This window comes from Astatotilapia calliptera, chromosome 22 (assembly GCF_900246225.1).
Source record: "Astatotilapia calliptera chromosome 22, fAstCal1.2, whole genome shotgun sequence".
Taxonomy (NCBI): domain Eukaryota; kingdom Metazoa; phylum Chordata; class Actinopteri; order Cichliformes; family Cichlidae; genus Astatotilapia; species Astatotilapia calliptera.
Genome location: NC_039322.1, coordinates 28,741,393 through 28,813,481, shown reverse-complemented (window position 1 = coordinate 28,813,481; position 72,089 = coordinate 28,741,393). Strand labels below are relative to the sequence as shown.

Sequence of the window (72,089 nt, the reverse complement as noted above, 5' to 3'; positions counted from 1 at the left end):
AGTAAGATGTTCTAGCTTTATGGAGGCTTTGAGGAAATACTTAGATGTTTAGTTTCTATGCCATATGTCAGAACAAGATCTAGAGTGTGATTAATGTGGTGAGTGGGTTCTTTTACATTTTGAGAGAAGCCAACTGAGTCTAATAATAGATTAAATGCTGTGTTGAGACTGTCATTTTTAGCATCTACAAAGATGTTAAAATCACCCACAACAATTATTTTATATGAGCTGAGCACTAAATCAGATATAAAGTCAGGTGGACTCTGTCTAGGTCTTTGGTTGATTGACAAGCTGGAGTGGGAGATCGATGCCCCCCTAAAGTTGGTTTTAGTGAAACAATAGTAAGGAGACCAATTGATGCCCTCATGATAGGTATACATCCATCTTTTTAATAGACTATGAGCAAGTACATCTGAACCCAGGACACTAAAGAAAATCATTCAGCGCTGTTGTTGGGCCCTGGGGTCCACACAGTGCACTTTGGTAAGCAACACTGAATGTAAAACAGAAACTTTGTTTAGAAGAAAACTCCATATCTTTAAATATAATCTTTAGATGTCTGATAAAGAAAAGCCGGAGGGCATTAGATCATTTTCCTCATACCAAAAATCAGTAAGTATTTGCCATTTATTTGATGAAATATGACAAAATTTGGCATACTTGGAAACTCTTGCAAACTAAGAAGGGATTGAAAGTTTATTCATTCATTTGGTGAACAAAGTAATGAACAAAGTAAGAGGGCATATATCTCATATTTTTGCATTAAACTGCTATTAGAAAATTTTCCAACAGATGTTACTCTAGGAAAATGGGTATAATTTGGGTTTCCAAGGATACCAGGTCTCCTTTGAAATGCTCGTTTTATATTTGATGTATAAATCTACACATGCCATTTTTCTTCTGCAGTCTGCATTCATTCTGGCGTGAAGCATGACGAGGCTGTAGGTGTTTTCTTCCACAGCTCATGTGCCCGCCATACTGTCTGGCCTCTTGACTTCCCACCCAATAGGGAGTATTTCATTAGCACCCAGTAAGAGAAGCAGCGAAGGCACAGTACCTGACCTAACACTCAAGGTCTGAAGATGCTTTCAGGGAAAAAAAAAAATTCTCAAAGCCTGATTAGCTGTCGGCTCTTCTCTTCGACTGGGAACTACAAATATTACGGACATTGGGGTTTATTAAGTAATCGCTTACAGTCTGCGCACTGTGACACATTTGATCACCTAATGACACCTAATTATGCCACCACCTAATGTTGGGTTTATTTGAGGTCAGGTGTCCACTGTGCTGAGCTGAGAATGCTTTTAAAAAAAAAATACAGAGGTAATTATTGGCGAGAGGCGCGCTCTCATTAGAAACGCTGTGTCTGGGAGAGTGAGAACAAAATCTAATTATCGCCCTCTTCTCACCCACCCCTCTGCGACATCAATACTCCATTATAGCCCCTTGTCCCTGGGGTGCAGATAAACTCTGACTCCCACACATGTGCCGTGTGCATGTACACATATACACACAGATACAATGCATCGAGTCATTAAAAATTGCTCTATTTGCTGCTTTGCCGTATGGTACGACAATCACTGTTTTCCTGTTTTTATTGAATCAGCTGTGGTGCATAACAACTTTGCTAAAAGGGGTTTTGTTATATTACCCAGTGTGCCCCAGAGGCTGAGACAATGTACAATTTTTTTTTATTCAGATTTGCGTCATAAGGGATTCTGTTGTTTTGGGAAAACAAATGGGAAGGCTGATAGCGTTTCATGCGGCCAGATGGAACGGTTCACCATAACTGCTGCCTGAAATGTTTCTGAAATAATAACATACCCAGAATGAACTTGAGGAGGAGAAGCATCATCAGACATTGGACACACAAGAAATATGGACTTTGTTTTCTGTACAGGAAGAAGCTCGTCATGATGACATGTACAAAACTCCTTCCAACTGCAGTTTTCTCATTTTTCTGTACAGCAAGATTACTGGCATTACTAGCTATACTGCAGCTTACCTTAAAACCATAAACAGCTTCTGGGCTTCCCAGTTAAAGCCAGTACAGATGAATTTTAAACCTGAATTCTTGTTAATGGCCCCCAGGAGTGGTACCTGTGGTTGTAAGAAGATTTCCAGTCGCTTGCAGGTCCCAAAAGAAGTGTATGGAAAATTGTCCCTCTGCTCTGACGTCTGTGAAGATTGAGATTGCGAGATTGAGACTCAGACATTAGAGCATCTTTATGAGCGTTTTGTTTGGGTTTCCACCGGCGTGGAATTACCAAAAATAGAGGGGAACAGCCCAACTGTAACTGTATTCTGAATACCACCTTTTTAAACTGTAACGGAATACAGTTACTCATATTTTGTATTTTAAATACGTAACACAGGTACGTGTATTCCATTACTCCCCAACACTGACTATAGCATATAACCACCCAACACTAGCCCTAACCCTGGACAGGTTGCTGATGGCTTGATAAATGTTAAAAGTACAAGATTCTATGTAACACCAATACTTATTATGTGTTTCCAAGAGTGCTGATTGCAGGCCATCAATAAGCATTGGTGCTGCGTGACAGGTGCAGACTGAAATCAAACATGCTTAAAAAGCCTAGTATGTCTGTGATGGTTAAAGATTGTGTCAGACTTGTGTCTTGGTAACCTGCTGACATGGCATCAGTAGGACCGACACTGCACCACCGCAGCTTTGAGGTGATTAACTTTGATCTCACCAGCTGGTCCGTGACGGATAAATCCTGGCTTTGTCTTCTATGGTAGGTTGCTCCTGGCTTGAACTGCTCAAAAAGCACAATTTCTCCTGTACAGTTCAAGACCAGTCTCCAGTGTGGGATTTGTGAGAGGTGACAGTTCAGTTTATTGGACTCTATTGGTGCTTCAGTGACCAACAAGGTATCTGATAGAATCTTGAAATACAGCAGCTGAAACAAAAATAGAAGGAAAAACATGAGAAGTCATGTGATCAGATTAGTTGTGAAAAAACTGGATTAATTTATTTGGACTAGAATTAACCATGTGAAATAGGATACTTAGTACCCAGTTCCTGGTCAATCTTTGACCACCGTTGGTGGCACCATGTGTTCATTTTCATTATTAAACTGTAGCAGGGCTGTTTTTCATACCTTTGATAATCTGGCAAATCCCTAGTCGATGTCCCAGTGGAACTATTTTTATCAGTGGGTCTATGTTCCAAAATCTCACCAATTACTTTGTTGATCATCAGCGCTGTGATGCTTTGAGAGTACAATAATTTTCCTTTAACACAACAATGGCACTGATCAATCAACAGAGACAACCAGGAGCATCCCACCGGGCCCATGGCTGTGGGAACATGCTTCCAACAGGGTTTGCTGTGGGCAAAACATAACATGTGTTAGTTGGCGCTCTGGACACCTATTTTAAAAAGCTCTGTCTATGTTTTTATGAGCTAAAAAATGTATCGTATGTTGATACTGTTCAAATAATGATAAAACAGTGGCTGTCAACACTGTTGAAGAGGTAAAGCACATGTAAACACCCCATCTGCACGAACCCATTCTTGGACAGAATGCCTGCTGGCACTTTTATTTATCGTCAAAGCCAACAAAGATGCGATAGCAAGCATACACAAGGACACAAGCGTTATAAAATGCTCTGCGCTGGCTGTTAGAAAATCCATATTACATTTGGTCACACGATCCTCAACCACTGGCAATTTATACGCACAAGCAAAGCAAGTGCACTGGATCATCAACTAAAGTTAATAATGGGCTAATTAGCATTTATGCCAACTATATAGTGGATGAAAATTGGTTGGTCTTACCTAATGATAACTCTCCAAAACTGTTTTATTTATACACACTGATGATTATTCAGGTTTATAGAAACGTCTCGTTACATATCCAGTTACTCTCCTGCTCGGCTTGGCTGTTTTTGATGGATTCAAATCTGGAATTTGCTTCTGCAGAATCGCTTCCTTGAAATTGCCTGCACCCATTGAATGATGCAAATGATGCAACAAAAAAAAAAAATTCTTAACAATTCCTTTGAAATATACTCTCCTGTCAATACTTTCAAATTACAGCTAAAAGAGACATTGAATTTTTAAGATGTTCACCAATTTAAAAATCCAATATTCCAATGTACATGTGTTTCTTCCTTCAGAACCACAAAATATAAACATTTTTCCCTGACATTTGTTATTTCTTTGCGCTCTGGCTGACTTCTCTCTGATCATCTGGTTTCAGTGCTTGTTGTGTTTCAAACACACTGTCATATTATGCAACAAGGGTAACATGGTCAAAGAGTGTTTCTCCCATATCTTGTTTAATGCTTGGGAACAGACTTGACCTGTATTAATATATTCATTTTGGAACTGGAAAAAGTACAAATCAATACAGCCCTCTTAAGGAGAATATTAGTATTCTTTATATGTTATAAAAGTGCAAAGAAATAAACTTTTGTTACTGAATTTGGGGGACTTAATAAATGTAATGATTAAAAAGAAACACTTGACAATAAGACAATCAGAAACGCGTTGACAAGCCAAAAAGGAGGCAAAGTGCATTGAAGACTGTGAAATGCACTACACACAGGTACACGCACAGGTCTTTGTCTCCAGACGCCACGTTTATTTACAGTTTCCTGTGTTATGACCGACCACAGTCTGACAGCTGTCGGTCTCAGCTGATTTCCCACTCCCCTCCGCTCCTCTCCCGTCTCGCTATAAAACGGAAGGAAACCATCATCAGTCCAAAGCGCCATCAGCTGCTCTCACCTGCGTCTCCAGCACCGCCCACCGCACCACTCCTCCCCTGCAGCCGCGCCCGGGACCACACCTCCGCCACAAAGACAAACTTCCAAACACACACTGTTTTACCTGCAGGCACTTTGTCAGCCCTCTAATGTCTGCTGTTGAACTTGGAAATGATACGCAACGGGTACAGACTTCAGAACGACTGAAAACAAGTTGGTTTGGAGTCTGTACTTTCTCCCACTCAGCACTCAAGAGGAACTACAGCAGGTGGGCGTTTTTCTTCAACAAAGAGATAGAGATTGACCAGGGGACGAGTGGAGGGAGGGTGGCAGACTCAGTGAGGCAGGTGAAAGAGACGGAGGAGTGAGAAGGCAGAGTGATAATTTTGTGTTGGAGACGGCATGTGGAGGAGGGAGAAAGGTTTGCGTAGGGAGGATATATTACATGCAGTTCCATTAGTGTGTGTAATGGTGCTGAAAGACAGAGTCCTGGTGCTGTTGACCGTGATGGTAGTAGGAGTTGAATTAAACAGCCCCTGTCAGGCAGCGCTAGGCACATAGTGGCCTATCAAACAAAAACACACAAGTCCTCTTATACAGCCCTATCGCTACATGTCAAATCAAACCTGGTTATTGACTGGTGTGTGCTCAGCGTGAGGTGCTGCTGACGCAGAGTAATTGCCACTGTGGAGTGTACAAATACATACTCATCGAAGTGCGGGTCCAGGTAACTGGACCACACATTATCAGCTCGATAACGGTGATAATGTGATAACTGTTAGATAATTATAGCACTGCAAGGAAAGTGGTTCCAAAGTTGTTCCAGCTTTATGAAAAATGTGGAAATTGTGTCAGGAATGAACGTTTTTCTTACTTAAACACTGATTTGTAACATTTCACTGAGATTAGTCAGAAAAACTGACCAGACTTACAGAGGTGAAAATCTGCATGTTAATGTTCACATCCATAGTCATTTTCATTGATTTATTTAACCTTACAGGTGATCTCACTGAGACTCAGTGTCTCATTTACAAGAAAGAGCTGTTTCAGGCAAGCATGGTAAAATTATAATATTATTAATATAAAAACACCCAAAAGAGCAAGACTGTTGTTTGTTGAATGTCTATGAAGGTTCTCAGTCATCGAGGTCATCATAGTCTAAGGATGGGGGTCACAATCAGACGAGGTTTTGGGTGAACCTATTGGGAAATGGCCCAGGATGTGATCTATAAGGATCCATAATCTGGTTTTGAGATCCCTTCCCAGAGACACCTCAATCCTGGGCCATTTGACCTCAGTAAATCACATGGGTGGGGCTAGGTTTCACAATGGGTTCACCCGAAACCTTGGCTGATTGTGACCGACACCTGTTTGGCTCATGTGATTAGGTAGAGGATCAATAGGGGTCCACAACCCTCTTTGGGACGCTCCCACGGGGCTTAAAATCTGTGACTCTCCACCAGCTGCTCTTAGAACTGAAGAAGCTTCTCGGATGAGAGGTGAAACATCTTCAAGGAAAATTAAAGAATTCCTGACGCTTTTCTTTCCAAGCTCCTTAGACTTGTTTGTTGAATGTTTACACAATCATATTAAAAAAGTGTTTCCAGTGATGAGTTCATGAAAATTAATCAACGAGGCCAGAAAAGTAGAATGCTTTCTATGTGAGCTTTATATGAACTGTTGGACTGTATAACATAATTAACTACGATTAAATGGAATGTAATGAAGTCCTGAGACGGCCGATTATGACTAAATTGTTTACCTAACATGTAATCTGATAGTCTACACCAGATCTGGTAACAGACCTCAAATGTAAATCAAATATAAAGTGAAGTCTGGACGACAGATCTCCTGGAAGTACTGAGTGTTTCAAATGTTCTAATGTGTCTTGTTGTTAATTGATTGCTTGCATGGACCCAGAACTTCCTGAAAAGTAACACTGATACTGAGCGGCAGAAAGAGAAACAGTAGAAAATGTCCACCCACATCTAACTGCACCTGTGGCTGCACAATGTCAGCGATCGTGATGTCTTGCTGCCTGTGTGCCCAGATGTCTTCCTTTTTTAAATGTCAGCCTCTCTAGAAAAGTTGATATGATTTCTACCTTGCTGGCATTTAAGGATTTGTATGTTGTGTCAAAGGTAGACAAAGACAGACAAATCACTGCTGAAAACTGGAGATTAAGAGTGGGAGTAAGGCATTTGAGAAATGTAACATGGGCTTGTCCAATATTTATTAGCATGTAAAATGTTAAAAAACACACACACACACACACACACATTTGGGGCACGACATTCAGATTATAGATTAGTGAAAAGGATTGCTCTGTAAGCATGAGGTATTATTTTGATGTATTTCAAGATTACGCAGTAACGAGTTAACACACCCTTAAATTGATCTCTAATATACACTCACCAGCCACCTCATTAGTTACATCTTTTACATTATATCTTATACATCTAGTCTTGGTGCCAGATGGGCTGGTCTGAGTTTTTCAGAAAACACTGATCTGTAGTGATTTTCCCAAATAAGCGTCTGTAGAGTTTACAAAGAACTCTACAGGACCCAATAGGTCAGCAGCCTTATGAAATTTCCCCTTGTGGGACTAATAAAGGTATATCAAAGAATGGTCTAAAATATGGGAAAACAGCAATTCTCTGATTCCCTGGGTGACAAAGCCTTGTTGATGTCAGAGGTCAGAGCAGAACGACCACACTGCTTTTAGTTAATAGGGAGGAAACAGTAACTCAAGTAACTACCAATGTATGCAGAACGCACAACATGTCAAACCTTGAAGCAAATTGGCTGCAGCAGCAGAAGACCACTCCGAGTACCACTCCTGTCAGCCAAGAACACCACAGTTCACACACCAAAATGATAGAACAGAAGACTGGAAAGACGTTCTCTGGTCTGATCAGTCTCAATTTCTGTTGTGAAATTTAGACGGTAGGGTCAGAATTAGGCATAAATAATATTAAAGCGAATCCATCATGCCTGGTATCGATAGTCCGGGCTGGGAGTGAGGGTGAAATTGTATGGTGGATATTTTCTCGGCACACTTTGGACCCCTCAGCACCAACTGAACGCCAGATGAAGAAGATGTACGTTATCGGCAGTGTGTTGCACCTCTTTTACCCACATTCTTCAAATCTCCACACAAGCCCTGCATCACAGACCACAGTCCTAACTGTACACTTGCTTGTCGGTATTGGCAACCCCATCATAGCAACTGTGCCAACAGTTGCAAAGCCAACAAGGTGTTAATACAACAGTTCTTCAGAAATGCTTCACATCCTGCTAGAAAGCCTCAGTATGAAACTGAGGCTTTCTAGCAGGATGTGACTGGCAGAAGACCCAGTGCATCACTGCAGTGCGAGTAAGCTGAAATAAGAAGCTGCAGATCACACCTTTGTTAGGAATTCTTATGCTGATGATCAGTCATGTGTTTAGTGTATTTTCAGGATTTATTTATAAGGAAGCTGTAAAATCTGATGGCCCGCTGCTCTGACTTATTTTCAATTTTCTTTTCTTTAGCTGGTGACACTTCTCACACTGAAATACATTGCTGGTGTTTGGATATCAGTTGTAGTGGAAGGGGACAGAGGAACCAAATTGAAAAATGCTAAAGCAGGCCAAATAAGCAACAATAAAGAAAATCCAAAGCCTAAATGAGTAAAATAAAAAACAAGCATCCACAAAGAGACAATAGTGAGGACAGACTCAGCTGAAGACACAACATAAGGAGAAACATCCAGAGAACAAGGAGTAAAACCAAAGAAAAGTGACGATTCTGTTCAAATGTCCTTTAAAAGACTGCAATATTGCATAGCCACATGAAGGTGCTGTATATTAGCTAACAGAAATACCCTCATCCCAGGTGAGAACTACAGCTTTTAAGTCAAAACCAACAATCAATTCCGTCAACTCTTTTTCTCTCGATAGCCCTGCAAAGATCTGATTGGACATTTCAAATGCAGCCACCTTCATCGGCATGACGCTACCAGCATTTGTCACAGGAAAGGAATGCAACACACAAACAAAACTGATGAATAAAAAAAGGCACCACAGCAGGTGCAAATAGCCAATGTAATGCAAGGGACTAAAATTAAGAGCAAAATAAAGCATAAATGAGCCAGAAAACACAGAGGTGCATAAACAAAACAAACCCAACAGTGGCTGCAGCCTTACAAGTACTGCACAAAGAGAGCTGCCCAGTTTGTGGAGAGCTCAGTACACACACACACACACACGCACGCACACACACAAGGCTACAGAACAAAACGGGATGGTATCAGCAAGCTGTTGTCTGATCGTCGTTCACAGTGCACCACAAAGTCCTTCACAATCGACACTGATTCAGAGTGAAGTCTATCCAGCCCATTTAGCCTCTCTGGCCCACCGTCCTCCTCACAGTTCACATCAGAAAAGACCAATTATATGAGCTTCATTGGTTAATTACACTTAAAAGTAGATGAAAAAAAACTGGATGCACGTTTTGTTTTCTTAGTAACCAAATTTCATGCGTGTTTCCATTGTTGTGTAAATCTTCCTCCCTGCAGAGACCTTAAGGGATGCCAGCAGATGGACCGGGGTCACTGTGAATTATGGAAGCCTAAAGGCCTACTGATCAATAGAGGTTTTAAGTACTGTAAGTCTAACCTTCACAGCATATTGATTTAGCTGCATGTCTTGTTGGCAGCACACAAAATCACTGTTACAGCAGCCGTTTGTTTTGTTTTTCTATACTGGGGTCTTGAACCCCTTTTGTTACTTTATCCCTCTGTTTACGTTAACCAGTGTCACCGATCAAAACTGGAGACGACATGACATGGATGGAGTTTTTAACTTTTTTTTTTACCACTTGTGAGGTTTCTTTTTCTCTCTGGTGGTTTTTTGTTTGTTTCGGATCTTTATCATTCTGAAAGGTCTGCTTTTATTTAAACTTTTAAAGAGATAGCGCAACATTATGATTTGATAAGATGCAGAAAGTTGACAAAGTTACTGGGTCACTCCATCTCAAATCAGCACTGGTCTTCATCTCCGATTTGCATACAAACGTAGTGGTCCAAAGTTTGAACATAAATAACAACTGCTGTGGAATTTTTGCTTTTTTCAGCAAATGCTTTTTTAAGATATATCCTTTTTTTTCATGTTTCCTCAACCCACTTTCAGTTCTTATTTTCACAAATCTGCGGCAGTGTTTTAACTAGAGATGGCCCGATACCACTTTTTTATGTCCGATACCGATACCGATATCATAAATTTGGATATCTGCCGATACCGATATGAATCCGATATAGTGTTTTTTAATCAACAAAACTGTTTTTTTAAATATCTTGCTGCATTTTGCAAGTCTGCAAGTTCATACTCAAGTTTAAAACAACAACTACACTAAAGCTATTCTGTTATACCTGTATACAAAAAAAATATTTCATAGTTCAGCAATACTGATCAATCTAATAAACTCAAACCTGCACCATCCTCCCTATTCTGGTATTTTAAAGAGTACTTAGCGTAAATATTAAGCAACCTAACTAATAGGGTTCCAACTCCCAGCAACAACAAAAATAAATAAATAAAAAATAGGGAACCACCCCTCACGCGCCACCTCATGATGCTTAATCAACGTAATCAACCTTAATTTGATGCAGTGTGAAAAAAAATGCACAGAAATCAATTATTTTTCAAGAAATATTAAATAGATTCAACATCTTTCTTCAACAAAATTGCAGACTGCACAGATGGTACCTTCCCAAAGGAAAAAGCACTATAGCTTACTAGGGTATATATATTAGACTTAATAGTCACTATATACAGTAATTGACTTCTATTCATTTTACATCAAATTAAAACTTTGTGTGTCAGATAATTATTTATTAAAAGCTCGACATTTTAAATGAGAATAAGAAAGAAAAGTATGTCTTTGTGCCCCCTTTTCCCAGTTAATGCCCTATCGGCCCCCCTGGCTAAACTTTGCTAGATCCGCCCCTGCACAGTTACCAGCGTCAGCTACGTAGAAAAAGATCCTCGAGTAGAAAGTAATAATAAATAAATTCTAACAACAGCTTATCAAGCTTAAACGTGCTGCTGTTGTTCAGCCGCTGGTTTCCTCTTCTGGTGCAAAGTGGGCCAAAAACAAAGATGGACTCACGACAGAAAAGCCGATCAGCTGATCATTTAAGCAGTTTCACGATTGAAGTAGCAGCCGGAGAGCGAGAGGCAGTCGCTCGTTAAGCTTAAGGCAGGAATGCTTTACAAACATTCAGAGATGGACTTACACACTTGCTTTACTTCTCTCGGGGATAACTTTGTCGGAGATGAAATGCCAGGTTGCTAGCGAAGCTCCACATGCTATCCAGACCACCGACAGGTCCCGCATGCCACAGCCGCTCTATCACGTGATGCATACTGCTCCGACGTGCTAACGTTCTGAGGTGAGTTACGGCGTGTTGCAAGTTTTGTGAGGTGCTTTCGTGATATTTAATGGATCGGATTACATTTTTTATTTTTCTCCGATATCCGATCCAGTCATTTAGGTCAGTATCGGACCGATACCGATACGTAATATCGGATCGGTCCATCTCTAGTTTTAACATGAATATGTCAAAAACTATTAAAGATAAAATCCTGAATTTTTTAGGGGTCTTTTGTATCATCAAACTGAATCAGGATGTGTAATTTGGGAGCGATACATTAAGAAATGATATTGACAAGTTAAAATACGAAAGAAATATCCAGTATTCGAGCAAACACTTTTGAAATATGCCCCATTTCAAAATACAGCTAGTGACTGAATTGTGAATGATATATAGTTGTATTTTACAATATTGCAAAACAAACCAGGAATACTTTTCATCTTTAGCCACAAAAATAAAGAAAAGCTTTTTTTTCTTCCAACTTTAATGCTGAGTTTAACAAATATGACAAGCTGCGCAACAAAAACAGGGAACATATCCAGGGAACTCTGATTAAAACTCAGAAAATAGTTTTGTTAAATATGTACATGTTTTTCATTTTCCCACGACCTGGGTCATTCCATCTGATATCAGTAAATTTGTAGAATATTTTCCGCTCCACATTCCGCTCTACATTTTTTAAATTTTATGTTGCTGAAGCAACAAAGTAATAAAAAAAATAAATCTCTGATCGAGAAATCACTCATCTTTGGAAAAGAGAGTTTATTCCAGAGAAATGGCTCTTTCCAAAATAAAAGCTATACAATATTCTTCTTCTGGGCTATATTCTCAGCAGCATATTAAACATATATAAGGAGAATCATGTGCTAACGGCTGTCTAAATGACTCGGGTAAAGTTTGTAGCATACATGCTTGTTGTTTTTTTTCTGCTTCCACTTGTCTTTGCACTAGGATGATGTTGGCGTAAATGTGCAGTCATATTTGTTGTGTTCCCACTAGTGCTGTCAGCGTTAATCTCGTTGAAATGACGTTAACGCCACAACACGGCAAATCTCCGTTAACGAGCTACCGCAGATTGCCCCGTGCGTGGGGCTGGATGGCCAACATGTTAACGAGCTAACTGCGCTAACGCAGTAGCTCCCACCAATGTAATTAAGCATTGCGTGGCACATCCGACATACTGTTTTACTTTTGTACATGACGCGCTTACCTTCAGGGTCATATGTCATATGAAAACCAAAATAGTTCCAAACGCCAGATCTGAATTAGGGTGGTGGAGGTTCAATTTGCCATGTTGCAAGGAGAGCTTAACTTCTGTCTCACTAGCTTGCCCTGCACTCAGTGAATCTGCGTTCTACTACTCCGCCTAGGCTGCACTGTCGAGCGCAGATCCACTGAGCGCTCAACACAGACAGCATCGTCAGAAGGAAAGTTGATAAAATAAATTAAAAATTTTGTATTGTTCGATACAAATGCGTACCGAACTGAAAGCACTGTATCGAACGGTTCAATATCGATACGAGTATTGTTGCACCCCTATTGTCTAGGTCACTCTTAGTTGACTTAGTTTTTACTGCGCGCCTCTAATGTGGTGGCGTCATTTTGTTTTTGCTTGTGTTTAATTGTGGGGGGAAATAAACCTTTTGTTCACTTACTGTCTCACTTCTGGTTTGGTTTCTGCACTTGTGTCCATCTCAGTTACCTTGTGCCGCTGGGCCGTGACAATTTCTTACCATCAAAATGAACCATGACCTGTAATTTGGGACAGGAATACCAAAACCTGTTGTCTGAATAAATCGAAAACACATATTTTGGATTTATTTGTTCAGAGAACATTATTCCAACATGATCATTGCCTCTCAAGTTTAATGGGAAACCATAACCTTACTCCAGTTTTCATTTTGAGAGTTTATCCCAGCAGAGCTCCTTGCAGGTAAAATTCTCTTTCTGGCTCTAGACGTATGCATTTTTGAACAGCTGCAAGGATTACCCATAGATCCTACCTGCAGACAGATTTTATTTTTTGCATCAGTCTGCTCTGGCCTGAGTTTGCTGGGACAGCCAGTCTTGGACAGGCTGTTTGAGATCAGTGTCATTTGTAAATGATTTTCCTCATGTTGGAATAATTTATTTCACATCATTTAGAGAGCCATTTAAATGCCTTGCCAGACTCAGAGGTATCCACTAACCCTTTTCTTTCTGAAGGCCTCAAATATTCCCTTTTATTTCTGTATTATAAAACCACACAAGCCATTTTAGCAGCAAAGAGAACGCCAGACCCTAGAAGTCAGAATCTGAACTTACTGTCATCTACTAGGCCACCGGTAAACAATCACCAGGGTGATCAACAAGAGGGGGGGGCTACGTTATATGTCACATATTTCTCTTTATATGAACTTGGCACTAAAAGTAACAAAACTTTGAGTTTCAGTGTATGTTGTAACAGTGCTTCTTGACAATAAATCTCATGCTGTTGGAAAGCCAGTTTGTTGTTTTAATTCAATTTTTGGTTGAGCAGCAGAGTGGAGTATGTGGGTTGCGTCCATTAAAAATTTGCCATATCTTCTCTGGCAGTGCCAAACAGCTTATTCTGCTAATGACTCTTGTTTTGACCTTCTGGTACCAAAGGTGCTGACAATCAGGTGCCTGATTGGTAGATGCTGCTAACCCGGGTCCATGCTTGCATGCTAGCTCTTCCATGCTAGCTGCTACTGCTACTACTAAACTCTGCTGTTTAACTCCCAAGTGCATATTTCTTGCAAACGTGGCACCATTTAAAGGGAAATAAACACATTTTCCAATGTTTAAAAGTTAACACAAATTTCTTTACTTTTTTTGTTAAGTTTATGCATGACTGTGATTTGCGCTAAGCTGTCATATTGCTAGCAAGGCCAGTCACCTTGTCATGTAGAAAAATGAGAAAACCAGCAGGGGAAGTGTTGGCCAAAGCTAACAATTTACACATCCCATCAAGTATTTTATTTTCTGGAGGTTAACTTGACATTACCTTGACGTGCTTTTGCAGGAAAAATGCAGATTTGATTTACAGCAGGCCAGTTTCTAGCACACTGTGACCCCACAATGTTGTGAAGAGAAAGCTGAGCAGAAATTAAAAGCTAATGCATTATTAAACACTTAATTAGCACTAACATCCAAGACATTGCCCAATTATTAAGACAAACTTAATGAAATATTTGTTTTGTTTTGGCTGAGGACAATGAGCTTGGGCTCAGGAGAGTTTGGTCGAATATGCTGTGAAAAAAAAGACAGAAAATAAAGTCAGATGCAGGAGGAAGAGTCAGTGGGAGAAGAGAAAAAGTGAAGCGAGAAGGACACAGAGTTAGAAAGAGAGAGAATCTCATTAACGGTCTGAGGAGTCTTTGGCCTTGGCCTTTAATGTGATGCTATGTCTCTCAGCCTTCGCCAGAAGCTGCCAACTTTCCCCCTCCTCCCCCTGCTCTCCTCTTTCTCTCTCTTCCTCTCTGCTCTATAGCCCTTCCTTTTTTATTACTCTTGGATCTCCTCTCCCCCGGCTTCCCAGCGTCTTTCTCCTGCACTTCTTAATGCTACGGAGCATGGCGAGATGGGTATTATTTATTTATGGCCATGCATTGTCTGTGTGCGTGGGCTTAAGTAATATTCATCTGAGCTGTGCTGCTATAATACAAAGCCTCATTCCTTCTCATATGCGAGGGATGAAACACGAGCACTGGAGCCTGTTACGGAGCCTGAGTCTGAATGCTCACAACTCAAAGTCGAAGGAGTGCAGGGGGGTAGAGGAGCTTTGTAGAGCTCAGGATGCTTTGTTATGAACTACAAAGAGAGCAAACTCACTCTAGCCCCTTTTGTTTCTCCTTTGCTTATATCTGTGGCAATTTGCTTCTATTTTTGTCCTCCTTTTTCTTTTTGTCCATGTATACGCCTTTTTTTTTCTTCTCTAGTCCGGAACTGTAGGGCAGGTTGTTGCTGTAGAAGTCAGGGTGCAGCGAAGCACAAGTGCTTTATTCCACTGTAGAGAGCAACTTTTCCCATGAAACCTGTCTGGTTGTTTCCAACTGTCACAAAGTAGGTTTAATAGTTCATCACATTACTTTTGAATATCTTAGTCTATCTTTGCACAGTTTCTGGTTATGGATGTGTGAAAGTAAGTGTTTTTCCTTTTTTTAAGTACTCTGTGCAGTAGAGTGATAAAATATATGACAATACTACACTATGTATTTGTTGAATGCATGATTACTTAGATGCACTTATACTATAGACTGTATATAAATGCTAGACATAGCCTTCAGATTTGAAAAAGAGTCTAATGTGGACACTTTTTTCTGTGCCCAGTAGGGAGCAACTCCTTTTATTGAAAACAAAATCAAGTAAATAACAACCAATTTGTAATCTTCTACAATACAGAATGATGATCATTTTTTTAATGTTGGTAAAATTTGAAGCTACTTTTAGGGAAAACAGCATTCTTTGGCTCTCAGTAATACCCACCCCTCGCTAATTAAGCCTGGTTTTAGTCTAATAAAAACAGCCTTTAAGAGTAGGCTGTTCAGGTTTGTCAGTAGTTTATGTATGGAGCCAGTTTTCTGGAAGCCAAAACTAATATCCCAATTGGTATCACCAGGAATGAGAATTTTATATTTCCAATAAAGTTAGGTCTCATTTGGCCGTCAAATTAGCTGCGAACAGGTATCCACCAAAAACCCTCTTTGCAGTTTCTTTGACTGCTATCAGGTTGCCTGAAGTTGAAGAGTGTGACGCAAACTGGAAACAGAGATCATTCACCTTTAAAGTGTTGTGTAGTTTGAAATGTGTTGCAGTAAAGTAACGCATAACTTTACCGACTGATCTATAGGCCTGTGTGATGGAGGCCTCACTTATCTAGCAGGTTACCTGATCAAGGACTCCCTACCAGTGGCTGGTGCCCCACCTCGTGCATTGGTAGTTCTCTGTGTGCGGGGCTGGATGCTCGGGTGTGCGCCGGCTCGCTCCTGGCGGCTGCTTGGTGGGGCCTGGGCCCTGGCTATGTTGGGGGATGGGGTGCCCTTGGGCACAAAGTAGGTTTAATGTGATGAACTATTAAACCTACTTTGTGACAGTTGGAAACAACCAGACAGGTTTCAGGCCCAGTGCTCGGTCTGCTCTGGTGTACCCAGCTGCCAGGAGACTTGTTGCTGCACCCCACTGGGACTTCTGCACTGTGACTGCTGCGTGACCCTCCTGAAGCTCTCACCCACCCAGCGGTGGTCCTCCTGCGGCTCTCATGCTCTGGGGGGCCTCTGGATGACTGGGGCCCTGGTCTCCTCCATGCCTGCTTCAAGTCTTGTGGGGTGGGGCTATGGCTCCCCACACCCACTATTAGAAATTACATGGAGAAACCTTATGAACACGAGCGCCTACGCACACATGTGTACACACAGGTACAGACACAGACTACCTTGGGGTGCTGCTGCCCCTAAAAACATCTTGTATTATTACTGTTGTGTGATTTTCAGTAATATTGTCATTGTTATTTATGCACACGTTGGTTGTTGCTGTGGTTTCTCTGCTGGTTTTGAAAGTAAATCTGTTTGGCATTTTTTGGCCAGACAACAATTCTGATTGCTACACTGATGGACATGACGAGGGAAAACAGACTAAGACGGGTTTAATGCCAAAACTGGGGGATTCAAAATAGTAGTCCACAAATGAGTAAGTGGCAAGGTCCATGTTTTGCTTACGATGATATAATTTGGATGTTATGATTTAAAGAAATTATCATTTTGTAATTTTGCACTGGCTATTGTATTGAGCACTGATGCCATATGTATGATAATAATTGGAATTTTACTATAGTACACCCAACTGTGCAATGCACAGTGATTATGAATTATAAAAATCTGTGAAAGTATGGTAATGTTAATATTTATAGGGTTTTCTTCTAAAGAGTAAAATGCTGCAGAGCTGATATTGGCATGCGGCATGCACACACTCCCCACTGACTGTGAGAGACTGTGCAGAGGTATCTTGAGGTTGCCATGCATTTGCTATCAATCAGCAACAACTGGACCTGGACCAATAAAAGAGAGACAGGTAATGCTAGCTAGATTTTCTTTTTTCTGTAACATGGGACAATACACACACAATATTGAGCAGTAACCATAGCTCAGCATCTTCCACATCCCAGTCATACTTTAATCTAATTATTACAACTGCGCCTCTTAAACATTGCCTGGATGCTAGTTTATGGAAGACGCCGCGTGGATGATATTTTGAAAAATGGACAAAAAAGGATGAAAATTAAATTTTCACTTCAACCTTGAGCCCAACCATTAATGTCTCTTGATCACTTCCTGTGTGGCTGGGTGAAAAAAAGCAAAGGATGCCAGTATAACATAGTTAGGAGCTCGCAATCTGTTGCTAAAGTAAAAGTAAGTTGCGTGGGCGTGAAAGGAGAAGAGAGCAAGGGAGGAAGACTAAACTAGATACACTTGCTCACATATAAGCAACCAAACAAGCAGAGAGTCGACGATTCTTTCTGGAATTAGACAGCAGTGGATGCCGTTCTAATTTCCTTCGCCCCTCCTGCTTCCATCTTTATCCCTGTTTCTGTCGAGCGAAGCCTAATGATGTCCCTTGTGACAAGTGCTGGTTAACTACTCGCCATCAACACTCGCAGGCACACAGACACATGTGTGCTGCCGTGTACACACTGCACACGCTTGTACATTTCTGTCCAGCAGCTGCAGCTTTGCCAACTGTGTCCCCCTGACTTGAAGAAGATACGGGGAGCAGATGTGACTCTATTCTGCCTGACAGGTCTGGGAGAAGAAAACAAGAGCCAGCAGACTGTAATGGGGGGGGGGGGTGGGTAGAGTGGCGAAACAAGAGCTTGTCTCCACCTTTTAGTGCACAGAAACATACAACAGATTTATTTTTGCTTCGTATAAGCCGCAGTCACATCTTTTTTCTTAGCAGAACAGGCTGCATGTCATTACCCTAAAAATGCCTCTTTCTTTCCTTCACCACTTTCGCCTTTCCTTTCTGACGATGTGCCCTCGCCATCCTGACATTGTGGGAAAAATCTGTAAGCTGCTTCATTATCTCCTTTGCCGCAGCTTTGCTGGTGGAAACATGGAACTAGGCTTTCAGAATGCATTTTTGCCGCCACGCCCAGCTATGTCTTAAGCTGACATCTGTAACAATGGGACACACGATTAAAGCTCCTACAAATACCACAAGTAAAAAAAAACTAATACTAAATGCATGTGATGTTGTATTAATGAGGCACACCAACAATTTTTATTGGCTGAATGTTGTGAGGATAGCAGCTTTCTTCAAAATCACCATGATCCTTTGTCTTCTTCCTCCCCTCATCTATAGCTACACAACGCTGCAATCTAACCACAGCTTCACTCTTAACGACTCGCACACTTCGACCAGCGATAAAAACGCATCAATTTAAATTAAAGGTCTGACTGCTAATTCCTTCTCAGCTCGAGATTATTAAGCGACATTACACAAAGCACGAACCACATCCAGTACTCCGTGGAAGCTGCTGAGCTAGGCTGGAGTTTATTTACAAATCACTCCTAAAATATGCATTCTCAACTGCATTTCAAGGAAAATTCAATTAGTTTTGTCTCCTGTAAAATACTTAACAGTGGAAAAGATCTGCGTAAGGAGCATACACACTGGAAGAAACAAGCAGGAATGTGATGTCTGGGAACATGGAATATGGTAAATGGACTGGTACATATGTATCGTATCGCCTTTCCGGTTAAGTTGGGAATTCAAAACACTTTGCACACATTTTTTTTCATCCAATCACAAATAAATTCATGCAGCACTTTTTATAAGCACTTTATCTAACACTCACAAGGATGTGCTGGCAGCAACTTGGGCTGCAGTATTTATCCAAGGATACTTCAACATCCAGACGGGATCAATGGGGATCGATCTGCCAATTGGTAGATTACCTGATCGACCACCTGAACCACAGCCAACCCATTGTTTTTGGATTTTCTGAAGTTTTGGTGCAAGAAAAGTTTGATTCAAGCAGGAATTAGCAACTTATAGCAATGACAGTTGAAATAACGTGTGGCCGGTACCAAGTTAAACTACTCTCAACTTTAATCGTCTGAGGTCTTATTCATCATGGGTGATAATCCTAACCTTAACTCCATCTAGGCCCTCTATTTTGGAGAAGGCCAATTCTTTTCGGTTTATCTTCTTGGTCCCTGATTTCCAAGACACAGGAAAACAATTTAATAATAACAAAAAGGACATATTATAATAACATAGGGCAACAGATAGTGTTAGGGTTCAGGCTGATAATTTAGAGCTCAGGGGTTGTGATGAGAGGAATGGATGATAAATGGCAAATGACTTACAAAATATCCAAAAATATACAAGAGATGTATCTATAAAAACAGAGCCTGAATAACTTATCGTGATCATTATCGTTTAAATCCACTTTTATATATGTTTTAGACTTTTAAATGTATCTTTTCATTTCTTGTTTTGGTCAGGTCCAGGTACAAAAAATCGTGCTGGATATCTATACTGGAGTGGTTAATGTGTTAGGAATGAAAAGACGCCACATCGTTTGATAGAAATAACAATGATCAACCTACAGAGGGCTGAATTCAAAGACACCCTGAAAAACAAAGTGAAAAAAATTATGCAGCAGGACATTTTGATTCAGTTTCATCCTAGCAACTCAAAATGGTACACAGTGGTTTGTATGGCCCCCAAGTGTTTCTATGCAAGCCTGACAACATGGCATGCTCATCATCAGATGACAGATGGTGTCCTGAGGGATCTTCTCCCAGATCTGGAACAGGGCATCATTGAGCTCCTGGAATGTGTGAGGTGGAATCTTGCAGGGATGGGTGGCCAAAACATAAAAACATAAAGTCCCGGAGGTATTCTATTGGATTTCGGTCATGTGAGTGTGGGGGCAATCAATGGCATTAATTCCTTGATCCTCCATAAACTGCCTATATGCTCTCGCCACATGAGGCCGGGAATTTTCATGCACCAGGAGGAATCCTGGACTCAGTGCACCAATGTAGGATCTGACAGTGAGTCCAAGGAGTTCATCCTGATACCTATTGGCTGTCAGGGTACCGCTGCCAAGCCTACAGAGGTGTGTACGTCCCTCTGTGGATATGCCTCCCCAGGGTCAGTAATGGTCTAGAGATGATCTGGTCATACTGAACAATGTCACAGGTTGCTTACATTCACTTTGGCTTCTTCTAACCCTTTTATGTCTTTCACATGTGCTCAGAGTAAAGCTCTCTCATCTTTGAAAAGCACAGGATGTTAGTAGTGGACCTGCCAATCCTAGCACTCTATGGCAAATGCCTTCTACAGCCCTGTCCAGCTCTACTAGAGTAACTATCTGACTCCTGGAATCTCCTCCAGTGCTGGTGGCACAGTAAACCTTGGTACATGCCATTGCGATATCTTGCAATGGCACATGTTGATTACTTTTTCACTTCCTTGGACTACCTGTCCTATCTCTGTAGGGTCCAGGTGTTGCCTCAATAGTGATACTGATCCAAGCCAAATGCAAAACTGGTGAAAAACAGAGTCAGGAAAGATGAGGAGGGGAAAATGTCAGTGCCCTCTACCTGTAAAACTATTCCTGTTTAAGGGGTTGTCTCATTGTTTCATCTGTTGTTCATTTCATTGACACCAAAGTAGCTGAAACTGATTAACAACCCTCTCTGCTACTTTAGTGACCAGATCAATATCCCAGAAGTTTACTGACTTGGTGCTATTCTCTGATTAAAAAGTGCCAGCATATGATTTGTTGTCTGAAAAGGAGCAACCGGAGGGAACCAAGAAGAGAAACTGAAAGGAAATGTTGATTATATCTGTGAAATGTCACAAACTAAAGTATTTGTAATGTTATTAGTCCAGTTCAAGCTCAGTCACAATCACAACAAGTCTGTGGATATCAGTGGCGGCCCACAGTTGCTGCACATCTCCAAAGCCACTTTGCCACCCACCTCCACCTCAGTCCCAGTGGATGTTCTGTGCTGTTTTTTTGTCTTCCCTCCTCATCCCTCATCTTTGTGCCACCTCTGCACAGATGTAATTCTCAGACCTCTTTTGACTATAGTAGCCCTGACTTAAATATATTTCCCATAACAGTGTGTTTATGAATGTATGAAAATGTGGCGAACATTTTCCTTTTCCAATCGAAGTTTGCTGCCATGGTTACCAAGTATGCTATTTCCCACAGAGGATGGATTTGGAACCCCAACAGATGAAGAAATCCACAGGGGAGATGTCAATCACAGCCATGTTCAGACCAAGCTCAAGATGGCCGTGTTCAACAAGAGCCTGCAGTTGGAACCCTGCTGCAGGTGAAGCCTAATTTAATCTTTACTTCTCCATTCAGACGAGATGTAGAGAATGAGGGATTAGACATCTCTGACCTTGAAATACTTGCTGGTAATGCAGAAAGTTCCCAACATCACGAAAATTCTCAGGCTGCTCTTCACCACAGAATACCATCGGCCAAATAAACTTGCAGCGATACATTTTAAACAGCTCTGTCAGATTCTGCTCGTATCAGAGCATCTTTGATATTTACCTCACCTGCATGGGAACAGATTTTTTGGAGACTGAGCTGTAAATTGTAGCCACACCGTTATTTAGAATGAGTTTTCCCCGTGATGCAAAAGTTGAAAAAACACAGTGTAAATACTGAACAATCAAGCATTAGGAAGACATTCCACTGAAAACTCTAAATCCCTGTCACTACCCACCATGGTCATATTGCCGCTGCGTGTGTGTATGTGTGTGATGTGTATTTGAGTAAGGATGAGTGTTTGTTGGTGGAGTGTGTATGTTGTTAGTCTAATACTAGTTTACTCACCATTCCATGAATCTTTAGGTGATGGTCTTATCAAGCAACCAGGCCCATTTCTTTTATATGGGGATTAAGGGGAGTAATTAATCTTTAATCTCATCAGATAGGGTGTTCAGCAGGATATGATGGAAGCTAACATCAAGATACAGCCATAAACACATCACACACACACACAGAAAGAGAGAGAGTTGGGCGATTAATGTCTAATTTGCATTGTGTGTGCACTAATCTGGGACAAGACCATAATTACACTTAGTGACAATAGCGCAGAATGCTTGTTGGGCTATTCATTACATGAGAAAGCTTGGGTAGCTGTCAGTATCCTCTACACACATACACCAATACAAGCTCTTAGCCCGGTACTATAAGGCTGCTCGCTCATGTAATCACAGAGCATGATGACACATATTGAACATTAGCTGAGCTGTGCGTTTAAATCCACCACAGTAAGTTTTATCCCTACAGTTATTTCAAATGCCAGTATCCAGTGAAATTTCCATAGCATACAATCAACGTGCATGTTTGCATTTGCAAAAACATTCAAATCTGTGGAGGACTAAAAATGCTTCAGTGCAAATGAATCAATACAGAAATAGATATTTGGCTATAAAATAAATACAATTTTGTGATGGAAAATAGGACAAAGCACAAACATGGCAGACAGCGACTGGCTGTCATTGTGTTAGCACACCCTTCAGTCAAGGTAGCCATACCCCTAAAAGTCTTTTAAAATATCCGTTAATATGGAAATAGATAAATATTACACCTCAGACACTTAGCTAGATGCTGCTTCAGGTCGATCAGCTCTCTGAAATGATTTATCTGCCTCCTCAGATGTGGTGTCCATTCTGTCAACAAGAGTTCAAACTGCCTCACTGACATCCTGAAATACGAAAGCAGCCATGATAAAGCTTCAACTCGGGGCTCAGACCTTGAAATCTTACCTGTTGCTGCCATTTCTCGAGAATTGTTCAGTGTTTGGCTTTATTTTTTCAAGCCCAAAGTTCACTGACCACTCAACAGCCATCGGGAAATACCTTATATGGATAGTTACAGTGGGGCAAAAAAGTATTTAGTCAGCCACCGATTGTGCAAGTTCCCCCACTTAAAATGATGACAGAGGTCAGTAATTTGCACCAGAGGTACACTTCAACTGTGAGAGACAGAATGTGAAAAAAAAATCCATGAATCCACATGGTAGGATTTGTAAAGAATTTATTCGTAAATCAGGGTGGAAAATAAGTATTTGGTCACCTCAAACAAGGAAGATCTCTGGCTCTCACAGACCTGTAACGTCTTCTGTAAGAAGCTTTTCTGTCCCCCACTCGTTACCTGTATGAATGGCACCTGTTTGAACTCATCATCTGTATAAAAGACACCTGTCCACAGCCTCAAACAGTCAGACTCCAAACTCCGCCATGGCCAAGACCAAAGAGCTTTCGAAGGACACCAGGAAAAGTATTGTAGACCTGCACCAGACTGGGAAGAGTGAATCTACAATAGGCAAGCAGCTTGGTGTGAAAAAATCAACTGTGGGAGCAATCATCAGAAAATGGAAGACATACAAGACCACTGATAATCTCCCTCGATCTGGGGCTCCACGCAAGATCTCATCCCGTGGGGTCAAAATGATCATGAGAACGGTGAGCAAAGATCCCAGACCTGGTGAATGACCTGCAGAGAGCTGGGACCAAAGTAACAAAGGTCACCATCAGTAACACACTACAACGGCAGGGAATCAAATCCCGCAGTGCCAGACGTGTTCTGCTGCTGAAGCCAGTGCATGTCCAGGCCCGTCTGAAGTTTGCCAGAGAGCACATGGATGATACAGCAGAGGATTGGGAGAATGTCATGTGGTCAGATGAAACCAAAGTAGAACTTTTTGGTATAAACTCAACTCGTCGTGTTTGGAGGAAGAAGAATACTGAGTTGCATCCCAAGAACACCATACCTACTGTGAAGCATGGGGGTGGAAACATCATGCTATGGGGCTGTTTTTCTGCCAAGGGGACAGGACGACTGATCCGTGTTAAGGACAGAATGAATGGGGCCATGTATCGTGAGATTTTGAGCCAAAACCTCCTTCCATCAGTGAGAACTTTGAAGATGAAACGAGGCTGGGTCTTCCAACATGACAATGATCCAAAACACACCGCCCGGGCAACAAAGGAGTGGCTCCGTAAGAAGCATTTGAAAGTCCTGGAGTGGCCTAGCCAGTCTCCAGACCTCAACCCCATAGAAAATCTGTGGCGGGAGTTGAAAGTCCGTGTTGCTCAGCGACAGCCCCAAAACATCACTGCTCTCGAGAAGATCTGCATGGAGGAATGGGCCAAAATACCAGCTACTGTGTGTGCAAACCTGGTAAAGACCTATAGTAAACGTTTGACCTCTGTTATTGCCAACAAAGGTTATGTTACAAAGTATTGAGTTGTATTTTTGTTATTGACCAAATACTTATTTTCCACCCTAATTTACGAATAAATTCTTTACAAATCCTACCATGTGGATTCATGGATTTTTTTTTTCACATTCTGTCTCTCACAGTTGAAGTGTACCTCTGGTGCAAATTACTGACCTCTGTCATCATTTTAGGTGGGGGAACTTGCACAATCGGTGGCTGACTAAATACTTTTTTGCCCCACTGTATTTGGAATTATTAGCAGAAATTTCGATTTCATTTGCTATCAGTGCTATTGGGTGTAATGTGTTACAAAGTAACAAAGTAACACACAATCACATATAAACATCAAACAAACTTTCTAGTTGTTTCTTTTTAACTTCCTGTGCTACAATCAGCTGATTTCAGCTCATGTGAGGGAGGAGGGAAAAGGTGGGTCTACAGTGGAGCTATGGAAACTGTACAAAAAGGCAACAACACTATGGTGAAGTGAAAAGTGTATCCAGGACTGCACTATACAGCGAAATCTGCTGTTGAAAGAATTCTTGCATTTTTAGAAGCCTTGTACAAAACAAACTTACACAAATATAAATCTAATTCCAATTTGCATGTCATTACTAGAACAAGTGAGGCACTGCAGATAGGTAGAGTACATCAATGTGGGTAATTGGGTAACATTGCTATAAATGATGTGCCTCTCAGATACAAAATTCACTGCTTTTCTTGGAATTCTGAGATAATAAATTAAAAGTAAATGTTCAGTATAAGTATACTAGACACAACTACAGGTACATGTGTGATGTGATGTGTTTTGCTGTTAATTAGGTGAATTTACCCTTTAAAGAGTCAGCAATAGCTTCAAAGAGCAGCTTCGCTTTGATCTTGCAAATTAATTAATGTGATTGCTTAATGGTTCACAAGCCCACTGTTCAAATAGTCTTTAAAATAAAGTACTACATTTGTGAGGTATTATAGCTTGGATAGAGACAAAGACGCAACATTAAAATGAATACAAGCTATTTCTATTTTTTATTAGTAGTAGTAGTATAATTGGTATTCTGTTTGTATTTTTGTCCTGCTGTGGCTTTGTGCTCACGGTTGCTCTTATTGGCACGATCATGGTTGAAACATGTATAGTAACTCCAACATGATTTCCATGCATGTTTAAATAGATGGCTGACATGCAGCTGACACTGGTTTAGCTAAAACAGGCTTTTGTTAGGATGAGATTAATATATGAAGCACCCCCCCTCTCCCCTGTCTGTAGGACTGAGGGTCCTAATGCACACACACAAACAAATGCACACACACCACCTTGTCACAACTCTTTTTTAGCTCTCATCTGAAATGAGAACATGCCCTGGGCTGTGCTGGGAGAATGGAAGTCAAAGACTGAAAAAGAAAAGGGGAAAAAAAGAGAGATAGAGGGACGGGGAAGGAAATAAAAGAAAAAAAGCCAAAGGGGAGAACACAGAGTGATAAAAGGCCAAACCAGGAGAGGAGAAGGGGGAGAAAGAGAGAGACGGAAAGTGAAAGAGAACACGACAGGGGCTGTGGATCAGCCTGGAGGGTCAGCGGTGTGAAAGAGTTGTAGTTCATTGTAACGTCTCGACCTCTTCCACCACCCCCCGAACCCATCCGCGACCACGGTATCCAGCCCGCCTCCTCCCACCAGGTCCCTCCAGCAGCTATTTAACATGGAAATTGATTTAAACAGAGGCTGAGATATCCGCAGTGGGACCTGAGGACACGTGCCTCCAGTCAGCAGAGAAGAAGCTAATGAGAGGTGAGAGACCTGAGCAGAGCTAACAAGGAAAGCAGCAAGCACAATGAGACAGGAGAGGAGAGACAGAAATTAGAGAGGAGGGAGCGCAGAATGGGGAAGAAATTGAAGTAAAATTGGAGAGAAATGAGGGAGTCGAAATTTTATAATTTCCAACTCGAGCTCCCTGCAGCCAACTGCAAGACGTGAAATAAATAAATAAAGAAATGAGTGAGAGAGGTGTGTGTTTGTATGGGAGTGTATGTGTGGATGCAGAGCTACACTCTGTAGGTTACCAGTATATTCAAGTCAAATAACACAAGTCTTTTCCCATATTTTTTATATGTTACTTTATTTTCATTTTCAAAGTTATACCTCCAATATTACAAAACAAATAAACAAGAAAAAATATTGGCTGATGTAGGAATTCAAAAAGTTCAAATTCCATATTTCTTATTATGTATGTAATATATTAGAGATAGGGTGAGGAGTTCAGCCATCCAGGAGGGGCTCAGAGTAAAGCCGCTGCTCCTCCACATCGAAAGGAGCCAGTTGAGGTGGTTCAGGCATCTGACAAGGATGCCTCCTGGGCACTTGCTAGGTGAGGTGTTTCGGGCATGTCCCACCGGGAGGAGGCCCTGGACATGTGGAGAGATTATATCTCTCAGCTGGCCTGGGAACGCCTTGGCGTTCCCCTGGACAAGCTGGAGGAGGTGGCTGGGGAGAGGGAGGTCCGGACTTCTCTGCTTAGGCTGCTGCCCCCGTGACTCAGCCCCAGATAAGCGGAAAAAGATGGGTGGATAATATATAAGAATATACATAAACTATATTATACCTCTGGTCATTTCAATTATGTAAACTCTCCTTTTGATGTTGGACTTTACAGTTTTATTAAATCTGGACATTTTGTTTATCTCAACATTTGTGTAGTGTTTGAACATATCTCACAAAAGTTTGATCAAGATAGCAATTATAATAAGCTATGAGACAAAGACCTATTCTTCACTAAACTGCTCGCTAACGTGTATTAAACAGCATGCATTAATTTTTGTTTTATAACGATAAAACTTCATAATAATTTGCTTTACTTTCACACCTGTGTTATGATTTTATCCCATGTAAAATGCTACGTTCAGATGAAGAGACTGGAGTTTTGATATTTGTGCATTTTATGTCATAATTTATTTCTGATAGTTCCTCCAAATATTTAATCTGTGAGTACTTCAGTGTACGGCCTTCTCTTTCACAGTCACAGCCTTCTTCTCCTTATATACTGAAACTGCGCCGTGCTGTACTATTTCTTTTATTAACAATTAACAAAGATGTTTTTCACTTCTGTTAGAAACCATTACGTTGTCTGCATAAAGTAATATTTTATGTTCTTCCCTAGTCTGGTCTTGTCTTGCTGATAAATATTTCAGATGGTGTTCCATTAACTCTTACTCTAGCACTTGTCTGATTGTACATGTTGTTGTTTTTTAATATTTAAGTACATTAACTACATTTAAATACTTATGATACATAAGCATGTGATGAAAGCAGTATTTGTCATGACCCTGTGCCTTCTCGGCTGACTCTGTATGGCTACAAGTGTTTTTGTTGTGCTGCATCTCTCTCTCTCCCCTGCACTGCGCTCTACCGGGGCGGAGTCATGACGGCTCCAGCCCCTGGCTCGGACACCTGCAAGCAATCATCTCACTCACTTCTTAAGGCGGCTGCTGAGAGTGCTTCCTCGCTGGATTATTGTGTAACACTCGTCAGTGTCATCACCTATCTGAGCCGTTTTTCGAGTTTCTGTCGTGCCACTACTTACCTGCCTTTCCTCTCTGTGCCAGGATTCTCGCCAGCCTGAGGACCGCCGTTGGTGAGCTAAAGCCGGAGTCCGAGCTACCTGAGCTTCAGTGGATTTTGTACATAGCCCTCTTCTTCCCGTGCCTGTGCTTCCCGGAGACCCTCTTCCTGTGCCCCCTCACCTGTATATATTCGCACCTGGTGTCTGTGTGTGTAAATAAATCACGAACTTAAGTGACGGTCTGCCTCCGAGTCCCTCCTGAGCCTGACAGTATTAAATATAAATGGCCTTGATAGTTGATGAAATGCTTTTCCTGGAAGTCCCATGATTTAAGAATAAGCTGCTTTAATTAAATAAGCTTTAAGTGTGTGTGGGGGGGGGGGGGAGTTGGAGCCAGTTACAATGGGACAAGAGGCGGGGCACACTCTGGACAGTGTGCCAGTGTGTGGCGGAGCTAACACATGAGACAGACAACCATTCACACTCACATTCACACCTATGGGAAATTTTGAATCACCAGTTAATCCCCCTAATTCCATGTCTTTGGACTGTGGGAGGAAGCCACCCATGCAAACACGGGGAGAACATACAAACTTTACATAGAATGGTCCTTCTAACCACCGTGCTGCTCTAATTCTATTTATTTTATTTTATTCTATTTTTTCCTGATATTTTGACACTTGGTTTAGTGGTTACTTTTTTAAAAGTGCCTTTTAAATAAAGTTGGCTTGGAAAATATGTCAGCCATGACGTTTGGCTCTCCATTATTCCAACATACAGTATGAGCTGTACTTGCTGTAGTGTGGCTCTTGCCTTCTTCCTTGACTACTTGCCAAAGGTAAAGATTATTCCTTGAAGGACTGCCATGAGAGGAATAAATAGAAATGCATGAAAAGCTCTCCCTGCAAATGTTAGAACACACTCCAGCATGAGGGACTCTTAGGCACAAGAGCTTTACAACATTTTAGGAACTGCTTGTAACTAAGTAGAAACATTTAACCCTGAGTTGCTTGAAGCTGCAATCACACCAGGGAAAACAGTGGTTGGATATCACTGCATGACCGAAATTAGTAGCATTCTGATGATTAACTGTCTTAAATCAGCCAAAATTGCTAATCTGCTGGGGTCTGCACATGGAGAAATTCACGGTAACTACTTACCGTGAAGGTCCTGTGGAACCTTCAAATATAAGGTTTCACCAGAACCTCATATTTGAAACAGAACTCCAAAAATTTACCCACAACTAAGGATGTAGTTTCCATCCTGCAGCAACTACATCAAAATGCAAAAATGACAGCAAAACGATATAGGCACAGGCTTGCTGCATTCATATAGGACAATAAGCAGAATGAAACTAGTTGGCAACCAGCCGAGGCAACCCCCTGTTGCAAAGCAACATGTTGCAACAGTTCAGATTGATTTACAACCTAGTAGTAGCAATCCGTCTGCCTTTGTAAATAGGATGGCCAATATTTGCAAACTGACTATCCATCACAGGATTACTGAGCAAAAATGGATAACGTTCAGTTTTTCAACTGTTTTGCTTATTTTGCCAAAAATTCCCTTGACACTGCTATTTTAAAAGAAAAGTAGTGTTACATTTTACAATTGTGTTGGTTTTCCCTACTGCTATCTGAACAGATGGTCAGCCAGTCTTTGTAATCTGAGTACTATATGCTGGAGAGTAGTAGTAATTTCTAGGCTTGTGACTACAAGACGTAAAAAAAACGTAGTTCTTAAACGGTGAACTCACAGTAACATGGCTGACTCGCACCGTGCCCTCCACAGGCCCTGAACAATGCACTCCTGACTCTGGTTCACTGTGTCTCGGCATCTCAAGTCCTCTCTCGTGCACTCTCTCATTCACACGGGCATTTTTGGCGAGTACAATGAGGTTTGCGTTTTTTGCATTTTGTCGCTTATTTGGAGCAACTTTTAGAAACAGTGACACTGAATTCTCACATGCATTACAGATTTGTTAATTACTTAACACCGCATTTTCCACTGAGGAAGTGTTAGAGTTCTGTGCCTAGACGCTGTTAGCAATCGCACTACTTGTGTGTGCTGTGCCTAAGTCCAAATGAAGCCCACCAGTTTAACCACACTCGGCCACAGAACGCAGTGATCACGCTCATCGAACAAGCTGGAAAATGAACCTTGCCTGGGCCCAGTGCACTCGCTTGCCATCGGAAGCTGCAACCATGATAGCACAGCTAAATTTACAGGTTGGGTTCATGAATGTGTTAAAAGGGTGCAGGAAAAATTGCACACTTTATTGGATCCCTTGACCTACTCTTGACAATTTGGGTAATAACATGTAATTTCTGTTAACTGCTGCGCTCATTTAGCATTGATTGCAAAATAGCCACGGAGCCGGGTTTAGTTCATCAAAGCTCCTGACTCGCTGCCGTTTCAAACAAGTTTAGTTTTCATTTTTCTGCTCAAGGAAGTGACTGAAATGGCTAAATGGAGGCTGAAGCATTACTGGTACACTTTTGACAGCTCCAAACAGGGAAAAACATGAACAGGTCTCGTAATAAGCAGTGACTTAGAGTTCTAAATACCCTCTTCTAACTTCACTTGAACTTACTTCACATCGAGCTTCAGGCACGGATGCATCTGCACAATCGGCTCTGCTACTGCGCTGAGACAAAGCCGAGTAACTTCATTATTTTTGATTGAAATCAGACGTGACAAAGCAGCATGAGGACATGACAAGCTGTAATGGTTTGAGCACTCGCTGTTTCCCCTCCACTCCGTACCTGAGCTGTCTGTACATTAAAGAGAAAGCTGACTTCAGTAAAGCTCGAGTCTTATTGATCTCTGCCTGCCACTCGGGAAATGTAAGAATTCAACATGTGAACACGCCACGCAAGCTTGCACAAAACACACGCGGGTTTGAATATCAATGGGATTAGTGAAAGCCTTCAGATTGTAAACTACACTAAAAGACGGCCATGCTGCTCTTTAGATGTAATGTCGCAGTTTGATAAATGTTCTTTAGGAAACACGACAGGTATGGCATTTTCTGAGGATAGCTTCCCCTGTAGAGAAGGAAAGGCGCTCTTCATTCTCTCTCTGTGTTCCTACAGAAAAAAAATGATATATGCATACACACCGAGGCTGTTCTCTTTGGCTTTCATTAGTAAACAACCCAAGATGTTCTTCCAGGCTCTTTCTCACACACATGCACACTCACGCTCACACAAACAGACATGCAGCCTTGCTCTTGAGTATCCCATCCTTCACTGCATCATCTTGTAAGTATTCCATGGCAACCATTTCAAAAGTAAGATTCATCCACTTTATATAGCTGGCCTAGTTTGTCTCCTCCAGCCCCCGCTGAGCACTGCCATCCACGATGACGACTGGGCGCTGTGCAGACTACACGGAGCAGGAGAGAAGGGGGACAAAATCCCTATGCAAACACCAACATTTAGTCTTGAAAGTTCTGCGTTCTACTTAATAAAGCCTTTGAGAGACCTACATAAAAGTGAGTCTATTTTAATATGAAAGTACGTTTGAGTGGTGAAGCTGCAGATGCACCTAAGATGGGTTCTTTGAAAAAGAAAAATGAAAGCATTGTGAGGTGATGAGATAGAACTTGGATGAACTGAGCTTCCAGGTCAGAAAATCAAAGTCAGCGACTTGCAGGTTTCAGAAACATGTCCAGTTACGTAGTCTCCAGGAAAACTGACTTGGCTCACTTTCCTGATCAGCTTATGATTACAGACGCTGTTTGCAACTGTAACTGGCTCCAAAATGATCTTTATTTAATAAATGATGATCACAATTAGTGTTCAGACAGATGAGGACACAGGGTGTGTATGAAGGCTAACTGTCCTTAGTTTCTCGGTCAGTTCCACACCCTTGGTCATCATGTCCAGATTGAAAACAGCAGGACAACAATGGTGAAAATGCTCAGCTCAAGGCTTCACAACAGGTGGCCCATCACGGTTGTATACCTTATATAGACCCATCCGGCATAACATAATAAGCACTGACAGGTGAAGATAATAACATTGATTATCTCTTTATCATGGCACATGTTAGTGGGTGGGATATGTTAGGGGGCAAGTGAACATTTCGTCCTTGAAGTTGGAAAACTGGGCGAGCATAAGGATTTGAGGGCCAAATTATGATAGCTAGACGATCACACTGTCTCCAAAACTGCAGCTCTTATGGGGTGTTCCCAGTCTGCACTGGTCAGCATCTATTAAAAGCGGTCCAAGGAAGAAACATTGGTGAACCAGTGACAGGGTCATGGGCACCTAAGGCTCACTGACGCACATGAGCAGCAAAGTCTGGCCCGTGTGGTCTGATCCAACAGACGAGCTACTGTAGAGGAAAGACTCAAAGCTGGTCACAAAGATTCCTCTTATATCTGGTTCTTACATGCAGCTGTGTCTTGATGCGTTATGTCCACTTTATGGGTCTTTGCGTTCACATCTGCTTTAAGAATGCACGCATCTCAATTCTGTCACAATTTGATCCAATCTGAGTGCAAATGTTTACAAGTTGAGGGTGAATGGCTGACTTATCAACAGAAAAGGTGCATGCAAGGTCAAAGGAAGCATCGCTGGTATATCAACTATTTTTCTAGCACCTGGAACAGTGTGGCTACCACCATGAATGTTCATGTGTTTATAGACCACTTTGCATTTAATCATTAGTTATTAACCTCTTACTCTGCAGTGCAAAGTCTTTTGTCCCATCTCCCTCCTCCCACCCCAGCAAATAGCTGCCCCTGCCTGAGCCTGGTTCTGCTGCAGGCTACTTCCTGTTAAAAGGTATGTTTTCCTTCCCACTGTTGCCAAGTGCTTACCCACGGCTTGCTTGACTGTTGTGGTTTTCTCTGTACAGGGTGGGCCATTTATATGGATACACCGTAACAAAATGGGAATGGTTGGTGATATTAAAGTCCTGTTTGTGGCACATTAGTATATGTGAGGGGGCAAACTCCTCCAGATGGGTGGTGACCATGGTGGTCATTTAGAAGTCGGCCATCTTGGATACACCTTTTTTTTCAATAGGAAGAGGGCCATGTGACACATCAAACTTATTGGTAATGTCACAAGAAAAACAATGGTGTGCTTGGTTTCAACGTAACTTTATTCTTTCATGAGTTATTTACAAGTTTCTCTTTGTTCACAGCCATTGACATGTCGAAGAGGTTAACACGTGACGAGCGGATTGAAATTGTGTTGATATCTGGTGAACGCAGTAACCGGGTCATTGCAGCAGATTTCAATGTAAGACACCCTACCAGACCACCCATCTCCCATGCTACAGTTAGCAAACTGCTTGCTAAGTTTCGTGAAACTGGTTCAGTGTTGGATTTGCCAAGATTTGCACGCAAGAAAACTGTCAGTAATGAAGAAACATCAGTGGCTGTCCTAGCTTCATTCAGCAAGAGCCCACACTAGCACTCGGCGCATGTCATTGGAGAGTGGCATTAGTCGAACATCCCTTCGGCAGATATTACCTACTCACAAATGGCACCCTTACAAACTCCAGCTACTGCAGCATCTCAACGAGGATGACCCAGATCGGCGCACAGAATTTGCAGAATGGGCAAAACAAAAATTGGAACAGGACCCTCAGTTCACGCAGATTTTGTTCAGTGATGAGGCAAACTTTTATGTGAATGGTGAAGTTAACAAACAAAACCACCGCTATTGGTCTGAAATTGCTACATGATGATGTGTTTCCCTCTTTATGCACTGAAGCTGGCACGTTCCCTGAGTTTTTCCAGCAAGATGGTGCACCACCACATTATGGGTGCCAGGTCCGAGCATTCCTAGATGAACAGTTTCCTGGAAAGTGGATTGGTCGTCATGGGCCAGTTGAATGGCCCCCAAGGTCTCCCGATCTGACCCCCTTAGACTTTTATCTTTGGGGTCATCTGAAGGCAATTGTCTATGGTGTGAAGATACGAGATGTGCAGCACCTGAAACTACGGATACTGGATGCCTGTGCTGGCATTTCTCCTGCGGTGTTGCTATCAGTGTGTGAAGAGAGGGAGAAGTAGGGTTGCATTGACAATCCAACACAATGGGCAGCACATTGAACACATTTTATAAGTGTTCAGAAACTTGTAAATAACTCATGAAAGAATAAAGTTATATTGAAACCAAGCACACCATTGTTTTTCTTGTGACATTACCAATAAGTTTGATGTGTCACATGGCCCTCTTCCTATTGAAAAAACAAAAGTTGTATCCAAGATGGCCGACTTCTAAATGGCCACCATGGTCACCACCCATCTGGAGGAGTTTGCCCCCTCACATATACTAATGTGCCACAAACAGGACTTTAATATCACCAACCATTCCCATTTTGTTACGGTGTATCCATATAAATGGCCCACCCTGTATTATCGTGGGGTCTTTATGTTACAATGTAAAGCGCCCTAAGGTGCCTGTCAACTACCCTCCGTTGTATACTTTTGAGGCCCATCATCTGAGCCTTTTTCTACCCATTTAACATGAACGTGAGGACACAGACTTATAGAAACCACTTGTACACATCTTCAATTCCCCTGAAACATCAATGACCCTCAGGGGTTCATCCCATCTCACTCCAAGCACCACCAGTCACCTAGATTATTGCCTTTGCTGAGGAAACAGTAGCTGATGTGTATCTGGAGGAGGCTGATTGTCACTGTCTTCACAGGCATCAGCGTGCGATGTTCCTCTGATGGTGTGAATCCGTCAGGACCAGAAGATTCAATCCAGCTGTCCAACATATCTGCCCACAGTATCTCCACCTCTAACACACACTCAGAGCATTTTAACACATCCACCCACCCTGAATAAGACAGGACGGTCTTGCCTCCTGTCTCTTGCTTATTCCATCCATCTTGTTCTCCCACATGTGATCACAGAGCGCCAGTTGACTATAAAGGCGGGCAGTATCCACGGGGCTGTGTGTGACACAGACAGCTGCAAGGAGATCACAGATGTCCACATGCACATTTTGCTTGTGTATAATGTCGAGGAAATTCACTTCACTTTCTTTTTGGCTGCATTTTCTACACTCATTTTCACAGGTCACATATACAGACAGGGTTTGCTTTTCTTTCTTGTTGGGGTCAAAACAATTTGATGACTGTATTTTGCTTGGGTTAGTAAATGTGCTTGCGTTACCCCCTCACGTCAAAAAGGACAGTTGAAGGACACAGGTCTTTTTGTCTCACTGCCTTTCTTCCACTCTCAGCTTCAACAGTAATGGCTCAGTAACACTAGAGTAAAGGCAGGTTGGCAACCTCTTTGCAATGAAAGGGAAAAGAAATCGGTGGTTGTTCAGTGATTGCACTTTTGTTGTAGGAGACTGGTTGCAAGAAGATTGCCGGGTGGGAGGCAAGTTGTCTCCAAACAATCACAGTCCAAGTTGGACTGACTGCACTCTCAGATAAGCTGCCAAACCTTTGCTTTCTAATTTATTAATGCAGACAGATTACCAACATGTTGCAATTAATTATTTGGGATAGGCACTCAAGTGATTGCCAGATGGTTGTATTCTGGTTAAGTTACTGTCCGGCAGCAGCTATGTCACCCTTTGTTTTGGCTGTATTCCATAGTGTGTCTTTTGTCCCGAGTCCCTCCCCTAACCTCCAACAGATCGCTGTTCCTCCCTGAGCACAGTTCTGCTGACGGTGTCTTCCTGTTAAAAGGGAGGTTTTCCGTCCCACTGACGCCAAGTGTTTGCTCATTAGGGTCTGATCTGATTGTTGGGGTTTCTCCTTTAACTTACAGTATAAAGCACATTGAGGTGACTGTTGCTGGGATTTGGCACTATTTAAGTAATTTAGAATTGAACTATTTGTTGAGTTATTTCTGTTTTAAATCTACAAGGTTCTAGTTTAAATCTGAGTGCACGAAGGTAATGGACGTTTTCAGTTCCATCAGTCACCATGTTATTAAAAATAACAAGGAATTGCCATCTTTACCCAGTTCAATCATAAATTACAGACTGATAGCAGTTTGTCTTTTTGCCATTTTATCACTGTCTTAACTCACCAAAGTATGAAAAACATAAACGGGCAACATTAGTTAGGAAACTATCAACAACACTCCTGAACTTGAAGAATGGAGTCTCTTAACTTACACAAGGTGAGGCAGCCTTTGAACAACAGACCTGCAAACTCACATACAGCTGCAGTTTTGTCACCAATCAAAGCACAGGAAATGGTCAATGTGTGGAAGACTTTATTTAATTAGGTAAAGTTAAAGTAATATAAAAGCACACTTGGCAATTTCTTCAACAACCACGCTCAAGCATCTATCTTAATAAAATTACCTGAGCTTTGTGAACTACACTATGTAGTGTTTGTAGTCGTGATTATATATACTGATTTATGATGTAGTTCAGATCCTGTTCATCTTTGAATTTGCTGTAAAGCCTGTTGAAGTGGCCCAATGTTTAGGTTTAATGTCCTTGCTTCCTCTGGTGCATCTTACAACCTGTGTGTTGCGAACATGTTACCGAAGTGCAGCTGTTCTGGGTAAAAATGCACATCTCTCTTTCATAGTTTATTTCTTTCATTAAACAGCAATGTGATCCAAATGCCGCCTTCTGTCAGATAGTTGCCGTCCAGTTCTTCCACCCTGGTGCCGACACTTCTGCTGCTTCCTGGCTTCTCTCCATCTCTGGGCTAACACGCTGCTGCTTGACTCACAGGCGTCTTTACACCTTGAGGCTGGCATGACTGAGTCATTGCAGTTTGCCAGCTGTATTAAAGTACTGTGTATCAGTGACATTTATTTATGCTGGTTTAACCAAGTTTGGTTTGGTTTTGTTTTTAAAATTGCTTTTTACATTCCTATATATTTTTTAATTGCTATTTTTCCCTGATTTATTATTTATATAATCTGTGATAAAATATAAAAAAAAAGAGAAAATAAATAAAAAGGCCAACTTTGTTTTGTTTTTGAGCTGACAAACTGACAAAAAAAGAAAACTTAATTTTAATTGACCCCTTCTAACTGTGGGTTATTTTTTTGGCAATTATTCCACCTGACATTCGAGTTGAGGAAGTGTTGGAACCGTTTTCTCAACACAGGCAGCTGTAGCTGATTGGCGTTTGCTAGGTCTGACCTCGTGTAATGTGAATGATTTAAGTAGCTGTTGGCCTTTTTCTGACCATCTTAATGTCATTATTTAAAACAAAAGTTTGGGTTTTAGTGAAAATTGTATGCTCATGTTATTGGCCTGCTGCATCCAGAAGTTAGGATGTATAAATCTGTAGCATTGTACAGTTTATGGTAGCAGGTTGCTAACCAAGCTTGCTAGCTTCAGTTAACTGTTGTTCTACCTCTCATCCAAATCTGATGCCGTCTGACTCCAAAAGTCACCAAAGTTGATGCTTCAAAATGCAGACTTCAAACCCAGCAGGAGACAGCATCACAGAGACTTCCACTCTTCGTATAGTCTGTTGTCGTAACCACACTGCACCCAACCAGTTGAAGTGAAAAACTTCTATGAAACACTAGAAGAACAATTTTGACTGAAAACATTTATGGTAATTATAACCTGATATTGTGACATCACCAGATTGGGAATAGACTAGTTTGTTGGAGGGGGGGGGGGGGGCTCCCCCTACTAGCGGGATGTGATGTCTGTGCCCACCCCTCCCTCCCAGAAGCTACACCTATGCAGATGACCGATACACAGCTCTTTTATATTCAAGTCAACCTTTATTGATCAATGCACAGTAGTATTTACTTCCAAACCTCACACTTTTGACAGTTCCATCGATCCAAACAAAGGAAGCGGCTTCCACACCATCACTCATCTTTCATTAGATTACAGGAGACGCAGAAATCATTATTTTAGACATAATGGCACATAAAGACTGAAAAATGGTCTGTTTTGGCTATGGCCCGTTGACATTTCATCTCAAATGATGGTTTCTATCCTAATATCTAATGTTCTATCCTCAGAGCTGCTGGCTTTTTCAATAAACGAAATGGAGCCTCTGACTTGGCTAATGCTGCCTCTGACCAGCGGATCGGGACACAAATTTGTTTTTAATACAGGAAAGTACAGTTTTGACCTCTAAATGTAACTCAGCACCACAGGCAGCTGTAATATCATCAGTGATAATGGCAGAAAATGGCAGAGAGGGGAATCAAATCAACACAAGCATGATGGATAGATGGATGGCAGGGATGTTAGTAATGTCTGCCTTCACCCTCTGTCCCTTTCTCACATGCGACTCCATCTCGTCGAATTCTAATTCTTGGATGCTGAACTGCAAAGAACAGGCCAGCGCTGCTTATGAAAGCCTTTCACATACGCGGCGAGGGTACATGCAAGCACATGCAAATAGGAAGCATTTGCATGTGCTTAGCATTAGCATTCATTATCCGCGGCGTCGCATGGGGCTCGTGCGAGAGGTGGCAAGAGTGCGTTTCGCGAACTCGTCCTCAGCGAGACACCGATCATTTCTAACTCTTGAGCCTGGATTCTAATTCAGTGCCGGGATACAAAACTGCTGGCTGGTGAAACGGATACAGCTCGCCTTGGTGGAAAGTAAGAGTTTCCTTTTATGTCAAACTCAACAGTTAAAGGAAATTAAAAATGATTTCACAGCCTGCTATAACAGGAGCGCTCATTTTATGGTAAATTAGGCTGTGACAATTACATTGCTCGGACCACGGGGTGGTCTGCGGAAGCCACGCGCAAAAGTGTGCACAATCAGCGCAGGCTTCGAGTGGGCGTCTTCCAGACTTGAAAATAATTAACACGAGAATAATGTGCTCTAATTCGATAGTGACGAGAAATATATAAATAGGAGGAAAGAGTCCACGTGAAATGGGAGTCTCTGGATTCTCAGTCTGCTCACTGACCAGCTGCAGTCTCAACCGGCTCCTTTCTCTTTTTCCTCATCTCCCCCCAACCTCTAAATCAGCTGGCTCCTTTGGATGACATGGCAGCCGGCCACCTCTCACCACCCATTTGCTCCTCTTCCCTTCCCCCACCCACCCCCATCACCTCCCACAACCCCTGCCAGGAACAGAACTGGGCCTCGAGGCCACTCCTTTTCAGCTCCGTCTGACCACGACACCATGCTGAGCTGCTCCCGTGCACGGCTTCAACTGCAGAGGAGACAAAAAAAAAAAAAAGGAAAAAAAAAAAAGATGTTGGCATGAGAGGACATGTAAATACACAATGCTGATTCTTAATGTCCCTAAGTCGTCCCTTGTTTCCTGCTCTGCGGCAATTTAGAATGAAAAAGGCGGAAAAAAAATACGAGGCCACTTTTCTAATTCAATTTTTAAGCATTGGCTGCAATAATTAAAAGGTCATTTTCCTGCCAAGCAGCACAGCTCTTCTGCTGTAACTAAGCAACATTTTAAGTGAAACATAATTATTGGCAAGACTGCCGATTTTGGATTAGCGCATTACCATTTCAATCAACAGCTAATGTGTTCGCAGCGCTCTGATTCAGAGTATTTTCCAGCAATTTGAAAGAAACACGAAGCGGAATCCAACAATTCTGAGACGCCTGAACTTGAAGCCGCTGGAACGAGAGGATTTTGATATATATATAAATTTTTTTTAAAGAAAGGATTTTCTTCCTAAAAATAGTCATATTGAGCACATTCTTCTAACAAGTGGGTGACCTTTCTGTCAAAACACCTCCTTTAAAGTGGCCTTAAATGCTTTGTTATCCACTTTCTCTGCCAGCTTCTAAAAGCCTGAACACCGAGCAATACTTTTCCAGCCATCATTCAACTTTTCCTGCCTTCAAGGTGCAGACAGGACATCATAAGAAAAACACCCCCCGCCCAACCCCTCTCGTTCCATTTCAGGAATGGCCAGAGTCCTCATGCTGCTCTTTTCCTTCAGTCAGAGTGAGTGAGGCTACAGATCCTCATTAGTCACTTTTCCTGAGACCACCCCGACACGGGCATCGAGCTCTCCTCGCTCGCTCAGACTTGCTGAAGGCTAGCCGCGGCCACACACCAATTCACAGGCATTGTGAGAAGCAGAGGCGACTTACGGGAGCCCGGGCAATCATCAGAATCAACCAACCTTTGAAATGCTGTGAATATCATGAACGTGCTGCTGCTGCATAATGTTACACCGGCTGAACGGAGCCAGAGGCGTTTGCAGCAGTGCGGGGGGGGTGGGGAGTTAAATGGCCGTACCAGTGCCTTTGAATGTTTAAGAACATTACCTACAAACTGTGTAGACACTCTCAGGCTAGTCTTACACTTACGCTGATATAAATATTATAAGAAGAGTCCTTTCAGAATAACATTTATATCCGTCATCAATAACTATTAATGACAACCGACACAAGTGATACACACGACTGCGGATTTATTCTTACTAAGGGTAAAATATGTTACCAATTAGCAAACTTAGTTATTTTGTAACAAAGGTTTCAATAGTTGTCAAATCACATGAATCTGAGAGATACGCACAGAAGTGATACTGTTAATGAGCCTATTTTAACTCAAACTATGACTTTTCCTAAAGTGGAAAAAGAAGTTTTTCCTTCCCACTGTCTCCAAAGTGCTTGCTCATAGGGGGTCATATGATTGCTGGGTTGCTCTCTGTATGTATTTATTGCAGGGTCTTACAGTATAAAGCAACTGTTGTTGTGATTTGGTGCCGTATAAATAAAATCAAATTGAAAATTGAATCCTTTGCATTAAATCTTTGCCATCAGTACTTCATAAAATCCTTCAGAAAACCAACCCTTTACTTGTGCACCTTTTTAGAAATGTGTGTATACATAGAGTTGTAGTAACCTGCAAAGATTTAAATGGGAACCACCACAAGACAAACTTAGAGGCTTTTTAAACCTATGAGGATGAATTCTAACTCTGTAACAGTCATTTAAACATGTCAAAAATGCACAAGTGTTTAATCAGCAGTTTACCTTTTATGGGTATCAGTTACCATTTAACAGTTACCTCTCCAAATAACGATGTTGGCTTCGTTAACAATGAATAACAAATGAATAAATAATTAGCTTTAGTCTTTGTCAACAGCAAAATAACCTTTAACTAAGGTGTATCTAGCCAATGATTTTTGTTAACTACCTATAAAAATCTGATATTCAAACACAGCATTTTTTTCCTCTCCTCCTGTCAGACATTTGAAACCAGCAGACTTGTGTGTAGTCATTTGTTTTAATCTGGCTCTGTTCAGATCAGCCATTTGCTGGCTTTTTAAATTTTGTTGTTCCAAACACCATAAATATTAGTAAATGTCTGCATTTAGCCAATAATATCAGTCAGTCTCCAAACACAGCATCTGCAAAGACACACATTCCTGCTGTGATGTAAGAGCATCAACGGCTGTCTGAGGTATACAAGAGAGAAAAAACAGGGCTCTAGATGATGCCTGCAGCAGCGCAGCTCTTAAATGGGTGAGGCGTAGCAGCGAACCAACCTGACGTTTGCATGGTCTCTGTCCAGCCGACCGTCAGTCTCCGGGCACTCAGTGACCGATAGCTGTGCCTGAAGGAAGGACAAACCCCAAATCAATACCTTGTCTAAAAACACTGGGAGAAACTCGAGACAGATCATGCAACATCTACAGGAGAAGATATGCTCATGCAACTCAAGCTTTCTTTTTCAGATAACTCTGTACAGGCACAACCTTTTGAAATATTACAGTAAGCAACTTTTACACAGCAAATAAAAAAAGTAACAGCAGCTCAACTGTACAGAAGATGATGACAGATTTGGCTTTGTTCCTTTTAGCAAGAGTTGCATTAACACTATCCTATTATATTTTGTTAGTACACAGCACAGTTATTTTGGTACATGAAATCCACTACTGTATGATATTGGAAGTTACGTTTTTCTTACTTTTGAGTCGATTCTTTTTTGATGCCATGACTGTAATGATATTTTAAGAAATTGTACGCATTTACCAGAAAGTTTATGTCAAAGGATAAACACACTAAGAAATTAAACATTTAGGGTTAGGTTACCTTTACAGTGGAGTTCTCTAGGTTATAACCATCCTCTCCATTGCACTGCCATTACACTCTGTACTAAAGTAGCCATCGCGCCAGCTGTCATTCATGACAATGAAGCCTAGACCTGAATGGTGGTTTGAACTCAGTTAATTTTCAGATGCTATAAAAGCAATTCTCATTAAGGATTACGACCACAGGTAGGAGGATTGAAAAAGTCTTATACGTACCCAGGCATTCAATGCTTTAGAACTCTATACACATTAGGAAGCTATCCAGGTTATTTTAGAGGTCTTACCTCTGGGTCCTTTTTAAAAAGTATAGAAAGAGAGAGAAAGAATAAGTTGTGCTCTTTTGATAATCAATCAAGACATCATTTAGTAGGGTTAAAGTCTTCAGACGTCAATACATTCATTTAGATTTAAAAAGCGCTTTTGAATGAGAAACAAAGGAAAACACCTACATCTGACTGCTGGTTTAAAAAAGGCCATTTCAGAATTTTACTAGGACAGGAAACAAATAAAGCAAGTTAAGTTTCATAAAAAACAAACTAAGCTTTATTGACAAACTGCTGCAAAACATCTTTTGGACAGATTTAGTAACCTATTTAGGCAAGCTTACACATGTAGCATAATGCATTTTATGGAGAGGGTACAGATACTAGTGGCAGAATAAGTACAGTTAGGATGTTTTAAAATATGTACAAGAGTTCGGATTGAGCTGCAGGATCCCTTCTCTATAGAAAGAGAAGACCCATGTGGAGATTTTTGTCCCAATCCTTCTTTGTGTACTTTGTGCATGCAGTTTATGTAGAGTCAGATCACAAAATCAAGACCTGAACCGTGTGTTTCTTTTTTCTTTTAGCACAACAGGTGAGACCAGGTCTCGTCCGTGTTCTCATTAAACAAACATTTTGTCTTCAGTCTTAAAATTATTAATTTTTGTCTTTTTAAACATGACAAACAAATTGAGGATATGAGGACAGTCCATCTCAACAGTGTCTATTAGGGCTATATTTCAAAACTCTAAGTACAATGACAAATATTGCTGCCTAAGTCTAAATGGACAACGTTTTAGAACTATTTAAACAACAAACCATAATCAAGAATGAATTGTACTTGAGTTAGCCTTTGCTTCATTTAAGGATTTGGGTTTTTGTTTGTTTCTATATTACATAACTGAACGTTTAAAAGGTCTTTTATTTGGCTATATTAACAGAATTTTGAAATGTAGCCTAAATGGGAATCTGCAACTGACCCTCAACAGATTCTTTATATATATGTATATAAAAACAATTAAAATGGATTCCTTAGACAAGTGGATAATGAGCCACTAATTCAACTAGAAACGACTACTCCCACACAGTTAAAAAAATAAAATAAAAATAATTAAAAATTAACGATCAACAATGCAAAAAAGCCAGAGGAGGGTAAAAAGGGTCAGAGGAAAAAATGACAGCAAAACGTAAAAAAACTCAAAGAAAAAGAAAAACTATATAGAACGCCAACTTCTCATCTCTGACCCATCTAAAAGCCGCTTTGGTTGGTTGGATGGTTGGTTGGTGCGACAAAGAAGGGGTGGGGGAGGGAGTTCGCGGTCAAATCTCAAAAACCAGTTCCGATTTTCAGTTCCCAATTTGCTCTCTTGTATAAAGTCCGGCGTAGGAAAAGACCAAACCAAAGACAAAACAGACAATTACTTTTGTCGGGCTTCTTAAAGCGAGAGCTGCCGTGGTAGACAGGCGCTTGTCAGGGCGACACTAAGGGTGGCGAGTCCGCTTCAGTACTGTCGATATGGGTGCTCCCGGTAAGTCGTCTTGCCGCCTCGAGAGGGGGGAGGGGCCTTCCCTGGAGTTGTCCGCTGGGTGCCGTTCCAGTCATCCTGGCCTGGAGTGGAAGCGGAAAAAAAAATAGACACATCAATAATTCAACATTTCTAACAAAGAGCCTTTGACTGAGCGCACATTAGAGCTGCCCTGTGGCACCGTTCAGTTTATCGGACATGTTGGAAAAGCACTAAATCCTACATCTGACCGTGCACGGCACCTACAACACGTCACAACACATCAACAAGAAGTCAAAAACTCTACAGTGTGACTTTAGCATTAAAGAATATTTAACTGTGAAATAAAGCCGTCAGTTTGGATCAGGGTGAAGAACTGTCCCATCACATTGTGGATGATCAATTTTGTCCAATTTCAGATCTTTAAAATAACCATCTGGCAATGCCAATGTTTTCCTTATAGCTTTGTCTTTTTCAGCCTTCATTACAACATGTTTAACATTTAGGCAGCAGAAAATAATGTGACACAATGGCACTGATGCTGACAGATCTGAGTATCAGTGCCATTCTATTAGCTGACAGTGATATCAATCAAAGTCAATATTAGCTGACACAATGCACATTTTGGAAAATTTAATCTGGCTGATGATTTATTTATTTATTTTTACTGTTTTTAAAGACAATCAGAGACATTATGGGCTGACGTGCATGCATATTTCAGACACCAACACGCAATAACAAATATACAGAGGATCAATTCAATCAATTCAATAAGGATGTTTGTCGTTTATTGTAATAAAAAAAATTGTTCTTTACCATAGGACTCGTACGACTCTGTGGTCTCCCCATGTCCATAGTCATAATATTCTGGCTCTCTGTTGGTCATAAACAGGGAAAAAAAGAATAAAAAGAAAAATCACTTTTAATCTTTGAAAAACATCAAGCAGCTGACTGTAATGTCTAGGGGGACGCTAATTGGCTTCTACGAATAAGATCAAAGCTTGGCTCTCTACTATGGAACATCTGAGTCCCGGCTGGTCCTTCTAAATAACACTGGCATCCACAGCATGAAACACAAAGTACTATCAACGCTGAATTTGTGCAGAGTGGCTAAAAAGTATTACTGCTGCTCTCAAATCCCATTTCAAGTGAAACTAGCAACTAGGCGATGTGTGTGCATTCTGTGAGAAGCAGGTGAAAACCAAAGAGACGTCTGATTCACTCACGCCTGCGGCTGACTGTAATAGCTGTCGTAAGACTCGTAGGCCGTGTCTGTGTAGCTCTCATCGTAGCCCTGGAGAGGGAAGGAAACAGAGAGGGAAAGAGAGAGAAGGAAAAAAAAAAAGAAAAGAAAAAACAGGGTGAGATTTAAGGAGAGTCTTGTTCATGAATGTCAAGATGTCCCCAAAGAACTCCACTTGTACAAAAGCAGACACGCTCCCCTTATGTCTCGAGCATCTGAAATGACTTATTCCTATGACGACGGACAAGCAATTCAAAGCTAACAGAACGTCAAGAAAGATCTTATTGAGATGAGACGAGCAGTGGAGAGGTCAGATTTAGCAACGTCAAACCTGAAAACATAACGTCTACACAGACAACTGAGGCGTCTCTGCACATTTCTTATATCTAGCTCATCAAATACAACACTAGAAGTGACGTTTGTGTGTGATAATAATAAACCTACAAAATAAATGTGAAAGGATAAATTCATTTCCACTGGCAGTGGTACTTACATATTCGTCATAGCCTTCTGCAGCTGCACCGGGGTTGTGCTGGTGTGGAGGCGGTGGTGGCATCCTCTGGGGAGGTCCTCCAGCTATGAGTCTGGCACGGGGTGCCACAGCTCCCCTGGCAGGTGCTGCGGGAGGTCCTCCTCTGCCTGCTGGGGCACCCCTCACTGCGCCACCTCTGGCTGGGCCACCTCGAGTCACACCTCCCCTGGCGGCAGCACCACGAGGCGGCATTCCCCTGCCCCTGGAACCAAGAACTCTGGGTTATTGTCGTGATGATCTACAGCAGGAGTCTCAAACTCAAACGAGCTGAACTACATCTTTGGAAATATTTGTGGATGTTACTTTTATTTAAAATATTGTATAATAAGACAAAACTGCAAAGGTGAGAACTCTTATCTGAAGCCTTATAACAAAATGGTACTTTTCTATCTGACCAGACACGTGGCTGCACTTCTGCTATAGTTTTTTTTTTTAAACAAAATAAAAGTATACACGTTAGTTTTTGTAGTGCAAATAGTTTTCTTTACAAGTAACTCCTTACTGAACAAACGCAGCCAATCCCTCAACATATTTGTGCTTCCTGCTCACATTGCCTTCATATTTAAAAATATATAAATATTAAAAAAAAAAAAAACAAACAAAACAAAAAAAAAAAAAACAGACAGGTAGGTTTGCATAAAGACAGCAGCAGGGGCAAAAAGCAACCCAACTCTAGAGCCCAACTGGTACAGGATTTTTAAGGCTGACAGAGAAACTTGGCAAAAATGTAAAAATCTGATACCAGCCAAGAAAATGAGTTTGTTTAAAAATTTTATTTATTTGTGATCTTTAAACTCCTAGCAGGGTAAGTATAGCTGATTATATGTTTCTTTTTTAAATACTAAGCTCAGCTAACTGGTAGGTGGTTGTAGCTTAATATTAACCATTAAGATGTCGTATCAAACTTAGGCTTTTGACGGCATATAGAGCCGGGCAGCCTGCTGGGCCTGAGAGGTCCCCAAGCATTCCAAATCATTGAGAGGGAAACAACAACAATAAAAATGTATGTATGTGCATACATACATACATATTCAGTGATGCAGCAGCTGTCATGAGAAATTGTGTGTGTTTGTGTGCACTTCCTCACCTGTGTGCTCCTGCAGGGGGGACACCGCGGCCCCTGACTGGCAGGCCACCTCGGCCTCGGGCTCCGTGATCCTGGCCTCCGTTCAGGTAGCTCATCTCCATGAACTGCTCCTGGCAGATATCATCCATCATATCCTATACACACAAACACACACAGTGAGGACGATAATACTAAGACAAAAAAAAAAAAAAAAGAAAAGAAATGGAAAAGTGACTGTGCAAACACAAAAAATAGAAAGGAAAGGAGACAGCGTGGAAAGAGGAGTGATGAATAAAAGAGTGAAATCATTTCCGAGCTGCTCAAAACACGCCACCCCTCCCAACGGCTAACAGAGCGACTGGAAGAAAAAGTCTCAGTGCCAGTGACTCAGAGTGTTAAAGAGAGGAGGGGGGGGATGTGGATGTGGGAGGCTGGAGGTTGGAAAGCATCCATCCACACTCCGTGCCTTCCTGTGTCTCTCCATCATGCACAAAATGTAAATCACTTCTCTGCACACTCCTTGACAAGTCTGGTGTGACTGCATGAGCAGTTACCTTATTTTATCTGCAAAAACAATAACTTGGGGTGGATTAGCCAAGCTGCCTGTCTCAGCAGCACAAATCCTGCAGCCCAATCCTCCGCCTTTCTTCTGGGAGCAATCACAAGAGCTGCACTGTGACCCAATCAATTCTTTTTCATATCACTCCCCAGACTGGAATAGTGACAGAGCTCTAATGATGTCCAAAAAAAAACAAAAAAAAAACTACTGGAATATGAGATGCAGACATCAGCTTTCAACTTATCTGCAGCAAAAGCAGGCAGAGCATTTGACTGATTAGAAATTCATCTGAAGGGAGGAGCAGTCCAGCTGATGCTGCAGAGGATGCAAAGTCTTTACCCAACAAGGTGTTGAGTTTAATCAAGGATCTGTAGACGTTACGATCAATAGAAGAGAGAGAAATCCTTCTGCATTCACGTTGGTCGATGTGCAGATATACACAAATAAACAGGATGAGGAAGAAAAAAGAAGACAAACCCTGCTGAAATCACAGGGCTGTGAGAGACTCACTGTCTTAGTCAAATAAACTAATTTTTTTAAATAAAATAACTCAAGTCTAAGATGGCCGATATTCAGCCCTCCCGCCACTAGCCTGGGCTGCAGCAGCAACCTCCTCTCTCGCTCTGACAGGAAGTTACAAACATACAAGGTGAGAAGTAAGACAGCTGACAGCCTTGTGGACCAGTATGACACCAAAACTGCTGTGATCTAAAACACAAACAGTTGCATGTCAGAGTAAACTGGCACACAGCCACTCCAATGCAGCAATGTGTTAACTGTGTTCTTTACATGCATGCGGCTTCGAACCTGCACGGACAGTGGAGCTGCTGTTTGACACATCTACATATGACTACACCTGCACCAATTTAAAATAATTATAGGAGAATGACATTTCAAATAGGGCTGGGCCATATCATACCGTTCACGTATAATGTCGGGCAACGATAAGAAAATGAAATATCGCAATAGAATATGGGCAAAACGTGCATGCGCAGTGCCTTTGTTTTCATACGCACATGGCGGAGAATGAGAAGGGCGAAAGCAGATCGTTGAATGAAACGGATGAACCAGAATTGGTTTGTAAAAATGCTGCAACTTCAGTGGTGTGGAACTGGTTTAGCTTTCGTCCGTCAGATACACAACAAAGCACTATTTTTGGTAGAGCGTGCTAGCGGGCCGTCGTTATTACCGTGTTTTTTGGAAAATACGGCACACTTAAAATCAATCCTTTGATTTTTCTGAAAATCGACAGTGCCCCTTATAATCCCATGTGCCTTATGAATGAATTCTGGTTGTGTTTACTGACCTCGAAACGATTTTATGTCGTACACGGCGCTCGAAAATCTGTCAAATGTTTTAGTACGACTTTGCTAAGCTACGAAGCCGCACCGCTTGATGGATTGTCGGAGCATTACAGCTGTCGTAGGCAGGAGCCTCGCGGAGTGATACGTACTGTGCTTCAACATAATATTACCGTATTGTGTGTGTATAACCTCTTTTTAAGTTTTGTGGATATTATACATGGTTATGCTGAGGATATGTCGGCCAGTTTCCACTGGAAATGGCTTTTGGTTAAACTGTCAGTAAGGAATTTGCATTTGCACTGTTAAATTTTTATATAACTTTCATGCACATAAAAAACAGCTGCTTGTTTATGTGAAAATATATTGATGTTTTTTCTTTTTGCACTAATCACGTTGTGGAGTTGTAAAGTATTTTGTCTAGTGTCAATTATATCGTCAGTTATATCGTTATGGCAAATTTTCAAATGTATATCGTAATAAATATTTTTGGTCATATCGCCCTGCTCTAATTTCAAATGGCTTGTAAATCAACAATCAACATGCATTCAGCCACCTCCATGCTCAGTTTTCCTACTTTGAGGCCATTCCATCAATCTGAGCCCCCCTCCCAAAAAAAAAAAAAAAAAAAAAAAAAAAGTAAATTAGTCACCAGGAACATCCCTGTGGAATACCTAAGCAGAAGTACAGGCAATACATAAAAGTTTCAGCAACAAATTACATCCACCCATTCTCCATCTGAGTCATTTATTAAAACACAGCCTTGCTCTAAATGAAGGCCGTCACGCCTGACAGATTATGGTCTTAAACTGTAACGACAGCTTCTGTAAGCGGCTGATTTTTACATAACGCAGCAACACCAACACCGCAGCTGGTTCATCAGCCCATTCATCTAGCCTCCAAATTATTCTTTCTATAGTGCCCTGCACACTAATTAAAAAAATGTAAGGCAGCTCACAAACCCCTGGGCCTATTGGCCTGCTTTGGTGAGAGCCATTGTGAGAGGACTGTGGGCTTCAGCTGGGCCCGACAGCACACCGAGCTGGCCGGCACTCAAGAATCTCTCAGCATAAAACCAACAAAGCAGACGTGGGCTGCGTACAGTGAATACGGCCACATATCTGCCTCGAAGCTCTACAACTCCAGGCCGATTCTCCTCTCTGAAGAATGAGACTCAGGTGAAAGCAGAAAAGTAGGCAAGCCACATGAAGGGGGCAACCCTGCTGACACAGTGAAAGTGGCCCAATTCCTCCTCTTAAGCTGATTGCTTTACGTGCCTGGACTGTGCCGCAGAATGTGTTTGCTCCAGGTAAATACCCACTCAATCTCCTCCGGCTGTCCTAGCAGGCCCTCCTCCCAAAGCTTTGTCTAACCAGCACGCTGCGGCTCTCTCCACCTTTCTGAAACGTAATTTCACTCGATTACCACGAGAACACTTTCGGTGTAGCTTCACAAACTTTTCCCAGCTTGGCGATGGGGAAACTGCATTTACAATCCAAAACAACTTCTAACCTCTGCAATTAAAGAAATCATGAAGTTGCATTAAAGTGGGTATGGGTGAGTGTGATTTTCAGATTTAAAGGCATTTGTGAGGATTTGCTCAAAGTTCAATCAATAACGAGCTTAAAAACCAATCTTGAATCAAAACCAAGCGGAAAATAAAGTCATATTACGAAACTGACATCTCCTACATCTGTGTGCAAATGGGCCTGAAGAAAAACTTGCTGACTGCGTGCATGCAGCTCAAATCAGAGCTGAGACGATTAGCCAATTACTTAGTTGAAAATTAAGAGGCAACTACTTTGTGATTCAATTAATCTCCTGTTGTTCAAGAAGTAATACCAATTAATTCCCCAATTCCAGCTTAACTGGGTTGACTATTTATATTTCCCTCTCTTGTATGGCGGTGAAGACAGTCATGTTAGGGAATGAGACAAAACCCTTTTCAAAGATCTACCTGGGATTTAAGACAGCAAAACGGCACCGTTATCATCTTCAATAGCATTTATTAGATTATGTTTAAGAAAAGAATGGGCACCCAGATCAATGAAAATAATCGTTTACTGCAGCCAGAGCTCAGCCTGTACAAGGCCTCAGATATCACTGAGAAAAGGAAGCGCTGTTTCAATTAAACAAATATAAAAATACACTTATACAGGAGAGAAGAAGCAAATCCTGGATTCAAAACAGTGTTTGTGTGAGGTGATCTTTGGAAAGCAAATCCATAATTTAAAAAAAAAACAAAACAAAACGAAGCATCTTCTTTTAAGCTACAACGAAAATGCCTCTATTCTCATGGCAAAGTCATGTTTAACCTCAACTATTCTCACTCTGACTCTGTATTAAAATTGAGAAATCTCCTGACATCACTTCCCCCTGTTAAGGTGCTGAGTGTTTTCCACATTGCTGACCTTTTACAGGCTTAGTTTTGCAGTTAATAAACGGCACAAAACGCTCTACTAAACTCCACACAGGCAAGTTCACAGATGGCCAAAAGCAGAACTGGCAAACTCACCGGAAACAGGAACTTCTTGACCTCCTCCATGGCGTGGGCCATGCGCAGGTAAGCCTCGGGCACAGGCGCAAAAACCTCGATGAACACGTGCAGCTCCATGGAGAGGTGGGCATACTTGGGCTCACCGCTTTTCCTCAGCCCCTCCTCCTGAAAGAAAAACCATCACAGAGAGTGAGAAGAAGCCAGCTCAAACATTTAATGAATAATGCAAGGAGAAAAATCACATTTATTCCACCTCGGAGAGCAACAGGGGTTACATGCAGTATTCCCTTCCTTTGTATAGCTTGATAATTACATCAAACTGGTAGATAACAGGTTTAGTGGGCTATCCTGAAGACTCTGGAGCAGATGTGCAGTGTTTGAATGCCCTTGGCTGAGTGTTAATGTTCAGCTGAGCCATCCAGCAACTTGACTCCATCTGGGCTCACTAACTGTCATCCCGCTCAAGCAAAGGCCAGATGTGTTATTGCTTCAGGTAACCTTCCCACAGGTGCATAAGACCAGATGTGTGTAAGCGTGTGTGTACCTTGGCTTTGTCTCTCATGGATCCTTTGCCCAGCACAGAGATCTTGGCTCCAGTCTCCTCCTGCAGACGTTTGATTGTGTTGCCCTGAGGTCCCAAAATCTTCCCCACAAAATTGAACTAACAGCAAAACAAAGCAGAACAAAATTAGCCTGACAATCACGGCAGAGGCGAGTTTAATACCAGGAGAGTGAGGGAGAGGCAATCACCGTCTGTCTGTCAGGGCTCTTGTTGCACATACTGCAGCCTTAAGTAGTAGATTTAACAGACAAAGTCGATATGAGCCCCCGAGGGCTGTAATACTGCCGTTTGCTATTCACTGCAATCATCCATGCAGTGAGCCAGAACTTTACCTCCTCGATCTTTCAACAAAGTAATTACCGTGTGTATGATGCGTCCCGCAATTAGCTGTCATTGCCAGAAACGTTTAACAAAAAGCCGCCCCAAAGGAACCTCACTTCAACCTGAAGTAGTAAAAGCAGCTCCAATAATCGGAATCGCTCATTAGCTGTGTCGGGCACGACACAGCAGTGTGACGGAACAACTAAAACCCAAGGCCGGTGTTAGGGATGCACCTGTCCTGCATTTGGAATACATCAGTCCTATCCCACCTCAAAACCCTAAAGGGTCAGCAGACTGGATGCATTACACACCTGCAATGCCAATGTCTGAAATGCATGTTTGCAATTATTTTAAACTCAATCACAACTCGACTGGTCCAAAAAAACAAAAAAAAAAACAAAACTGGGCTCTCTCTCCCTCTCTGACAGCTTCTGTCGCTCGCTGGCTCGGCTTAAAAGTTTGGAAGCTTTCGCTGCACTTGCAGGAACATAATGCGTTGAATAATATTATCTCACTTCACCTGCCTCTTGACTGCTTCACTGGAGTGGAGCAGACAAGAGTCCATCCAATTCGGTCTATCCCCATTCTGAGAGATCAGACAGTCATCAGACCCTCACAGAACAGGAGATGCTCCTACAGCTCATCGATCCAACGCTGAAAACGAAGCAGCACCTACAGATCTCATTCTTTATAAAGCAGTTTGCTCTATTCAAAAAGAGCACTGAACACCAGAAGTTACACAATGGGCCATAAAAGAGACACCACACTGACTCTGGCAACTTAATCTTTTTATTTTTATTTATTTTTTTTTAGCAGCATGCAAATGATGCATTGTGCAGCTGCAGCATGCTCTCTGAGTTTTACAGGACAGATTACAGCCTTTATCACAAACAGTCATCCTAAAATCAATGCAGCCTTACGTCTGAGCCAGATATGGATTGAACCGATATGGCTGAATGCACCTGAGGTTAAATGATAAACCTAAGTAAGGCTCGGGATGGAAACAGGAAAAGATCTGAGCACCAGTATGAATTACACTGAAATATAGAGCCATCCCAGCTATACTCATTTTAACATTTTGATCCCTTTTAGTGAGATTTTAAAAACATGCCAGTATCGGCTGTAATTATACTCTGGAGCTTAAAGATCAGGGTTGAGAGGAGTAATTTGAGACTCCCAAGTAACCCCGTGGCTTTGTGTAATTGAAACACAGCTGCAGGATAAATTAAATCAAGAGGGGTTTCGCTGGGAAGCGGGAGACGACAGGAGGAGGAGGAGAAAAGAGGGGAGACAAAGAAAGCTCACCTTCGGGTACTGTTTGACAGGTATGAGCACTCGCTCCTTGAGTTTGATGTTCTTCGTCGTGAAAAGGTCCAGGTATGTCTCAGTTTCCTTTTTAGTCTCACCTTTCTGGATTCTGTCAATTTCTGGAAGATGAGAGGGATCATTTCAGGCAACCAAACAGTCAGAGTGGCAACATACAACACAATGATGAGAAGCACTTATGTGCGCTTACGTGAACCAGAAAGCACCAACTTTAGGGATTCAGCACCACCAGGATAGAGTTAAAACCTGATCTTAAAAACCAGTTGTGCATACACTCATCAGCTGTTTAGAGTTGGATTAATACAAATCTGGTCCCAACTGTGTAAAGCGCAGCATCACTTCTATGATTTGTGGCCCTCTGAGGGGAAAACACGTCTGACTTTTTAGCCCGTTCCTGTGGTTGTAACACACACCTCTGCAAGTCTTTGATTCACAAGCAAATCCACATTAACTGAATGCCAAACAACGGCAGTTTCCACTGAGTGCGTTGACTGCTTCACTCTGCACATTTGTGTTCATTTGAATAGCAGTGAAACAGCTTAGCGAGCCATTAAAAGGCAAACACTTGACCACCGATGAATAGTTTCGGCCATTTATCAAACAAATCGTAGCCCATTCTCTCGCTGTTGTTCACTCTAAAAGACAATTTTGCTGTGATTATGTCACCCTAAACAGCTGATCAGCCAAATCATCTCAGACCTTCTTCATTCTTTAACAAAAATCAAAACAGTCCAACTCTAATCTGTACTGGAAACAAATCAACACGAAGTATTTGCGAGCATCCTCTGTAACCTCTTCCTTGTGGCAGAGCACCTGGTTTTCCCCCTCCAGCACCCATTGCAGTACTCCCATCTCAAACCACCTCCGCCCTCCTGACTGTGACAACTCCCGAGCCTTCAATGTGCAAACATGCCAGCTTACACCACAGTCTACCAGCTGCAGATCAGGAGAAGCCTGAGTAGATGTTTCACCGAGGGAACCCATCCACACTGCACACCCTGACACACTTTGTCTTCCTGGTTAGTCCACGCTTCCAAATTTCACACACGCAGCCTAGATTCGCCAAATCACGTTTACCAAACGGTCAACTTCCTTATCACCAGGGCTACCTGAGTTAAGCAAATAAATAAAATAAAATCAGTTTTAGAAAATGGTTCACAATTACTGACAGAGCACATGGCCAATGGCTGACATAACTATATAATCACATTTGTTTATATAAAGCAGTCATAGCTAGCTTTTAACATCCTTTTTTGTATTACGGATAGCTGACCAACTCACACAGTACTACTAGGTAGGTGTGTGTGTCCACTTGTCCTCGCTTCAACACAGCTGCAAGGCAGCAGTCCCGGGGCGGCCATGGCTGCAGTTTTGTTGCTCAAGGACACTTAAGCAGTGGCCATCGGCAAGCACCGCGGTTAAAGGCTCTTTGTCGCCTCTGCTAGGCCGATTCTCGGCTTTAAAGTACTGAGGTGACCCCCGCTCCTGGACACTAGCGCACATTCACAGGCTGCTGCGCAATAACATATATCAACAGGGACTCGAGAGCACACGACGGAAACAGCCCGCGTGCCCAAGTTTAAACTCGCGCGAGCACCGACAGTTACAGAAAAGAGCAGGTGCGACAAAAGCTGCACGCGAGGAAGCGGATATTAGTCGCAATAACTGAAAAGTGTAGCTCCTCCGTGGTGTAGCGATAGCCTTAAGCGGTTTACTCTTTCAGACGCTATTCGTTCACTAACTACAGATTTTAACGCCCACACGTATTTTTCTTTGTTTTTGAGCCATGAATAGGACCTCGTCTCCGCGTAGCGGTGAACGGGGTAGTTCACGTCCCGTCCGCAAACACATGGCGCCGCTCTCCTCAACTCCAGAGGATAAAGCGTACGGTGGAAAAATTCACAACAAAACAAAAATAAAGACAGTGTAACAGTACTTTACCCGCGTTTAAAAGTTTCATGGCGTGCGTGAACGACGAGTCCAGGCTGTCCTTCTCTGCCAGAAGCTCGGGGAGATATTTGTCGTCGTTCTCCATTTTGTTGAGTTTGGAGGTGTAGGGGGGGGGCAGTCAGTTTCAGTGCAAAAAATAAAGCGTGGAGAAAAATAAACCCAACAGTATACGGGGAGGAAAAAGTAGTCCAATTATGTAACTACGGAGAACCGCGTATCCTCTTTGCAGACCGCGCTTTGCATGTGGCGTTTTTGTGCGACCGACGGGTCCGTTACTGTTTGCCGCTTCCCAACTGATTGATTCCCTCTTCTCAGCAGCGCTGGCTAGTTGGAAATGGGAGAACAAAAGCTGCGAGGCGCTGGAAGAACAGCCAACTCAAACCGACGGAAGTGAGCTCAGAGGGACGTACTTCTCCGGACTGACGCCGCCTACTGTGTGCTGTTCGGATGCGCCGCCTCCAGGAGCGACAATCCCACTATCAGATTTTCAATAGTGATATGGGTGTGTCCGCTCTGGAGCGAGTTACTGTCATAATAAAAACGTCTAGACTGCCCACAAGGTGTTCAATTCCCCCACACCCTCCACCCCATACTTTAAATTAGGGGAAACTTAGAGATACAATAGGGTGGCCTGCTGAACTAGAGGTGCTCAAGAGAGGCCACATGCTTTAAAATATGTCCTCATATGTTTGCTGTGATGTCTGTAGAAGTAAGCCACAATACTTCAATCTGTCTTGTGGATATTATCGTTTTCTCACATGAAGAATACAATTAGTCTGTGCAGTTAAAGTCATACATATGTAGCAATAGAAATATTCTATCTCTTATGTGCTGTTGTACAGGACCTTTTAACATCGGTTGTATATTAAGTGGTGTGAGCAGGATAATAATAGATGATGACACCCACAGTGTTTAATTAGTAAACAGAATTTCAGTGAAGATGGTGTGCCCTGAAGATGTGCCGCGTTCATTTGAGGCTCTCTACTGCCCCTTAGTGGCAGTGACGACAACGACAAGGAGCGGGTCTCTGTGCAGCTTAAAGTGGGTCTGTCAACAGAAACCCTTTCTCAGTCGAATTACACGTTTTCCTCTCAGCTGTCTATTGATTCAAAAACACTTATGTGTGAGTGAAAAGCAGCCGTGAGCCTAATGTCTGGGAGAAACAGCTCAAGGATTGATTCTGGAAGCGGTAATGAACCTTGCAGTGCCATTCTGTGGAGCACATGGTGTCAGAGGGTACAGCTGACTGGTCCATGCAAAGTAAAAGAAGGCGGTTTCCTGTATATTGGTTATTTGAGTACATACAGTGGCATGCATTATGCCTGGGCAGATCCTCTTTGAGCGAATAGCTGAAATTGCAGATCATTTGTCAGTCGGCCGCCGGACTGAAAACTATTACAATCGACCGCAGGTGTACCCAGGCATGCATCTGCTCAAAACAAATGAAGGCAAAAATTGACTGCAGTCAACACTTATGAGAGGCTGAAGACCTGCTCTAACTATCAGCGCTCAGCTTGATCTATCTCTGACCATTACAGTGTTATTAGTGTTGGGGGTTGCAAGGTTGTCCTGACTCCTCATGTCATTGACAGAATGGATCGCCTGTGAGCTGAATTTCAATTGGCTCATAAAAGGAAGAGTTACTTCTCTTGGCAGGTGGAGGGGTTCCAATCGGATAGCTTGTGCTCTTGCCTTCTGCTCGTGTGGACTTCCCATGTCCCCTAACATACAGGGCCACAGTCTGGGATAAACAGGGGCAGATGGAAGGAGGTAAACACTGGGGTTAGGCTTATATAAGCCATCACTATTCCAGATCTTTGCATCTGACCATTTTTCATGCCCCACAGATTCGTAAAAGTGGCAAGAATTCAGCGCTCCCCTGGAGTTTCATCCTTGTTAGGGCAGAAGAGCATGTGAAACAGCATTTGGAGCATCATGGGAGTCTGAAACTCTACTAAAAGTCAAACTAATGAAATTCTCAGCAGCTCCTTATGGCAGGTTTCACTGCCGTTTTTACAAACTGCAGTATAACAGGACTTGGAGACTACTGCCTCAGTGAAGCTGGACTTCAGCACAGCTGTGCTTTAGGGTAAATGTTAGCATGACTGAAAAAAACACATCCCCACATTTTTCCCTAGTGTTCCTAATCCTCTTCCATACAGCCTCCCAGTGGCACCGGAGAAACAGTTACAGGGTTACCAAATGAACTTCGATACATCATCTGAGAACCATGCAGTTCCATATAGTTATTGAGATTCTAGTGAAACGTGTGATTTGCTGTTAGAAGTTGATGAGAATTCAGAAGAATACTAAAGGATCCATCCTCTCAGACCACGAATTTAGAATAAATAAGTCATGTTCTTGTCAAAATGTATTTCAGTATGGAGCAGTGGACTGTTGTTGTTTTTTGACACACAAATTCCTAGAAAAATGCTGCTTGCTAAAAACCTCCCATATCATGCTCCAATAATGTTTTCTGGCTGGTATCTGGCATAAAACCAATATAATTCAATGCATATTGACTAAATGTAATCATGTTGGAAACCATCATATCAGAAGAGACACTAAATGGATGATATCCCATTGTAAATGGAAAGCTTTTATCTCTACAGTATGTTTCCTCCAGCCACGATGGTAAAGGGAAAATAGAGATAGAATGAAATCGGTGGCAGGACAAATAGAAGGAGAATAGGAATTTGTACACTTAAATCCTTTAGTCTTCACACTGTCAGCGGAGGGTTTTCCTGTTCTTGGGAGGTTTAGGCACGAAAGCAAGTGAGAGTGAGCGAGAAAGATGGCTGGGTTCAGTCTGAGGGTCACGCTCAGTTTAGCATCGCTACAAGGCCAGAGAAACCTTTTTTTCCCCATGAAAGCTTTCAGAACTGTCACACCTGCTTAGGTCTGTAACACCACCCCACTCCCCTTCCTCTTCCTCTATCCCCACCTCTTCCCAACCCTTCTACACTCCCCATCCCTCCCTCACTGCTCAGCCGCCACAGAAAACAACTCTCTCTTTCACCTCTGTGCAAGATTTTACTTTACACCCCCGTCCTTTCGGCAGGGCGATTATTTTTCTTGATGGTTTACAGAAGAGGAATTGAAGCAAAAGAAATGCTGAAGTAACACTAAATCGTTAAAATTTATAGACAGGTTGTTTTGATTTTTGATGCAAATCCTTTGTTTTGTTAAAGAGAAATGCCTGCCTCTTTGTGTATCATTATGCTATACCTCTAGACTATTATTAGAATTGGAGCTCTACTACTTGGAGACAGGAGTCCAAGGAAAAGCTATTAGTGAGGCTACTTACATATTCTGCTGGTACTGCAAAAACAGGGGGAAATGCCAAAGACTCAGCAGTCAAAAACTTTAATTTTCTCTGCAACATCTTTTGCTTCAGTAAATAAGTAATGTGACACTCTTGCTGTGTTATTTCAGATATATCACTGTCCCCTCCTCTATTAAAAAGTGTATTAGCTCATTTTGGTGTAAATAAAGAAGTACTTTATGTCCAAGTAATTTGGATCCTGTCATAGGTCCTGATCTAGAATTCTAGACAAAAATGGGACCATTTTCCTCTTCCACAAGTCCAGTAACTGGTCTCCTCAGTTCCCAGATGTTTATGAACTGTTGTTGAAAACAGAGGGGATGCTGCACAGCAAATTCAAAATGAGCCAGTATTTTTCATAAAAGAGTAAAATGTCTCAGTTGAAATATATGATATGCTTCTTCTGCTCTACTATGAAAAAAATATGGATCCGTGAGATTTGCAAATCACTTCACTCTGTTTATATTGCTAAAAGTATTCAGTCATCCATCCAAATCATTGAATTCAGGTGTTCTCCCATGTCCACAGGTGCATACCAAGACATTTTGGAATATTTCACTTCGTGGGAACAGTTTGGGGATGGCCCCTTCCTGTTCCAACGTGACTGTGAATCAGTGCACAAAGCAAGGTCCATAAAATATGGATAAGCAAGTGTGTCGTGGAATAAATTATTTGGCCTGCAAGAGTTCTGACCTCAACCTGATAAAACACGTTTGGGACGAATTAGAGCGCAGACTGGAAGTCTGGTCCAGCATCAGTGTCTGACCTCACAAACGCGCTTCTGGAAGAATGGTTGTCGCGGCCTTTTACGTTCCAAACACCAAAAAAGTCCAAGAAAAGGCCGTGGGTGGCAACGGGAGGTTTGTTTTAGAATGCACTTCTGACTCCATTGTTTAAAAATCATATGCCGTTTATTTCGTGGAAAATTATAAACAAAAATCAGCCAAATAACTTCTTAAAACTTAAAATTAAACGAAAGTTAACTTAATTTGCTTTAACAACTTCAAAAGTGGTCAAAAAATCATTTTCTAACCCTCCCGTCTTCCCATCTGACATTTGGCAAACAAAAAACGAAAAACCTCTTTACCACACCCATCCAGGGTGCTCTTAATCTCTTGATTAATGGGAGGGTCCATAAGCTAATAAACCAATCACTTTCCAAAAGCTTCTCCAATAAAATTTATTACAAATTTACATAACAAAACCAGGTCAGAATATTCTTACACCTTTAAAGAAAAAACAAAAATGAATACAAATTGCATTTTATAAACATTCAACAAAAATGGCCACAACAATGGTCAAACATTCCCATAGACACACTCCTGAACCTTGTGGAAAACCTCAAAGCTGTTATAACTGCAAAGACTGGACTAACCTATGGATTAACAATGGGATGCCCCTCAAGTTCATATGCGTGGGAAGGCAGACGACCTAATGCTTTTGGCAGTACGGTGTGGTTGCCTGTCCTCAGACACTCCCCTTATCCTTCTGAGTGGGGATCTTAACCCCCCAGTGTTGAACACAAAGTTACACCCTTGGTCAGCAGTGGTACCTTTTGCCAACTCTGAACAACAGTAACCAGCAGTTTGAGATGGCATTAACTAATGATCACATAATGCACACAGAATGATTTAATGAGTGTATTTCAGTAGCAGTGAGCACTTTTTAAATAAGAAAACTTGCATATTCCCAAATGGTGGACAATCAAGAAAAGAAGCAAGTCAGGTGTTAAGGAACGTTACTTTAGCTTCTGAGCTAACAGCCCTGTCCTGAACTGAACTCACAGAGCAGTGAACGGACACTTGGCTTTATCAGGTGCCAGAAGCCCAACTCAGTTGCTTCTCTTCCACACTTAGTGCCACAAAATGCCACAGTAATGCAGATTTAAACACTTGGCAGCATATACATAGCATGTCTCAATTTGGATACTTTCATGCAGTACACTATGTACATTTCTTACTTGTGTAGTACATTAAATGGACAATGTAGTACAAATCAAACACAACAAGTTGCACACTTATGGGAAGCGCAGATGTTGAGCTACAAACTTGATTTTTGGGAACATTTGCAACTCTACGTGCCTCTGACCGTACATGATAATGTAAGCTTCTTTCTACTAAGAAGATGGAAACTGATGATGTATAAACACCAAACACCACTACAAGGCAATGTGTTTTTATCTGTGATGATAGTTAGCATTGGAGTAATTGTCGATGCTGATGACACATCCTGGGTCCCTCCCCTTCCTGCTACTGAGGCTGAGAAGTAGACAAGGTCCTTTAATAAACTTTTCGAGCATTATATCACACAGTACTAGTTGACATAAACACACAAGTGCACTAAAAATAGCAAGTTTAAGTGTGAATTACATCATTTTAGATTGAACCGCCAGGGGACAAGACTTTTGCCTGACACTCAAAATAATGTAAACCTACTACCTTGCCAACATCCCAAACACTCGGATTAAAGCTTTAAAGAGTAATGATATCTGATATGTCTGTCTCACCGCTGTGATTTGTGGTGAAAATAAGTAGGCCATTTCTTAGCCCAGGAGGCAGAGGAGTCTGTTTACTCACACTCAAGGCTTTCATTTGTTGTTTTCATCAAAGTTCTGATTTCTCCGTGAGTGCCTCTATTTGTCAGCGTGTGTGCACACAAAGGTGGGCACTTGTATGTGATATATGTAGAACGTGCTTTACACTCAGGGGCTTTCCCTCTCTTTTATTCACTTTTTGATGCGAGTCCTCTCTTTAGCACTCTCTTGCTAAAGGTATACGTACAGTATTGATTTATGGTACCCGGCCACCTTCATTGGACCCAAATGAAAAGCCAACAAGGTGTTTATAGACATATATATCTTATCATAATGCCCCGTGGCTCGTTAAGTTTTCATATCCTGTATTACCTTCGGGAGGACTTTAAGTAACGGTTTGCATTCAGCTCTGGTTCTGTGTCATCAGTAAGCAAACAGTAAAGTGGCTGGGGGAGATATTTTGGCTCTCGGGCAGGGCGGTGGTGCCAAAAACAGATGAAATGAAGATTTCCTTGTGTTGTAGGCACACTTTAACTGTCAGCGTGATGGAATTTACTAGTCTCCATCTCCTTGTGTGAACACAGTTTCATTCTATTAATAATGAAGTGGGTCATTGCTGCACTCACGGGTCCTACGTGCAGATTTTTATTAGTATGACTATATTATGTCAACATCCGCCGGTAGCTGGTTTTTCCTTGCAGAAGAGCAGGATTATTATTTTTGAGTGGCAACTAATGAAGTCGATTTCCAGCTGATTGATTCACGGAGGGTATGTTATAGAAAAAGGTGAATGACTTCATTTTTAACCAGGGTAATGATGACGCCACAAATCCTGCACTGTAAAGGTTTTCGCTGTATCTGTTTAAACATGAGCACTGAGAACTTAATGCCTAAGTGTCTGGCTCATCTAATACATCATCTTCTATACTCAGAGTATATAGTCTGCCTCATGGCTCACGCTGTCAGGGGAGGAAAAATTATAGACTGTATATAAAAGATGGATGCAAGGTCACCACCCACTGTTTTTCAGCTTCTAGTTTGTCAATTTGATATTTGCCACTGTGTAAGGATCTGTCTGTGTGTATAAACCAGACATGAGTCTATTTTTGATAAGACTTGTGGCGCTTTCAGCTAAATCTAATACTAGCTGGCTTGGTCAGTAAGTGAAAATGTTCATGCCTGTCACGGTCCTGAGTCTGTGGACTCAGTGTTTTTCTGTTTGTATTAGTTATCTTTGTTTTCATGATGTGTTTTGATTCTCTTGGGTTTGATTTCTGTCACTGTATCCCCTAGTTTAGTCCTCGTCTGTTCAGTTTCCTGTTTTACTTTGAAAGTCTGTGTACTATGTCAATGTGTTGAGTTTTGCCTCCCCTTGTCTTGTCATGTCTGATGAGTCCCAGCTGTGCTCTCCTCCTGTTTCACATTCCCTAATCACCTCAGTATGTATTTAAGCCCTGTGTTTTTCCCTGCCAGTTGTTGCGTCCTCCATGTTTGTTGTGTGTATCCATGGTCGTCTACCTTCAGCATCTCCTGTCTAGTTAGTTTAAGTTGTTGTTTATGTATCGTCCAAAGGTGACTCTCCAGCAAATAAAGCCGTCGTTTAAGTTAATGTTTTGTCTCCGAGTCCTGCACGTGGGTCCAGCCACCAACAGCCACACAACTCATCGTGACAGAAGGACGCAACCATAACATGGACCCAGCGGACTCAGCTCACCTCGAGAGAGAGGTGGACCTTGCTCGCATCCTCGGACTGATGACTCGCATTAGCCACGCCTCAGATTTGCAGACGTTCTCAGTCGGGCTGAATGCAATACAAACCATATTTGACAGAAATCCTCAACTGCGCAAGCTGTCTATTGCCTCGGAATTCAGCCGTTCGCTGACCCAGGCTAAGGAGGCAGTCAAAGCCCGGGAGCTGGCCCAATTCACCCTCATCTCCTCATCCACACCGCCTCAGTCACAGCGAGCAAGCCTTCTCATGCCGCCGCAGCGGGCGGAGCATTCTAAAGCCCCTCTGCAGCAGCTGAAGTCGCAGCATCGGACTCCTTCCTCCCTCACGTCTGGTTCCGACCACCCCTCACCTGCCTCATGCCTGGCAGGAATGCGGTCGGAGGATGAGGGACCAGTCACTGTTGCTCCGACACCCTCCGTTTTTTCTGTCGCTCCGGTTTCTAAGAGAAAGCGGCGTTCTCGTCGTCGCCGTCCCTCACCGCAACCCGAGTCCAGTTCTGAACTGCTGGACGTGGTGAGTGAACAGAACAGTTGTCACCCGGCTTCTTCCACGCTGGGAATTTCCAGCTCTGAGCCGGCGAATTCGGAGTCGGTTAACTTTTTGACTGTTAACTCAGGGCCTGCAAAGACAGAAACTGATGATCCCAAGATGGCTGACTCTGAGGCTGTCTTTCGGGACTCTGAGCATTCTAATCTTCCCTCTTTTGTTTCTTCAAAGTTTGAGAATATTCAGGAATCAGATGACCTTATTTCAGAGTCAAAAGAGGTTATTTGTCCTGTAACTGAGAGTGGTGTTTCTGGGTTTCATTCTGAAAAGACTGGGGTTTCTGTTTTCGCTTCTCAGGCAGGTTATGTTGATTCCGAGCCACCTGTTTTTGGATCAGTTAATAGTGAGTTTCCAGATGTAGATTATATATGTGAATCTGTTATGAAATTTTCTGACTTGGGCAATCATGATCTCACTCGGGACATTAAAGATGCAGCTCAAAAGACTATTTCTCTTACTGCTGAACTAAACAGGGACAGTTCAATTTCCCAGCCACATTCCATCTATGCTGTGCAGGCTATACCTCATGAGGCTGTTGTTGGTGTTGCTTCACCCATGGTTTACGCGGCTCACCAGCCAGTTCATTCTGAGGCTTCCTATGATAAACCTCATGTTTCCATAACCTCCCCCGAGTTAAATTTCACAAGCCTGGAGTCTGCTTATTCAAAGACTGTTTGTGTTGCTCATTATGAACTCTTCCAGACTATACATCCTGTGACTGTCCAGGTTAAGACCAACCAGGTGTCATCTGCTGTTACCAAGCTGGCAAAAATACTTGGTTCGAACACTGCAGAAGTGGTTGCTCAAGTTAAAGTTTCGGTTCCACGATCATGTTTGTATGACTCTGTGCGCCGTGCTTTTCAGCCAGTAGCCCTGGACACTGTGTGTGCAACTTCCCAGGCTGCGTTTTGTAAGACTGTTTTATGTTGCTTCACACCCAGTTTCTTCAGATACCGCTTGTAGAATTCCTCCAGCACCTGTGACTGCCCCTGAACTCGTTTTTTCTAAGACTGCTAACGTCAACCTGGACAACTTAAGAATAGCGGTTTTACCAAGGTCAGCCTGCCGTAAGTCTCGGTTTTCTAGAACCATGTCTGGTACCATAAACCTGGTTTTCCCAGTGACTGTTACAGCTCCTCTGCTCTGCTCTCCGCGTCCGGTTCCAGTTCCCAGGCAGACTATGGCTCTGTTCATCCCTGCACCTGTATCTGCTCCACGGGCGGGGATGGTGGGCGCCCGGTCGTTGCCTGTGCCTGTTCTGGTTCCCTGGGTGGGGGCAACTGAGACCCCGCTGACTCCTGCACCCGTTTCAGCTCCTCGGGTGGGAGCAGCGGCGGTCCAGCTAGCTGCTGCACCCACACCGGCCCCCAGGGGTACGGCAGCCAGAACACAGCTCTTCCCTGGCCCTGTATCTGTTCTTCAGGTGGCGGTGGCTGGGGTTCGACCAGGCCCAGTACCCGTCCCTGTTCCCCGGAGAGGAGTTGCTGAGAGTCGGTTACCCACTCTGTTGCATGTTCAACAACCATCACTACACCCAGCACAGCCATCATTGCGACCGCCACTACAACTTCTGTTTCAGTCAACCGTCCAGTCTCACGTCATGTTAGCTGGGGGTTCAGGTGAACCCAACCAGCTTCCTGCCTCGTCTGCTGGGGGTTTGGGAGAACCCAGCCAGCCTCAAGTGTCGGCTGGAGGGCCCGAGGAGCCCGTCCGGCCTCCTGCCACGTCTGCTGGAGGGCCCGAGGAGCCCGTCCGGCCTCCTGCCACGTCTGCTGGAGGGCCCGAGGAGCCCACCCAGCCCCACGCCTCGTTAGCTGAGGGTCCTGGAGGACCCAGCCAGCACATCTCCACATCACCTCCTGCAGCCGTCCCGCTGCCATCATCTTCGCCTGGTCCGGCCTCCGCATCCTCATCATCTTCGCCTGGTCCGGCCTCGTCTGGTCCTGCGGTTGCCACGCCGCCGTCGGTGCCAGCTCGAACTGTTCCGCCTCGCCTCTGCCAGCCGTTTTCCAGGCCGCTAAGTTGGCATCATGGCCTTCGGGGACGGCCTCCGGAAGGAGTTCGTCGCCACCGCTGGCATCGCGGCCGCCCTCCGGACCTGCTCAGTGGCCACCAGTGCCTTCCGAGTGGTCGGCCTCCAGAACTGTTTGCCCGTCGCCGCCGTTGCCGTGTGCACGGTCGGCCTCCGGACCTGCTCAGTGGCCACCAGTGCCTTCCGAGTGGTCGGCCTCCAGAATTGTTTGCCCGTCGTTGCCGTGTGCACGGTCGGCCTCCGGACCTGCTCAGTGGCCACCAGTGCCTTCCGAGTGGTCGGCCTCCAGAACTGTTTGCCCGTCGCCGCCGTTGCCGTGTGCACGGTCGGCCTCCAGAACTGTTTGCCCGTCGCCGCCGTTGCCGTGTGCACGGTCGGCCTCCGGAACTGCTCAGTGGCCACCAGTGCCTTCCGAGTGGTCGGCCTCCAGAACTGTTTGCCCGCCGTTGCCGTGTGCACGGTCAGCCTCCGGAACCGTTTCGGCTCTTGTGTTGTCGACTCCCGGACTTTGCTATGGACTCGTGGATAGTCTTGTTTTGACCTGTTTTTGGTTTGTTCTGGTCTCTTGTGCTCCTTGTTTTTTGTTTGGTCTCTGTCCCTCCATCCTGGGCCCCCTCCGCCCACCCTGGCCTGGTGCTTTGTGCCTTTTTTGTTTGGGGCTGTCGGGAGCCAGCCCTTTGAGGGGGGGGTACTGTCACGGTCCTGAGTCTGTGGACTCAGTGTTTTTCTGTTTGTATTAGTTATCTTTGTTTTCATGATGTGTTTTGATTCTCTTGGGTTTGATTTCTGTCACTGTATCCCCTAGTTTAGTCCTCGTCTGTTCAGTTTCCTGTTTTACTTTGAAAGTCTGTGTACTATGTCAATGTGTTGAGTTTTGCCTCCCCTTGTCTTGTCATGTCTGATGAGTCCCAGCTGTGCTCTCCTCCTGTTTCACATTCCCTAATCACCTCAGTATGTATTTAAGCCCTGTGTTTTTCCCTGCCAGTTGTTGCGTCCTCCATGTTTGTTGTGTGTATCCATGGTCGTCTACCTTCAGCATCTCCTGTCTAGTTTTAAGTTGTTGTTTATGTATCGTCCAAAGGTGACTCTCCAGCAAATAAAGCCGTCGTTTAAGTTAATGTTTTGTCTCTGAGTCCTGCACGTGGGTCCAGCCACCGACAGCCACACAACTCATCGTGACAATGCCTGTCTGAGAAAAGTGCATAAAGTGCGTCGTGAGGGGTTTTACAGCCTTTATGATTTTTATGAATAAGACAGATGTAAAACTTACGAAAATACAGTTGAAAGTTGAAACTCTGTGCAGTCCTTCACATTTTCCAAAGCTGTCCAGTGGGCTGGACTGAAGTCTTTGCTGGGCCGATGTTCGACACCCCGGTTCTAGAGAGTGATCTGTATAATTTTAATGGGACTTCAGGATATTTATTATATGCATTTATGTTTTCTGCTCCGAAGTTTGTTTTTCTCTCTTTTCCTTGTTCCTTGTCCAAAGTGCCTGTCTGAAGGATTTATAGATTCTATCAACTACATCTTAGAAGAAATGGTTTGATCCAAATTGCCAACTGAATGCTGGCTGCCAAAGTAGATGTGGTGGCTGTGTAGTTATAGAAATGACAAAAGAGAACCACAGTAGTTGAGTGGGATTGTGGTATCCAGCCCCATACTAGCAGTTGTGGTAGAGTGTAGAGGCATTTAACCCCAAGGTTTTCTTGCCCTTTCCTGTGTCATCAGACATTTAATTTGAGTTACGTGTCCAATTACGCTGAGTTGGAACTGGATATAGAGAAAATTAGTGGTTTTGTGCCGAGCTTTACGGGTTCAGAACAATCTACCAAAAACCATCATGACTTCCTTCCAGTTCACCATTTAGCATGTGTCAAGTCTGAATCCAGAAATATTTATAACCAGAACCAATAGTGGGTCTTTTTTTTTCCTTCAAAATATCATCTTTTCCTTTAAAATATGACATGCTTTACACTCATTTTCCTTTAGACTCATCTTCTGGCTTTCCACTCAGGCTCTCCTGACCCACCACAGCTGGACGGTCACGGTCAGACTCTGCTGCCTCAGTAACACAGCAACATCAAACAGGGCTCTCAGCCCATTTGATATCTCAGACCGTGGTCCCTCCCGCCTCTCTTCACTGAACAGCATCTCAAATGCACAAATACTATAAATAATCTCCAAAACCAAAAGAGGATTTCACACTTGGTTTAGTGCACTAATAATTAGAAATGCATCGAGGCCTTCAAAGGCTGGCTGCAGATGGAGATCAGAGGCCCTTTCTTAACTGTCAAAGCTCTGTAATGAAATGTCATGACTACTGAGAATTTCTTTCTTTTTTTCTTACCCTTCACCTGCCTTCTACCTTCGGGGCATTTACACAAACGCAGCCGTAACTCATCCCACATTCAGTTTTTTTTTTTTAATGTTTGTGAATGATACATCCCTCTTCATGGTGCTTCTTCAAAGCAGGTATTCTTTTAAGGTGAAATAGAGGGGTAAAGAGAAGCCCTGCCTTTGAGCTTCTTCTCAGGGATCTCTTTGATCGAGGCGTGAGCGTGTGTGGCTGTGCGCTTGTATATATGTGTGTGGGTGTGGACATGTGTTCATGTAAACAGTAAAGAAAAACACCGTGTTCCCCAGAGCTAAAGATCTGGGATCAAATACTACCTTACGTGGTGTATATATACATATATAGGAAGTGTGTGTGTGCATGTGTGTGTAAATGACATGATCGGGTTCTTCCCAGCTAATGACACATGATTCAGACAGAACTTTGAAGACAAATCAGAAAAAGGAAAGTGCCACCTCCACCGCCAACCCCACCACCACCCTCCCTGCGTCATTACCCCCCTTTGCTTTGAGTGTTTCATGCACGCACTGAATGCAGAGGAATGCAATTTATCACCTCTCCGCTCCACATATTGCTAAAAATTATTCATGGAAACTTGTAATTGCAGGGAGGAGACATTTCCCTGCTCGCTCCCCAAGAACAATATTCATGTTCTGACTCAGCTTTCTGCAGCCGTCCACGATAAAGAAGCACATCTGTGTGACATTCGGCTCACTCCCTAGTTATTAAAGGGGACCCATTATTCCTTTCCTTACTTTATTTCATATGTATACCGCTGCAGTGATGGATGCTCACATTAAACGTGACCAAAGTTTCAACTAATGAGGTCAGTGTGGGTGCGTATAATCCCTGCGAGCTGAGAGCTTCCTCAGACTGTTCTAAAAGCTCGGTTTCAGGGTTTTTTTCTACTCTCAGCTCTTTGTGATGTCACAGAGAGGGGATGTGCTTAAGATGGTCAGTTCAAACCTGTTTGCGAGAGGCAGCCAATCAGAAGAAAGTGGTCTAGAAGGGCGGGAGCGGTGGGAGCAAGAAAGAGTGTATGTGTGTCAGCATTGGGATAGGGATTTGTGTTTGTGTGTTTTTATGTTGTTAACTGATAATTATAGGACAGCGTGTTTCAGGGCATTTAACAGAGTAGTGAGCAGTGTTGGTCAGGTTGCTTGAAAAAGGTAATTAGTAACTAATTACTGATTACAAAAAGTAAATACCATTACTTTACTGATTACTTACTTTTGAAAGTAATTAGTTACTTAGTTACTTTTAAAAGACATGATACACAACCTGAATACGTAATAAAGCAAGAGACCTTTCAGCCCAGGTCTATTTTTTCTGCATAATCCATCATATAAAATGTAATCAAATAAAAGTCTCTTTTTAAAAATTGTTTTATTAGTTTTCATCTTTTAACTTTATGCACAAATCTAATTATATGCAACTGTCTTTGACTTGAAGAAATTATTTAACATTTAAACCTATTTTCTGCATATTCCAGCATACAAAATAAAATAATGTTTTGTGTTTACACTCACTCTTTCAAATAGATGCAAGTAAAACACAGCAGAAAATAAATAAAATCAAAGATTCAGCAGCAGTCCTGTCGCTCTTAAATCTATTGTCACCTGTTTAGCAGGAGTGTGGCAGGTGGAGGTTTGCCCGGTGTCACAGCGGGGGTTTCTCTGTGAATTTCACATTCCCGTGGTGGCGTGCTAGGTGCTTGCTCAGATTTGAAGTTTAATTTTTCGCTGTAGAAAGTTTTCTTCCCACACAGAGTGTACAGCAGACGCTAATGTTTTTGTCACTTTTTACAGACTAAAACTTAAAGTAATGTCAGTACATCCACGTTTTAAACGCTGCATGGTCTCTGGTCACGAGAGAGTAATGTAACTAGTAGTGTGACAAATTACTTTCACCAGTGAATAATGAAGTAACTCACTGAATTCGTTTTTTAAAAAGTAAGGAGTAATGTGTAATTGTCACGGGGTGGAAAGGGACAAGTCATCTAAGTTTTTCTACTATGCATGTTTTGCTGCGTTTTACCTTTTTAATATTTTAATATTGTACACTGGTTTATTTTTATGAGTTTTACTGCATGTTTTAATTGTATTTATTTGGTGACTTGTCCTGGAAAGACTCCGCCCCTACCTGATAATAAACTGATCACACCTGCGAGAGATCCCAGAGAGGCCAATAAGAGGGCCTGGCAGACCAAAGGAAGGGGTTCGACCGAGAGGCTTGAGAGACGGCCAGGAGTAAGTGGTGCCAGGCGGCAGCGCCTGCAAGCCGAAGGGGCTGGTGGAGCTGGGCGTTAAGAGGACGGACAGCACCAGCGCACGGAGGACCAGCGCACAGGGCACCAGTGCAGAGAGTGACAGTACCAGCGGGGAGAGCGGAGACAGCACCAGCGGAAGGCACGGGACGGCTGTGTGGCCTTGCAGTTTTAAAGAAGCGGCGGGCGGAGTTGAGAGCTCTGCCCACCCGGGGTAAGTCTTCGACTTATCCCCTTTTATTGAATAAAAACTGCCGGAAGAATAGTGACTGCCGCTCCTCCCTTTCTCTAGCATATCAAGACGCGAATGCGGAAAGGAAAGAGAGGACTCCGCTGGATTTCTTAACTCCCTGGGACTTTTATGCTGTGGTGGATCCCACTGGACTTTTAATGTTGTGTTTTATTGATTTTTATTGTGTTATCCCTTGGCCAAGGTTGTTTTAATTTATCTTACATTTTTAATTATTTAAATATAATAAATTATATTTTAATTCTACAGTTTTTTAATCGTGTGCTTTCCCTTGGCGGCTCCACTGCTCTGTCCGTTTGGAGGAAGGTTTCCTTCCTTTAAAAAACGACACTGTGGGAATAAAATCAGCCTTTCCGCTCCGTTACATAATACATTACTGTTTTTGAGTAACTACCTCAACACTAACTCAGTCCAGATAAGGAGACACATGGAAGCAAAACCAAAGGCACAAAAGACAGAAAAATATCAAAATAAAAGAGGAACTTTAAAGCTGTAAGTAAATGGGGAAACATAGACACATAAAACTTGACTTGGGGAAAATGACTAAGAGGATAGGATGGGGAATACCGACGGAATAAGTCTATGTAGTTACTCAGTCATCCAGGGCAAGGTAGTCTTCAGAGCTCGAAAAAAACAGAAGGCAACTGGACTTCTTTCTTCTTTTAAAGAAGTCCAGTCGCTTTCTTTTTTCAAGCTGTTGACACTGAGGGAACAAATAAGCTCTAAAACTAAGACAAAATTATGATAAGAACTAAACCTTCCCAAACGCTCAAGAAAATATAAAGATCAGCAAACGGGATTATGAATGTGAAAGCAGGGTTCATGACACACTCGGACAGAACCGCGGCAACAGTGCTGGTAAAGGATTCGTTTCTGCTGGAAGCAAAGAAACTGAGATTTTTGTTTTGTTTTGTTTTCAAAGTTTTCTCCACAAAGTCATATTTTCAAGCTGTTGCAGCATCTCCCTCTGTATAATCTGGGAATCGCTGAGCTGATATACACTCGTGACTACAAACCGGCAACACTTTGTTTCTCACCTCAAAGATTTTTTGTTTTTAATGCCAGTTCACATGAACAACAAAAAGACCATCAATCAAATCCCTCGGGGAGTTTTTCTGTTTTTTCCCATATCAAGTCCTCCATCACTGTGCTGTCATTTTGGTTAACCTGATTGTTTGGCGGGTTCGATCCCCTCCTCACGTCGAGGTTACGTGGTCCTCCTCGGGTGTCCAGTCGAATTTGTCTAGTTTGGCCTTTAGTAAAGGCGCACACAAACAATGCGCACACATGCCTTGAGTAAAAATACACCCAACGCGAGCTGTGGGCGAAGCAGAGGGTGAACCCTCTCGACTCAAACAACACCTGGATCCAGACAGCTGGCCTGATGAGGTCTGATGTGGCCTTGGGCGGCTCAAACTCTGCATTCTCAATGGACTCTCAAAGCTACCTGCAGTGCTTCCTACAGTAGTGAGGCCAGGCAGACCATCCAGCCTCAGCGGCCAAGGCTGTACTTTAGATGAATTTAAAGAAAGCTTTATTTTGTTGCTGCAATGTTTTGCAGACTTCTGTGGAGCTCTATGCATCCAATCCCCTGAGCTTCTTTCCCTCATCCAGGAATGGCAGTTCAGTAAAGTCTGTGTTACTGGCAAAGTCAGCAAATAACAGCTAAAAACTATATTTTCTATGGATTTCTACAGGGGTCATGTGGTGAGAACAGAATGTGAAAGTCTGTGTGCCCCTGTTATTTCACTGAGGAAACAGACTAATAAAGCATGGGCATGGACTGCTCGGAGACATGAAAATTATGCTTAAAAAACAAAACAGAGGTCCATAAATTCCCCTGGTGAAAAATCTGGACAAAAACATTAACAGACTAACAGTGTTTCACATGAACAAGTTTTTCTGTGCTTTTATACAAATTAAGACTTCAATTACAGCAATCTGCAATCTATTGGAATACACCCAAGATGGCCTTGCCTCCTAACTCCCCACATAC

General features: G+C 42.5%; 1 protein-coding gene across 5 annotated transcripts; it reads right to left on the bottom strand.

Moving 5' to 3' along the window:
• Positions 1-37,650: 37,650 nt before the first annotated feature.
• khdrbs1b (KH domain containing, RNA binding, signal transduction associated 1b) lies at positions 37,651-55,521 on the bottom strand. 5 transcript variants are annotated; one of them, XR_003270938.1, is made up of 13 exons: positions 55,048-55,521; positions 53,086-53,207; positions 51,442-51,558; positions 50,916-51,062; positions 46,562-46,695; positions 45,436-45,676; positions 44,926-44,993; positions 44,516-44,574; positions 43,617-43,803; positions 41,933-42,224; positions 41,808-41,837; positions 41,386-41,453; positions 37,651-39,074 (listed from the first exon to the last, which is right to left on the bottom strand). XR_003270938.1 is itself a non-coding variant. In XM_026155589.1 (9 exons), the coding sequence occupies exons 1-9, from the start codon at positions 55,139-55,141 to the stop codon at positions 43,697-43,699; spliced, it is 1,089 nt and encodes a 362-aa protein (XP_026011374.1). In that variant the 5' UTR covers positions 55,142-55,521; the 3' UTR covers positions 42,447-43,696. The 5 variants fall into 5 exon arrangements, 1 of the variants encoding a protein (XP_026011374.1); XR_003270939.1 differs by having other exon boundaries at positions 41,808-42,044; positions 42,148-42,224; XR_003270937.1 differs by having other exon boundaries at positions 41,808-42,224.
• Positions 55,522-72,089: the final 16,568 nt, after the last annotated feature.

Excerpts from the sequence above, each read along its gene's own strand:
- khdrbs1b (XM_026155589.1), bottom strand. The coding sequence starts at position 55,141 with ATGGAGAACGACGACAAATATCTCCCCGAGCTTCTGGCAGAGAAGGAC. Across the intron at positions 51,063-51,441 it reads CCATGAGAGACAAAGCCAAG|GAGGAGGGGCTGAGGAAAAG; the intron begins GTACACACACGC and ends TTTTTCTTTCAG. Across the intron at positions 44,575-44,925 it reads TATTACAGTCAGCCGCAGGC|AGAGCCAGAATATTATGACT; the intron begins GTGAGTGAATCA and ends TATGACCAACAG.